Source organism: Cynocephalus volans, chromosome 10 (genome assembly GCF_027409185.1).
Source record: "Cynocephalus volans isolate mCynVol1 chromosome 10, mCynVol1.pri, whole genome shotgun sequence".
Classification (NCBI taxonomy): domain Eukaryota; kingdom Metazoa; phylum Chordata; class Mammalia; order Dermoptera; family Cynocephalidae; genus Cynocephalus; species Cynocephalus volans.
The window spans coordinates 126,169,223-126,227,004 of NC_084469.1; the positions used below are offsets into that span (position 1 = coordinate 126,169,223).

The 57,782-nt window shown below is 41.2% G+C and overlaps 1 protein-coding gene across 1 annotated transcript; it reads left to right on the forward strand.

Moving 5' to 3' along the window:
• The first annotated feature begins 272 nt into the window (after positions 1–272).
• RFWD3 (ring finger and WD repeat domain 3) lies at positions 273–35,447 on the forward strand. The gene is made up of 13 exons (XM_063111304.1): positions 273–369; positions 5,850–6,480; positions 13,903–14,102; positions 15,784–15,854; positions 17,641–17,832; positions 17,917–18,008; positions 22,279–22,393; positions 22,901–23,129; positions 25,739–25,889; positions 27,559–27,735; positions 29,561–29,775; positions 32,461–32,672; positions 32,976–35,447. The coding sequence occupies exons 2-13, from the start codon at positions 5,852–5,854 to the stop codon at positions 33,117–33,119; spliced, it is 2,427 nt and encodes an 808-aa protein (XP_062967374.1). The 5' UTR covers positions 273–369; positions 5,850–5,851; the 3' UTR covers positions 33,120–35,447.
• The last annotated feature ends 22,335 nt before the right edge of the window (positions 35,448–57,782 follow it).

Consider the following 57,782-nt stretch of genomic DNA (forward strand, 5'->3'; position numbering starts at 1 on the left):
GAAAGTTCAAATAAAGAGCGGACAAACATCTCATCCCGCTCTATTCTTCCGGGGCTAGGCGCGAAGTGACGGACGTAGACTTCTACCAATTGTACGAGGCTTTCTTGCACGCGGTCCCGCCTAGTTGTGCGAAAGACCAGCCAATGAGAGTACCGTTCTTCCAGCTAGCGCGACCAAGGGAAGAAGAAGGGAGAGTATTGGCCGCCGGCTGCGGCAGTCGTCCAATAGGAGCAGGCCGGGTCGCGGCACGACGGAGAGCGTGAGCTGCCGGGGAAGCGGCGGTTGGCTTCTGTGCGTTCGAAATTCTAGTTAGGTAACTGCGGCGTCTGAGGTGAGCTCGCGAGCTCCACCGCGTCCTTCGGACTTCAGGTGAGGAAGGCGCTTTTCTCTCCTCTGGCCTTGGGCCTCTGGCTCCGGGCTAACTTCTCAGGGCTTGGTCCCTGGATGCGGGGCCTGGGGGCGCCCCAGGAGGTGGGCTGCGGGAGGGTTTGGAACCCCGCCGGCTGAGGAGGTTCAGGCCTTCCGGGCGGCCCCAGCGGTCGGGCTGAGGCGCCCGCACCCGCGCTCTTTCGGAGTTGCTGGGGGTGGGGGGCGGGGAAGGCGGGAACTCCGGGCGATCACTGAGGAGCAGAGTTGGCCGCCGCCGAACCTGCTCGGGCCGCGGGCGGGAGTCGGGGATCTCTTGGCCCCTCCTCCGAGCGCTGCGCCTCCGGCTCTTTATCGGTGAATAATTGGGCTCCCGTTACTTGGCATCTCTTTCAAGTTAACGGAAGAACTTAATTTTTAATTTTATCACAGCGACGCTATGACGTAAATACTTCTCTTATCCCTGCTTACCAGGTGAACAAGTTGAACAGAGAGGTTATTAGCAAAGCTGCCTAATGTCCACCAGGTAGTAAGTGATAGAGCAGGGATTTGAACCGACTCGGCCTGACTTCCCCTGTGCCTCCTCTCATTCTGCTAATTAACTGGGGGCTGTCGTCCCCGCCTTTGTGGGCATTGACTGAAACCTGGGTGGCAAGTGGGAGGTTAACATTTTAAGCGCGGGCTTCGTAGAACACGTAGAAAGTAGCATTTGTGTGCCTTGCTGAGGTGAAAGACAAGGCTGCTCAAGGCTTGGGGCCTCCAGCCCACGGTCTCTTGCTCTGGGCACCCCTGATTAGCCCACATTCGTTGGGAAGCTTGGCTCCAGAACTGCACTAATCCATAGAACTTTCTGCGACGAGGAAAATGTTCTGTATCTCTGCTGTCCAGGATGGTGGCCACCTGCCATGTATGGCTTTTGAACACTTTAAGTGTGACCAGTGTGACTGAGGAGGTTAAGTTTAAATAGCCGCATGTGAGTGAGTCGTGGCTATCAGAGTGCATAGTGAGACCCTCTAGATTCTGCTTATTTTGGTCTATTCCTGCCGTTTGTTTTCAGGAAGGCTAATTTGCTTAATGTCTCTGGGGTACGTCTGAAAGCAGCTTGTACCTTTTGTTCCGAGATATAATTATTGGGAGACTATTCGTTGTACCCTTGGAACACAGTAAAAGCTTTAGTTTAGCATTGTTTTAGAGGAGTGGTGAAGAATTTAGTAGGTTTTATTCGTGTAACTCCTTTCTTGGATAGTACAATAAAATTGGTAGATTCTTTAGAGCTCTGATCCTACAGAAGTTTTAATGATATATGTAGTATATCACTAATGTACATTGCACCTAGTATCTCCTTAGTTGTTGTTTGGTTTGAGGCTTTTGGTTTTTTGGTGGGTTTGGGTTTTTTGTTTGTTTGTTTTTGGGTGTTTTTTTTTGGTTTTTTTTTTTTTTTGAGATGTGTAGAGAATACATTCAATAGGTATTTAGCATCTGCTGTGAACTTGATGCTATGGGGAATACAGTGATGAATCAGACTTGGATTCTGCTCTTACCTTCCTGTCCTAATCAGAACTGGTTGCTCTCTAGGCATATGGTGGAAGGAAATTTCATTTTTTAGTATTTAAGCATGCTGAAAACTACAAAGAATAATAAAAGAAGACCTGTGCACTCACCCCTCAGATAGACTGTATCTTGACCTTTGATAGAATTGCTTTCAATCTTTTTTTTAAGAAATAAAAAATATTACATATGTAGTTAAAGCCCCTTGTGTACCCCTGCAATCCTCTTCTGAATTTGGTGTTTATCATGCCCAGGTTTGTTTTATACTTACTAGCATATATTAATAAGTCCAGATAGTGGCATGGTTTTGCATAGCTTTTAATGTCCTAAAAATGTAATCATAGTAAATTCATCTGCATATGATTCCATATGATTTTTTTTCTATTCAATATGATTTTTGAAGTTAATTTTCTGTTAGTGTTGTTAATTGGAAGAGAACTTATGGTTCCGTCTTGATCAGGGATTTTGCTTTACTTTCTTCCACTCCGTTTTCTAAGTTTTCTCCTTCAGTATTTCAGTTAATCAGATACACTGGCGTGGGCTTCTAATTTTATTATTCAATTATTTTGCTCTCTTTTAAATTCTGCTTTCTGGAAGAGTTCCTTGGCTTTGTCTTCCATCCTTCTGTTAAATCTTTTATTTTGGCTGTCATATTTTTTTATTTCTAAGAACTTGTGTTTTCTGACTTGTCCTTTTTTCCTGTAGCGTTGTTTGTGTTTTATAGGTGTAGTATTTGTACTCCTAAAATCTGAGGATTTTAACTAGTTTGGTTTGTAAGTTTGGAAATTTTTTTACTATTTCTTTCATTGTCTTCCTTTCTTCCAAGTTTTTTCTGTTTTTCTGCTTTGGTCCTTTTCTGTCATGTTGGGGGCTTTCCTCAAATATGAGGATACTTCAGAAAGTTCATGGAAAAATAGAATTAAAAGATAATACAAATCTTTCCATGAACTTTTTGAAGTACCCTCATATCCTTTTGTTCCTTGGCCATTTGTTCATTTTTAAGGAGTGAACCCTGGAAAGCTTATTGGAAGCTCTCTGTGTGGGCTTTTACTGCTAGGTATATGTACAGAGACCCATCCATTTCTTGGGGGATTCACAGCTGTCTGTCCATAAAGATCTTTTTTTCTTGGGCTGGTCTTCTCTAGAGAGCAGTTCTCAAGTCTCCTGCATTAGGGCATAGGGCATGTATATAAACCAGAATGTTGTGTCCTGGATTTGTGCAGGCGAAAAGCTGGGAAGAAGGGTTGTGAGTATCTCACATTGTTCAGTTTGTAGACTTTCACTTAAACTCTTATTTTCACTACTGTGCCACCCTCCATCCTGTGTCCTAAGCTTGTTTGGTTCTAGCCTTCAGTTTTCTACAGCATAGGGGGAAGAGGGTTTTGTTTGTTTTTTGTTTTGCCTGGAGTAGGAGACAGGCTAACTACTCTAGGCTTTTAAGCAGCCCTTTTCTTCTCAGCTTCATCTTTCAATGCTGCCTTGTGTGGTTTATAATCTCCTTATTGGGAATCAGCTTGCTTCTCAATAGCATACTTTCCCCACCTTTTGGCAGGCACTTGAGTTTCATCTTTTCAGCTCTACTAATTAGTTACCAGTCGTCAGTTCCTTTTTTGGCCTCAAAAAATTGGTTTGGGTATCTCATATCCTATTTGCATTTGCTTTGTCCTTGTGTGTTTACCCTTTTTTCTGGGAGGCTGGCCTGTATGGGGATGCAAATCTGCTCTCCCAAGTGAGCTAACTGACTGGCCACATAAATATGGAGAAAGTTTTGTTTTGTTTTTATTTTTGTTTGTTTGTTTGGCCTGTAGGGGGATTGAAATCCATGACCTTGGTATTACAAGGCTGTGCTCTCTCACCAACCGAGCTAACTCACCAGCCCTTTGTCCTTTTCTTAAATGTCCTTTTTTTTTTTTTTTTTTTTTGGTCGTGTTCATGAGTTTTCAGGCATGATTGGAGAGAGAAAGATACATGTGCTTCATCCATCATATTTATTGGACTTACCTCCCTTTACTCACCTTACTGTCTGGCCCCTGAACCACCACTTCAAGGAAACTACTCTTTTTTAGGTCATCTGTCATCCCCACATTGCTTAATCTAGTGGCCATTCTTCCCCTCAGTAGCACTTGATGCTCTTGACTATTCCTTCCTTGAAACATTTTTCTTTAAAGACACCATGCTCTCCCATGTTTCCTCCTACCTGTAGTCCTTGTTACTGGCTCTTCCTGTAATTGTTTTCTTTTTAATGTTAATGTCTCTCTGGTTTTAGTCTTTGGCCCACTTCTGTCATTCTTTTTTCTTTTCCTCCTCAGGTGGTTTAATCTCCTCCCGTTGTTTTAAAAAGCATGACTTCTGAGGATTCTTAAAGCTATCTACTCCTTTCCATCTCCACTGCTAGCTCTCTTATCCAAGCCTCTGTGACCACTAGTCTGGACTCCCACAGTAGCCTGTAAACTGGTCACTTAGCTTACATTCTTATTCCCCTACAGTCCATTCCTAACATAGAAGAAATTCCTTACCAAGGGCCATGAGGCCTTTAATGATAGTGTCCTGCCCATCAACCTCATTCCATACTGTCTGCTCTTCCTTGCTGTGCTCCTTACACTGGTCTGCTAGTTTCTCAGATACACCAAACCCATGCTTACCAGGGACCTAGGCACTGATTTCCTCCTGAAAGTCTTTCTTGGCTCTTCATATGGTCAGCTTCTTTTAATCTTTCACACTTCAGCTCAATTTTCACTGTTTAAGAGAGGTTTTCCCTCACAATTGTGTCTTAAATGGTGCTCCTCCCCCCAAAAAAACCAAATATCACAATCTGTAATTCTCTCATTTATTTGTTTATTGTGACTTACCCCACTCACTGTGATGTAAATTCTGTTACACAGGGTCTTACCTGTCTTCACCTCTGAAGTGTCTGACTGCATAACAGATGCTTTATAAATATTGGTTGAGGGCTGGCCCATGGCTCATTTGGGAAGAGTGTTGTGCTTATAGCACCAAGGCTGCCGGTTCAGATCCCTATATAGGGGTGTCCAGTTAGTTCACTTGGGAGAGCGTGGTGCTGACAACACCAAGTCAAGGGTTAAGATCCCCTTACCAGTCATCTTTTTAAAAAATGAATAAATTAATTAAATACATAAATAAATAAATAAATATTGGTTGAATGTACTAACATAATGGATTTAGAGATGGGAAACAAAAATAGTGAAAGGTATGGGGTAAATAAAGTTTGCTCAACCTTTTGGAGAAATTAAGTAAATTTATGTTTTGACTAAGTAACTGAGTTATTTTGCAAGTGTAAAAATGTCCTTTCTCTGTTTATCCTTTGTTAAGTTTTGATGCTGTGAAAGATGAATTTTGCCTACCAAAATTAGAAACAGCATTATATCTATTTGTTTTGGGTAAATGTCCATATCCAGGTCAAGACAAAGAACTGCAAGGTGTCTGGGAGATTACTTTCAGATCTAGTAGTTCAATCTCCTTATTATATAGATCTTTCTATTTTGGAAGATATTACCTGATCACAAGACTTCATTTTTTCAAAGGACAAACTGGAAAACTGATTATAAAAACGATTACCAAACACTTTTTTATTTTATTTTATTTTATTTTGTCAATAAACGATGTGGTTGATTATTGTGGCCAATTACCAAAACCTCCCTCCCTCCTCCCTCTCCCCCCTCCCTCCCAACAATGTCCTTTCTGTTTGCTTGTCCTATCAATTTCAAGGAATTGTAATTGTTGTGTCTTCTTCCCCTCCCCCCCCGTTGTTTACCAAACATTTCTGACTTAAAACAAGTAACTAAAATCTCTTTAAGCTTCTCAGTTTTGCTAAGAATGATCTTAAACAAAAATTCAGAAAGACTAGATAGGATTATATCAACTACATAACATTTTATCTACTTTACCAATACTTTTTACAAATATTGTTTCCTCAGTGATGGCTCATGAAGCAATGGAATTTGATCTTCAGGTACAGCTAGATCATCATACTGCTGAACAGCCTACTCCTGTTGAAGTGGTCAGCAGCCAAGGGGTAGCACCTCTGTTTCAGCCTGTTCCTGCTGAAGTGGTTAACAGCCAAGGGGGACCACCCCTGCTCCAGCCTGTTTCTGCTGAAGTAGTCAACAGCCAAGGGGGACTGCCCCTGCTCCTGCCTCCTCCTGCTGAAGTAGTCAACAGCCAGGGGGTACCACCGCTACTCCAGCCTCCTCCTGCTGAAATAGTCAACAGCCAGGGGGTACCACCCCTACTCCAGCCTGCTCCACAGGTGTCCATTGACCTGACAGAGGAAGGGGAGCTCACGGGAGTAGAGAGTGTGGAAAACATCAATTCAGGAGTTTCAGAGGAACATAGGCAGGGAACTGGTGCTAACCGCACTGTCCAAGCATCTTCATTGGATTCGATGAGCAGCTTCGTCAGCGGGCTGCAGAGACTTCACGGCATGCTGGAATTCCTGAGACCTCCACCTTCAGACCGCAATGTGGGGCCAGTGAGAGTGAGGAGAAGGAGGAGATCCTCTTCACGCAGGACAAGAGATGGAGGGTCTCAGAGGACAGACAGTGCCAGGTAAATATATGTATGTCAGGTAATTAGTGCCATATTAGAAATTATGAAACTCAGGCTCTGCTCATACACCCAGTGCAACAAAGGACTAGCAGTGTGACTTTTGGCAAGTCAAATTACTTTTCTGAAACCCTTTTCTTCCCTTGGTTTATTGGAGGGTTTTTTTTTCCTGTTGTTGTTTTTTGGCAGTTGGCTGAACCTTGCTATTATCAGCACCACACTCTAACCTACTGAACTTACCAGCCAGCCCCTGAATCCTATTTCCTCACAGGTTAGATGGAAATAAAAGTGCTTGCCTTACTTCACAAAGTAACTAAAGGGATAAGTTACATTGATGTGCTTTGAAAACTAGGTGGTAGTTTGTTGGCAATGGTTTCTATAGAGGTTGGCTCTCCATTAGATCATTTGTGTCTTGTTCACCAAAAAGTATTTCCTAATTTGCAAGTCCAGTCCACTGACCCAAGATTCATTGTTCACTTACTCCATTTAGAGGTGCGATTGGTTGGACAGACGGGATTTATAGAGGCCTTGTGAAGTGGAATGTAAATTAATTTACAGCTTATCTAACTGAGAAACATTCCAGCCCTCCTCACCTGAGAATGAGTTGCAGAGTTGAAAATAATTTTCTTTCATAGCCTTTGGTTTTTAACTTGTTTAGTTGTCAAGTCTTGACAGGGTTGTTATAACAATTAAAACAATTGTCTATGCCCTGTCTGTTTTTTAACTTCCTCCTGCTTTATTTAAAATACTTATTTCACGTTTGGCCTTCTAAATGTTTTCATGTTTAGAGATTGAATTCACCCTCTTCATTTTATATGTGAAGGAAACATGGACCCTGTGAGAATACTTTGAGGTCTCATAGCTACAGCATGGAGTACTTAGAGCTGGTCTTGGACTTGTTTTCTACAAAGGCAGATAGAGGAATCTTCGCCAGATCCAGTTGTTTTCTAACACTATGAGAACACTGAGATGATACAAAAAAGCAATAGCTAGGTCTTCTATTACTTATATTTTACTAAAGAGGAAGCCAGTGGGATAATTTGTGATTTGACTGGGGTAACTCTGGAATTGGAATCGTGCCTTCTGGTTCTGGATTTAGCATCCTTTTCTATGGATCCTGCTGATTATTGTGTCAGGGCCTGCTATTACTGTGGCTCCAGTCTTTATGGGGCCTGGTCATTTCTGGATGTGAACCATCAAGGGTGACAGGTGCCTAGTTCTGTGTTGACAAAAGTTGCATATGTACCTTACTGTGTTATTTTAAGGTGCCATTCCTCAGATTATAAAGGCAAAGTAAGACTTTTATACATCTGTGTCATAGGTGAAGGAACCTTGCAGTACAATTTCAGGACACTGTCGAAGTGATTAGTGGGCTACCTTTCCATGGCTGAGAGTTGCAAGTGGTGTCCCCAGGAACTGGCTGACTGCCAAGAGGCCTCTTGCAGTGGTCCTTAGCCTTGCTTGTTCTTACACTCATTCTTATTGGGGAGACTCCAGAGTTGATTGCTCTTGGTCAGGCACACTGATGTGTGTTAACCAACTCACAGGAGGGTGACATTTATAAACCAGATGCCCATTTACAGAGAAAAATAGAACTACTACAGAGAACAAATTCTCTTGTTGGCATGGTTAGCGTAATATACACAGAAGCCAAACTCTAATCTGGAAATCTCTTGATGTATGTAGAATCTGCTCAGAGAGTGCATTATAGAATTTAGATGTTGAAAGATATCAGTCAAGCTATTTGACTGATAGCATATGTCTATCTCCGCAAAGGGAATAAACCTAAAAGACCAGGGATTGTTCACTCCAGTGGAAAGAACTTGGATTCTGAAGCCAGATAAATGTGATATTAAAACTTTTTTTCCCTAATATTGTGTTGAAAGCAAATTTCACAGTAAATTCACACAAAACTGTGAGCTTTCCCAGGACTGATTGCTTATAACTTCTGAATTTCTTGAGATGAATTTCTCAGTATGGTATTTGGCATTTACTCACCTGACAAACTATCCCCAGGCCAGGTGTTGAGATCCTGAACCAAGGTGGGCAGCTTTTGCCTTGGACTCGGCCAAGAAGCCAAAGCTGGAGAAGGCTAAGTAGTGAGCTTTTTGCCCCAATAGGCTTCTCAGTTAAAGTCAAAAACTCCTTTCCTGTTTCTTTGTTTGAGACTGCTTGATTCTGGCTGCCAGGGTCATCACTCATTCATCAAGTATTTATAGTACTTCATTATATGAGAAACTGAACTTTGCCCTAGAGATAGATTGTTGAACGGGACAGATCAGGGTACCTGTTTTTGTGGAGCTTATGGAGTCTAGGACTACAGAGGGGAAGGAAGGGGCAAGTGTATTATTTAAATCAGAGATGATAAGTGCAGGGAAGGAGGAGAATTTCTTGGGTTCTAAAGCTACACTCCCAAAGAGAAACCCTAGAACTGCCTCCTGTGTTTCCAGCTGACCTTGGAAATACTTACTTTGCTGTGTAAAAGCAATATTAAAGAGTGATTTTTAAAAAATAATCAAGCACTTATTTACTGATTTCTATGCAGAATGCTATTGATACACATGTCGACAGCCTAACTTTAGCCTATTAGCCTAACTTTAGTGTGTATTTCATATGATTAACATGTTCTTATGTACTTATTCTCATGGTGGCTGTAGCTGGTATTCACTCACAGTCCCCCAAAATAAGTTGGTGACTTGCCTAGCATCTTTTTAAAAAGAACACCTAATAGCCTGGCCAGTTAGCTCAGTTGGTTGGAATGCAGCCTTATAACACCAAGGTCATGGGTTCAGATCCTTGTATAGGCCAGCTGCCCAAAAAAAAGAAAGGAAAAAAAAAAACAAAAAAACGCCTGGGTTAATGTCAGTGGTGAAAATGGCAGAGTAAGAACCACAGAAAATTCTCTCCATAAAAGTAGTGAAAGGACTAGAAAAATTTGTCAGAATCAACTTTTTCAGAACTCTGGAAATTAACCAAATGCTTATAGCAATCCAGGGAGTGATTATTAAAGAAAAACAGCTGAATCTCAGTGAGCTTTGCCCCATTCCCTATTCCCATTCCCTTCTCCAGCTCCATGATAGCTTTGAAAACTAGATGCCACAATCACAATGAAAACCAGCAGCCTGGCAGCCACCAGACAGAACATAATGGGATTAAATCTCCTTCAAAGTCTCGTTCCCAGAGAATTCTCTTGTGACCTGTTTATTGGTTTTCTGGAAGACCCCCACTTACAAGGCTATCCCTGACTCAGAGCTTGCCTGGTGTGAAAAGCCTAAATTCTTTTCCCCAGGGCCTGCCAGAGAGCAGTGGATAATCAATGGGGCAAACCATAGACTAACCAAAAATTGTTAAAAGGAAAAGCTGGGGAATGAGGGATTTATACTGGTTTTGAAAAGCCTCTGACATGTTTCTGGGAATTTAGAAGGCCACACACATGCCCAGGGCTGTAACCAGCTGTGCCCATGGTCAGCAAAAACCTAAGAAGACACTAAGCTTTTAGCTCTGGGTGATCTTCAGGCTCTGCATAAGTAGGAAGTGAAGGCTAAAGCAGATTTGTGACTTCTCTGGCTGATTATTGAAGGCGGATCCATATACACAGTCACTCAGCACAGACTAGGCAACTTATTGGTTCCAGTTGTTCGAGGAAATCTCTGTCTAGTCATAAACTGACCACTAAGCTAACTGAACAAAGACTTCAGTGACCATGCACAACGAAGAATACAAACTTTACAGAGTTACTTCATAAAATCACTAAACAGTAACAACGATGAGAAATAGCAACAACAAATCCTGGGGAGGGGTAGAATCTGATTTCCAGAGTTACCATATTTTATTATTTGAAATGTCCAGTTTCAAGAAAACATTTCAAGACATGCAAAGAAACAAGAAAGTATGATACATATACAGGATAAAAAAGAAACTGTCCCAGAAGATGCCAAAACATCGAAATTACTAGATACACTTTAAATCTGCTATTTAAATATATTCAAAGAACTAAAGCAAAGTATGAAAATGTGATCAAATACACAATTTCAATAAAGAGGTATAAATTATTAAAAAGTATAAAAATGGAATTGCTGGAGTTGACAGATATAACAACTGAAATGAAAAAAATTGATAGAGGGCTAAACAGCAGGTTTGAGCAGGCAAAAGAGAATTGACTTAAAGAATTAAGAAGCAAACTTGAAGATCAGTTCAAGGTCAGTTGAAGATGATTGGACCTAGGTACAGAAAGAAGAAAGAATGAAGAATAATGAACAGAATCACAGGGACTCATGGAACATCACTAAGCATACTGTATTAGTCTGTTTCTGTTGCTTATAACAAAATATCTGGAACTGGGTAGTTTATAAGAAAATGAAATTTATTGCTTACAGTTCAAAGGCTGGGAAGTTCCAAGTCTTACGGTGAGGGCCTTCTTTGGTGGTGACTTCAGTGACACAGGGTATTACATTGCAAGAAAGGTAGAAGCAAGAGAGAGCTGACTCCTCACTCCTTCTTTTAAAGTGCTCAGAACCCACCTATGACCACTGTTCAGTAGATTAATCCATTTACTTGGGCATGGTCCTCACAATCTAATCACCTCTTCAAGGCCCCACCTCTCAATTACCATAATAGGATTTCCTACCCTCTTAATACTGTCACAGTGGGGACCAAGCTTCAGTGAGTTTGGGGAGACATCCAATCTACAGCACATACCAACATATGCATAAACATAAGTCCCAAAAGGAGAGGAAAAAGAGGAAGGGGCAGAAAAAAATGAAGAAATAATGACCGAAAACTTCCCAAATTTGATGAAAAACATTAATCTCCATATGCAAGAAGTTCAATGAACTCTAGGTTAAACTCAAAGAGATCTACACCTAGACACATCATAATCAAACTGTCAAAGCCACAGAAAACAAGAGGATCTTGAAACTGGCAAGAGAAATGACTCATCATATGCAATGGATCCTCAATAAAATTAACACTCGATTTTTTCATTAGTCACCATGGAAGTCAGAAGGAGTTGGATGACAGCTGTATTAAAAGTAAAACTGACCCTTAAACAACATGGGTTTGAACTATAAATATATTTTCTCTTTGGGTTTTGTTTTTTGGTTTTTGTTTTTGTTTTTTTGGTGGCTGGCCAGTATGGCTATCCGAACCCCTGACCTTGATGTTACACCATGCCCTAAGCAACTGAGCTAATTGGCCAGCCGTATTTTCTCTTTCTTACGATTTTCTTAACATTTTCTTTTCTCTACTTTACTTTGTTATAAGTATACAGCATATAATACATATAACATACAAATTAGTGCTAATCAACTGTTTGTTATCGGTAAGGCTTCTGGTTTACAGGGTATTAGTAGTTAAGCTTTGAAGAGTCAAAACATATGTGGATTTTCAACTGCATGAAGAGCCATACTCCAACCCCTACATTATTCAAGGATCAACTGTACTGAAAGAAAATTGTCAACCAAGAATCTGTATTAAGCAAAACTATCCTTAAAAAATGAGGGAGAAATTAAGGTATTCCAGGATTTTAAAAAGGAAAAAACAGGATTTCTTCAGAGGAGACCTGCCTTATGTAAGATAATAGAGTCCATCATGCTGAAATTAAAGAACACCAGACATAAATTAGATCCACATGAAGAAATAAAGATAACTACTTAGGTACACATAAAATACAATATAAATTTATTTTTCATTTGTAACTTTTTCTTTGATTTAGGAGGCAATGGCATAAAAAACCTATAAATATGTGTTGATTAGCACATAATTGTCAGGTGTAATTTGTATGGCAACAGAGAGAGTGGGGAGGGAATGACACTATTTAGGAGCAAAGTTTTGGTATAATATTGAAATAAATCGGTATTAATCTGAAGTAGTTTGTAAATTAAGGTGTTCATTGTAATCCCAAGGGCAACCACTAATAACTTAAAAATATGTAGTAAAAAGAAAATGACAAGAAAATTAAAATAGTACAGTAGAAGGCAGTAATGGAAGAATAGAGGAACAAAAAAAAAGAAGACAGGACATGTAGGAAACAAATATGGCAGACATAAGATCTACTTCATCAGGACTTCATAAAAAAAACTCGATTGCTATTTCTCAGTTTATTCACATTTCTTTTTGGGGGGAGGGCAAATCTATTGAATTACATACCAAGTAATGTTTATTTGTTCCATTTTTTAAAAATAAAAAGCACTACTTTGTCATAAATTGCAGCCAAGCTATTAGAAGTCAAAATTTTTCTGCGTGAGCGGTCTACAACAGTGTTTCTGGGTAATAATCAATATATCTTAATGTCAGAAAGACAGTTAAAATTTTTGTGAGTTGTTTGTTTGTTTGGGGTTTTTTTTGGCAGCTCATCAGTACAGGAGTTGAACCCTGGACCCCGATGTTAGCACCACACTCTAACCAACTGAGCTAACTGGCCAGCCCAAGTTATTAAAACTTAAAGTAGGACACCTTTCAACAATACTTAGTAATTATTAGCTAGGTAGTGTGTTATAAAGTTCAGAATATCCTTTTGGTTTTCAATATAGAATTTCATTAATTCTGTGACATAAGTGGGGCATGTTTGTTATCCCAGAAGTGAGGGAAACTGAGGTGTATTACTGGTTATGGTTAAAACTCAGCCAGCCATGATGGATTTGGAGTGTTAAGCCTGGTCCCAGCTCTTCTCATCCTAAGGTGTTTTGGTTTCTTTTTATATATATATATATATATATATATATATATATATTATACTGTGTATTTTATCTTAAATCAACATTATTTAAATTTTAAAAGAAGAATACTGTCCTAAAACAAGAGGTGAAACAGTGATGACTGGAGCCAGACTTCATACTGGACTACAAAAGGCCTTGGTCTGGGTAGCTGCAGTAGCAGAATCCCATGAGGCCATATTTGGGCAACAACGCCCATTTTCTTCTTGCCCACCCTCCCTTTTCAACTCCCTAATACCAGCAGACAAATTGCCAAGTATTATCTTTTAAAGATGTCAACACATGGCCAAAGGCCAGTAAAGTAGAATTAGCTTTTAGCAGAAGAGTCAAGCTCCAGTGTGGGCTAATGTAGCAATGATTTATTTATTTATTTATTTATTGAATCATAATTGATTATTCATATTTTGGGGTTTCAATGTTGACGTATGTTGAGAAAATCATTATTATTAGCATATATACCATTACAAATCATTTATTCTTTATGCTCCTTATCCAATCTCTCCCCTAATGTAGCAGTGATTGAGTGAAAAAGACAATATCCAGGCTGACCAGCCTCTGCTTAAATCTGCTATACCTGCTTCAACTTTCAGAGGCAGCATTTAATGGTCTGGAGATGGGTTAAAATGACTAGGATTTACATTCATATCACTTGGATTATTCTTGTGGTGATGGTCCATTGTACTGTAATTCTGTTGTCCTTCTGCTTACATAGGTTGAGAACACCACTGGATGCTTACTTTCAGGTGAGCAGGACCCAGCCTCACTTGCCAGCCACCAATGATTCAGAGACTGGGAATCCTATCTCTGAAGACTTGCAGGTGTCAAGTAGTTCTGATTCTGACAGTGACAGCTCTGCAGAGTATGAAGAGGTTGTTGCCCAAGCAGAGGGACCTGGAGCTGTTATTTTAGGGGGTGAGTATTTTTGTCCGGTTTGAATTCACAAGACTAACATTAACATCTGCAAAGCTTAGACTTCAGAAAGCTAGAAACTAGATTTGTGCTTTGATACTTTCCCTTTTCCCCCGAAATATCATGGATTCCTGTTTTATTGTACAGAACTTTCTCTTGCCAACTGGAATATAATAAAATTGGACTTATTCTTCATACCGTAAACTAGGATGTATTACAAGTAGATCAGAGATCTAGTGTAAAAAATATATATATATATTTTTTTTTTTTTAAAGATGACCGATAAGGGGATCTTAACCCTTGTCTTGGTGTTGTCAGCACCACGCTCAGCCAGTGAGCGAACCGGCCATCCCTATATGGGATCCGAACCCGTGGCCTTGGTGTTACCAGCACCGCACTCTCCCGAGTGAGCCACGGGCCGGCCCCCTAGTGTAAAAAATAAAACCATTCTACTATTAGAAGAATACATGAGTGATTAAAACTCAGAAGTTAGGGATTCTTAGAAATCTAGAAGCAATAAAAGAACATTACATAAAAAATTTTTTTTAATGTTTTGTATAATAGTAAACCAGCATAAATAGATTTTTTTTGTTTTTGTTTTTGTTTTCAAAGATGACCAGTAAGGGGATCTTAACCCTTGACTTGGTGTTGTCAGCACCACGCTCTCTGAAGTGAGCTAACCGGCCATCCCTGTATAGGGATCCAAATCCGTGGCCTTGGTGTTGTCAGCACCACACTCTCCCTAGTGAGCTACTAGCTGGCCTTCAACATAAATCGTTTTTGATTCCACTTATGTAAAATGTCCAGAAAAAATGAGTCTGTGGAAACAAGACTAGTGGTTGCATAGGGCTGCAGGTGACTCTGGTCATGAGAGATCTTTTTGGGGTGACAAAAATGTTTTAAATTGGATTGTGCTGATGGTTACAAAGCTGTAGATTACTGTATATAAAAGTTAAATAATCTCATGAGGAAGCAATTAGCCAAATACAGGGTGGTAGGACATTTCATAAGGCAAAGAACCAGATTTCTCCAACAAATCAGTGACAAGGCAGGGTGGGGGAAACAGGGGTAAAGGAAAATTGTAATAGAATGAAAAAGATTTAGGAGATGTAATAATCAAGCTCATTGGGGAGGCCTTTTTAGCATTCTGGTTGGAATAAATGCACTGTATAGAGCAGCTTTAAAACTATAAGGAAATTTTTAATATGAACTGGATGTCTAGGTGTTAGATGGTATTAAAGGATTATTGTTAATTTTGTTAGGCATAATAATGATGCCATGTTTATATAAAAAAGAATTCTTATCAGTTAGTGTTGCAAAAATTTTTACAAGTGTAAGGACATTTTAGGGTTTGTCAAGTATTCCAATCAAAACAGTGGAATGGGGGCTTAGATGGAACAAGATTGGCAAAATGTTGATTATTTTCTAAATTGGGTGATGGGTCCTTGTGGGTTAACTGTACTGTTCTGCCTAGTTTTATGTGTGTTTGAGAATATCCAAAATAAATTAAAGAAAAAAATTCACTGTGTCTTGGGCATATTGTCATCCCTTTTGCAGGAACACTACCAATTAGAAATGGAAAGCTGTAATGAGTCAGACTTTCTTTTGCTAGCTTCTCATACCTGACTTATGTCTTCTTTTGTGTGTTACCTGTCCTGTATCATTCCTGGAAATGACTTGGCAGAGCAACAAGAAAGTATCTCAGCAGAGCAAGAAGTTACATGTATTGGTGGAGGTGAAACCCTCCCCAAAGAGGTAATAATGAACATCCTTTTAAATAAAAGGTTTGGGTTTTCATTTGAAAAGGGGACTTGCAGGCTTTGTAGGCAAGAGGTCCAGGTATAGAGCCTATCCCAGTTACATATTATTTCTGTCACTGCTTCCTCTTAGGTTGGAGGGTCAGGTTTGAGGATAATCTGCCCTGCCTCCCTAACAAGGTCAAGTATCAATTGAAAAAGTAAATATGAATGTGTTTTATAAGCTATCAAGCAGAATATGATTACTGTGTGATAAGCAATTTTTATTATTATTTTTTTTTATTTTTTATTTTTTTATTTTTTGTCTTTTTCGTGACCGACACTCAGCCAGTGAGTGCACCGGCCATTCCTATATAGGATCCGAACCCGCGGTGGGAGTGTCGCTGCAACAGCGCTGCACTCTCCCGAGTGCACCACGGGCTCGGCCCCAATTTTTATTTTTAAAATAACACCTATACATCATTGTCCTTGATATGAGACATTTATATCTGCTGTGAATTCTGCCAGTCTGAAAACATCATTTATCTACTTTTTGCATGTTTCTATAGGTCTCCATGTTTTTATTTCTTTCGTCTGGAAGAATTTTATGTACATGTAAATCTATTTATATGTATAAATGTTCTTTTTAAAATTTACATAAAAGGGGTTATACTCTACCTTGTTCTGATTCTGGCTCTTTTTTTACGCAGCCAATTACATCTTGGAGAGCTTTCCATTATGAGTACATAAAGTTTCTTATTAGCTGCATAGTGTTCCATCAGACGAATAAATTTTTAGTCAACTCTTCCCTTGTTATGTACACCATGGTTGTTTCCTCTTTTTTTTAACCCTGATGTAAATCATGCTGCACTGAACATCCTTGTATAATTGTCTTTGTAAATATTTGTGACTATATCCATGGAGTATATTTCTAGCAGAGAAATTGCTATCTCAAAGGAAAATATATGTGTTTTAATTTTGACAGGTATTACCAAATTGCCCTCCAGAAATTTGTGCCACTTTATACCTACAGCAATAGTCTGTAAGCAAGTCTATTTCTCCCTCAACAGTGCTTGGTGTCATCAACAACAATTTATACCAATCTAATTAGATGAAAAAAATGGTCTCTTTAATTTGCATTTCTTTACTTATAAGCGAACACTTATTGACCAGTGTTTTTTTGGTTTTTTGTTTGTTTGTTTGTTTTTGGGTTTTGTTTTGTTTTGTGTTTTGGCAGCTGGCTGGTACAGGGAACTGAATGAACCTTGACCTGGGTTTTATAAGTTCGTGCTCTAACCAGCCAAGCTAACTGGCCAGCCCCCATTGAGTTTTTTTTGCAAGCTAACTGGTTATATCCTTTCTTTGTTTTCCTGTTTGTTTTTTTCTCTGATTCATGTGAGCTAAATATTTTTTAACTCCTTGAGTTGATAATGAACCTAATTTTGAATGTGTAACAAACCTACTATTCCCTGTTGGTTGTCTTGGTATTTGCTAGGATTTTTTTGTTTTTTGTTTTGTATCTTTGTACAGATAGCTGCTTTTCTTTATTTGAATAAAGAAAAATATATCCACGAATTTCATAAGATCAAAGCGTAGTATTATTTTCATGGCTTGTATTACAATTTGCCACACTGCATTCTAGAAAAAATGACAAGTGATTCGTAGGTGTTGCAGTTTTTCTTGCAGCCTTTTAATTAGGTTTGTATCATTTTTGTGCAGTTTTGTTCATTTGTTACCACTGCACATCCTCTTAACTGATTTTGTGTGTTCCCTAATTTGATTGTATTTTGGTTTCCACCTTGCAGTCTCCCCAGAAGTCCAACCCTCTTCTAACTTCTGCTTCTGTGGATGAAGAAGAAGGGGACACTTGCAGTATATGTTTAGAGCAGTGGACCAATGCTGGGGACCACCGACTCTCAGCATTACGCTGTGGGCACCTCTTTGGGTATAGGTGCATTTCTAAGTGGCTCAAAGGACAAGCACGAAAATGTCCTCAGGTAAGGACCATAAGTACGGACCCAACATGTTAAGTCAGGAGAATTCCTCGAACCACATTAATTGTGTCCCCTTGGGCTTTTTAGTGCAACAAGAAAGCCAAGCGTAGTGACATTGTTGTCCTTTATGCCCGAGCCCTGAGAGCTTTGGACACTAGTGAACAAGAGCGCATGAAAAGGTAGGTGGTGAGAGTGTGCCTAGCTGGAATGTTCCTCTTGGTTGCTTGTTGGCACATCTGAAAAAGGAGGTATGAGTCACTCTTATGGTTCTAAGGCTTTATTTGACCTGTGACTTAGGATATCTGGGAATCAGTGGCAATCTGTCTCATACTGTGATTTATAATACATATCTAATCATCTTCTGAAGGAAGTCTGCATGGTTTGCTCTCCATATAGCACTAAAAATGAAGATCTGGCATATTACTTAACATTTTATTTCTCGTATCCCTAAGCTCCCCTTCAGTAGCTCTCTATACAGAAGACTCATAAGTGAAGCTTTGCACATGCAGTCCAGTGCAAAAAAATTATCAGGATTTTGAAAGCCCATGAATGATTGCTAATAACACTATTTAAAATATGACTTAAGAACATTAAAGAATACAAATACCCGCCTTTGAGAGACTTGCAGAAACATGAGTTCTCTCATGCTTTACGGGTTGGCAATATATTTCAAAAGCCTTTGATGTAATAATTCTACTTCCGGCATTTATTCTAAAGAAACGATTAAGAATGTGTGCAAAGATTTACTTAAACTTCATTTAGCATTGTTAATAATCCAAGCCAAGAGGATTAATTGGTTGAGTGAACTGTGGCATATCCATGTGATGGTATACTCTGCATTCATTAAAACTGATGTTGAAGTGCACATAATATATTGCCATGGGAAAGCACATTATTAGTATGATTGCATTTTTGGCTACAGGTAGTCACTGTGCAGATGATTTTAATTTTTCTCTTTATTTGTTTTTACACATTTGCTCCAACAAATAATTATTTGTAGCATTTCTAAATGACAGATTTGTGGAAAGGGGAATTTTGCTGAAAAAGCAAAATCTAAAGGTATGGCTATTAATGGGTGATTAACAGCAATTCACTGATTACAATATTGTAATCAATCAGTATGTTCTTTACCCTCCTTAGAAAAAGTGAAAGTTTTCAAAATACCAGTAAATAAAGGCTAATAAAATGAACACCTTTGTACCTAACTTTATCAAATTATAACATTTTCCATATTTATTTTAGGCCTTTTTATAAAGAAATAAATCATTATAGGTACAGCAGAAGCTTCATTGTGAACTAAGTTCTTAGTTCTCTCTCTTTCTCCAGGGTTAAGCACTTTCATAAATTAAGTATTCATTATTACCAAGAATGATTATATATTTGGCTACAAATGTATCCATAAGTCACATGTTATATATAGGAAGTTTTTATCCTTTATGCAAATGTTATATTGGATTATAATTTTCCTTCTTGTAGCTTGCTTTTTTTGTTTTATACTATGTTTTGCGAACATCCTCGTTGATACATATAGCTCCAGTTTATTCATTTTCTGTATAATATTCTAGCTCTCTAATCAGAATTTATCTGTATGTTTTTTGTGTTGGTGGATAGTTAGATGGTTTCCAGTTTTTGTTTTGTAAAGTAACAGATGAGAGTTTCTTTAGGTCTAGCAACAGTGTTGCTTTATTGTAGGGTACGTGTAATTGCAACTTCACTAGATTTATATCAGATTGCTGTTTCACTTTATACTTCTGCCAGCAGCAGTATAAGAGGTTTCTCATTTTTTTCATACCCTTACCCACTTTATATTGTCAGACTTAATTTTTGCCAGTCTCATGGAGTAAAGTAGTATTTCATTTTAGTTTGCATTACCTTAATTACTATTGAGGTTGAACATACTCTTCTATGAATTGTATTCATATCTTTTGCTCACTTATATTGGGTTGTTTGTTTCTGACTGATTTATAGGAATTCTGTTATTTATATTAATTTTTTGTTGGTTGTATACTTTGCAGATTTCATCTCCCAGTCTGTAGCTTGTCTCTTTTACTTGTTTAAGCTATCTTTTGTTAAGCACGAGCTTTTTTTGTTTGTTTGTTTTAATGCAGTCGAATTTATCAATCTCTTGTTTTGTACTTTTTTGTCTCTACTACTTCGAGGTCATAAAGGCATAATGTCTTCTAAAGGTCTGTAAAAGTTTTGCTTTTCACACATGTTCTTAATCCCTGAAATCTGGTTTTATAGTAACCAATTGTTATAGCATAATTTATTAAATGACATGTTCTTTCTGTACAAATTTTCATTGCTATCTCTATCCTAAATTAAGTTTTCATATATGAGCGAATTACTCTTGTTCCATGGTCTGTTAATTCTCAGTCTAGTATTCCAACTTATAATTTATTTATTGTAGCTTTAAAATATGTCCTTTCACTTGTTCTTCAAAATTGTCTTTTGCTTTTCTTGGCAATTGCTCTTCCATATTAATATGTTTCATGAAAAATCCTTTGGGATCTTGATTGAAATTGCATTAAATTTATAGAGTAAGTTGAAAAGTGTCATCTTCATGATAGTGAGTCTTTCCAGCCATGAACATTATATAATAAATATCCTTCTATCTATTCACTATTTTCTTGTGTCTTTCACCAATGTACTTTGCTTCGTGAAGGTCTCTCATATTCTTTAACTTTATTCCTAGGTGGCTATTGTTAAAATTACTGTTGTGAATGAATTTTTTTCTATTATATTTACTAATCAGTTTTCTGGTATATAGGGAATGCTAGTGATCTAATTCACTTGATCTTGATTCTGTCAGCTTTCCTATACTGTGGGTTTTCTTGAATTTTTCATAAAAATAAAAATAAGCTGGCTTTATCTCTTTTCAATTTTCATACCTTTTTCTTCCCTGTCTCATTGGAGTGGAATTCTGCCTTTGCATTTCATATTTTGAAACTGTTTTTAGGTGCATACTAATTTATTTTATTTTATTTTATTTATTTATTTATTTTTTTTAAAGATGACCGGTAAGGGGATCTTAACCCTTGACTTGGTGTGTGAGCACCACGCTCAGACAGTGAGCGAACCGGCCATCCCTATATGGGATCCGAACCCGGGGCCTTGGTGTTATCAGCACCGCACTCTACCGAGTGAGCCACGGGCCGGCCCAAGTGCATACTAATTTATGATTGTTATTCTTGGTGAGCGTGTGCTTTTTTTATACATTGTTCTTTATGCCTACTTATGCTTTTTACCTTAATTCTAGTTGGTTTTTCTTTTGTTAGCATTTGCTTGGTATATACTTTTTGCCTTTTTAACTTCAGCCTCTTTTTTTTGTGGTATTACTTGAATATCTGATGAACAATTGACAGTTTATTATTTTAATCCAGTAGATAACATTCATCTTTTAATATGTCAGTTTAATCTTTTATAATTTACCTTAGCTCAAGCAGTGAGTTGGGGGCTGGCTGGGTAGCTCAGTTGGTTAGACCATGGTGCTGATAAAACCAAGGTCCAGGGTTCAATTTCTGTTCCAGCCACCTGCCACAAAAAAAGAAAGCAGCGAGTTGGCTCTGTTCGCTCCTTTTGCCTATGGCATTTTTAGTCCCCATTTCCTAGTAGGAGTCAGACTGCCTGCTTTAAAACCAAAGCCCAGTAGGTTCATGAGTTCAACCCTGTGTGCTACTCTTCTGTAATGCTTCTGGATTTGAGAGCATTTTCTCTTTGTATAGTTTATTCACTGTCATGACATATTTATAGCACAGTGTGTGTATAATGGTGTGAACTTACAATTGTTGTGAGGCTGTCGCACGGAAAAGGAACCAGAACACCCAATTGAGAATTTAAGAAGGGGATATTAATTAGCCGGCCGGTGACTGTCTCTCCAGATATTCTGGTAAGAGAGCAGCCCCGAGTCTAAATTTGAGGGGCCTTTTGAAGGCAAAAAGTCACATAGTCACATAGGCAAAAAAAATCATATAGTCACATAGTCAAAGTTATCATTTAGTCACACACTTAAAATTATCATATAGTCACACACATTTCTTCCTGGTGTGAGGAGGGAGGGGGTTTAACGAGCCTAGCACAACCTGGTTACAGAAGCCAAGATAAGCCAGTTAATCACTCAGGGACCGCAAGAACTTCCCCAGGGCAGTTTCCTCCCTAGGTTGTCTGGATACATCTGCATATAGCTCTTGGTTTTATCAGCCAGGAACAGCATAGGCAGGAAACAGCAAAGGCAGGCGGAATTTAAAATTTTTCTAAGTACAGGATAATTTTTAACTTCTAATTTCTACTAGGGGTGCTGGTTACGGGGGGCGGTTCAAACAAAAATCACTTTTTAGACAGTAAAAATGGCATAAGCTAAATCAATCTGTCTTGTCACACAATGCCATCTTGATGGGAAGTCTTCTGTAGCCTTCCTAATCCCCACCTATCGCTGGCTTTCCCCTCTAGTTCCTTACTGAAGGAGCAGATGCTAAGGAAACAAGCGGAGTTGGAATCGGCACAGTGCCGGCTCCGACTTCAGGTCCTCACTCATGAATGCACTAAACTCCGTAATCGTGTCCTGGTAAGTTTGCCCTTTCTAACATGAAGAGCTTTTGGAATAGGAATTGAAGAGAAATCTTAATGTTACTTAGGTTCATCTCAGATACAAGTAGGATTTGCCAAGTTGTTTAAGAAGTAAACGTGATTATTTTATTTCTGATTAGGGCATATGTCCGAAATTTACACAGCATGGTGATTTCTACTGCAATCTGAATTTTAGAAAAAATTAAGCAGCTAGCTGAGAATTCTAAACTTGCTTAAGTCATTTTACCTCCCTGAATCTACCAATAAAATGAAGACTTTAGAATAAATGACCATTAAGGACTTTCAACCCTAATATTTTATGATTCTGTGCTCTTTTTTCAGTTGCTTTGTTGATATACTGTAATAATTCAGCAGTTCTCTAGGATTTATGTTAACATTTTCACATAATGGATAAGAAATCTTCTTGTATCAGATCAATGAATTGTGCTTGAGGGGGGATATCGAATGAAAAAGCTTTGCATTTACAAAATCTTTTTCATTTTAGGACTTGAAAAAACTTATTCTGCAGCATCAGGATCAGATTTTACAGCAACCCGTGGGCTCTCAAGCACGTTTCCTGAGCTGTCTGCTACCCAGCCAGAGCCAGCACAAATACCAGTTTCAGAAGACCATCACAGTATCTCAGACAGGAAACTGCCGAATCATGGCATACTGTGATGCTCTCACCTGCCTGGTGGTATCACAGCCTTCTCCTCAGGCCTCCTTCCTTCCAGGTAAATAATCCAGAGTCTCAGCTTTCGTGTTCATTATTGGACTCTGTTGTTATTTATTATTACTGGACTCCTCCCCCTTTTTGAAGAATTGAGGACTCAGTAGTGGGTGAACACTGATCACAGCCCACCAAGTCACCTTTTCCTGTCATTTCCGTATTATGCAGGAAATTTGGGGTGCTGCAAAATGTCTTTAGTGTCTGTTGACTTCATTCTGTAAATTTGTCCTATCTAAAGGGTAGAAATGCTTAAACCAAGTTAAAGTGGGAGAACATGAGGTACTTGGAAGTATAGGTTACTGGTGTAATCCAATGATATCACTCCCTGTTTGTCCCATTCAATTTACAGATTCATTTTAAATTGGAAATGTTTGCCAAAACGTTACCCCAAGGGCTAATTTAAGTTGAAGCAAAATTTAATACTTGTTTTCAATAGTGTTCAAATTGACAAATTCCAAATAAGTGAATTTGGGACCACATTGATTATTTTGTTAATACTGTACTAATTTTCTCTCAACTATTTTGTGCTTTTTAAGCTTAATTTTAGTTTATCTTAGTGTTGAAAACCAAATCTCTTCACAAGCCCAATTATATCATTCCTAAATGGTGCAGATGTTTGTTTCTACTGTTTTCAGCATATGATTTCTACCAGCTGTGAGGTGCCTTTGCTTCAGCCTGATTTTCTGTTTCTCCACTTAGAAGTTCCATTCAAATGCTTCAAACCTATGTCCCCAAACTTAGGTATCTATAAGGTTGGGAGTGGAATCCCTAGGTTATCATGTTTCTGTTAACTGATATTAGCTATGAGTTGACAGGCTAGGAGCCTTCAATTGAAGGGAGTAAAAGCATTGTTTATAATGTTCCTTTATCCCATCTAAGTTTTTTTTTTTTAATCTGTGTTTTTGTTATTGTTGTTGGGGTTTTTTTGGCTGGTACAGGGATCAAACACTGGACACCACACATTAACCAACTGAACTAACTGGCCAGCCCTCATCTAAGTTTTTGTGTGTTTTTTTGTTTTTTGTTTTGTTTGTTTGTTTTTTGGGTGGCTGCCAGTAAAGGGATCTAAATCCTTGACCTGGGTGATATAACATTCTAACCAACTGAGCTAACCAGCCAGCTCCTTCTAAGTTTTTAATAAAAGGTTTATCATCAAATAAATCCTTCCCCACAAATTGGAAAAAGACTCTATTTCTTCTGATATTGCCCAAATTGGATATGTGTTCTGTTCCTTTTTAATTAATGTATCTATTTCAGTTTGTACAGCCTGTTGGTGCTAACTTGTCTTTATTCTCCTTAAGGATTAACTAGGCATGTATTCACATTCCCTTGTTGATTTAAAGCCTATAGTCTCCCTGTTTGTCTCTCTGGCTTTCCTAATTTTGTTTCAGGAGAAAACACAATAAACTTACTTCCATTTGGTTCCCCGGAGAAGCTGAAGTATGATTTAAGGCTACCCTCTTGAATCTAAGACTTAACAAATTCTGTTTTTTGTATAACTCAGATAATAATAGATACTTAGTAAAAATAAATCTTTTATCATAGCCTAGTAAGAGGACAGAGATGCAATTAAATTAAAAAGGACAAGTTTTTGGTTTTTTTCCTCTCCGGGAATGTTAGGCATTGATTGGATACTTGAGATGTCATCTCTTTATTCTTTTTTAGACAGCTGTAGCATATCTTGACCACTGACATAGAAATTACTTTCCTTTATTGCTCTCTGTCCCTTCTGTATCTTGAGTTTCTGTGGTTTATGTAGAAGGTTCTGAATATCTCTCATCTCTATCTCTATCTCTCTCTCTCTCTCTCTCTCTCTCTCAACAGCTTTATTGAAGTATAATTGACATACAATAAACTATACATATTTAAAGTTACAATTTGGTGAGTTTTGACATCCTCTGAAACCATCACTACAATCAAGATAATGAACATATTTATCATCCCATAAGTTTTCTTATGGCCTTTTATAATCTTTTCCACCTGTCCTTTCCTCCTCTTCCTATCCCCAGGCAACCACTCATCTTTGTCACTGTAGATTAATTTGCAATTTCTGGAATTTTATATAAATGGAATTATACAGTATTACTCTTTTTTGTGTGACTTCTTTCTCTCATCGTAATTTCTTTGAGATTCATCTATACTATTGTATATATCAATAGTTCATTCCTCTTTATTGCCGGGTAACATTCCATTGTATGTATATACAGTGTGTTTGTTTATCTATTCATCTGTTGATGGACATTTGGAATGGATTGTACTTTTTTTAAATAAATTATAACACTCGGGAATTTTTCTTTGTTTGACCAGCTGTTTCCCAAGGACTTACATGCCAAGAAAGGTGAAGAAAGGAGCTATTTGAAAAGATAGTTTGGGCCGGCCCATGGCTCATTCGGGAGAGTGCAGTGTTGAGAATACCAAGGCCCCGGGTTCGGATCCCATATAGGGATGGCCGGTTAGCTTGCTGGCTGAGCGTGGTGCTGACAACACCAAGTCAAGGGTTAAGATCCCATTACCGGTCATCTTTTAAAAAAATAAAAAGAAAGAAAGAAAAGATTGTTTGCTTTGCCCTAAATTGACTTTCAGTGATCTGTTTCATACTCTCACCTTTGGCAGGCTTTGGTGTTAAGATGTTGAGTACTGCCGACATGAAAAGCAGTCAGTACATTCCAGTGCATGGCAAACAGATCCGTGGACTGGCTTTCAGCAATCGGTCCAAAAGCTTGCTGCTCTCTGCTTCCCTGGACAACACTGTTAAACTGACCAGGTTAGTACTTTGGAGGGCAATATGGGCCTGGGCTGCTTGGTATTGAACAACATTGAATAACAGTGTTATGATTATCTTCTCTCTCTTTTTTGGTCTGAGGCATTATCTTCTGAGGTCCATGTAAAATTTTTTATGGGGGGGTGGGAGCTGGCCAGTACAGGGATCGAACCCTGGACCTTGGACCGGGGTGGTATTAGCACCACATTCTAACAAACTGAGCTAACTGGCCCGCCCTTAAAATCCATTTCTTTAGGGGCCAGCCCGTGGCTTACTTGGAAGAGTGTGGTGTTGATAACACCAGAGCCATGGGTTCAGATCCCTATATAGGGATGGCCAGTTAGCTCATTTGGGAGAGCATGGTGCTGAGAACACCAAGTCAAGGGTTAAGATCCCCTTATTGGTCATCTTTAAAAAAAAAAAAACGTTTTCTTTAGGGCTGGCCTGTTAGCTCTGTTGGTTAGAGTGCTGTGTTGATAACACAAAGGTCAAGGGTTCGGATCCCCATATCAGCCAGTAGCCCCCCAAAAAACACAACGATGTATTGCTTTTAAAAGTGGATACAGCTGGTTATAAAACTGTATGTGTAATATCCCATTTCTTTAAAATTATGTATGTTACAAAGTATATTTTAAACCATGCAGAGGAGAGTAATACTCTAGAAATGGTGAAATGACAATATGGAGGGAGCTCTGGTACCTGACACCATGGAGTTGCCACACCAGCTTGGTACTACTTATTCCTTGATCTGTTACCTGGATAATTCTGCCCAGCAAAAATGCTTACCAGGCACTAGCTGTCCTTGGTTGGATACCATGATGACTTCTTGCATACCTTCAGTTAGTTACAGCATTTTATCCTTCACATGCTCTGTAAATTCTCTGAATTCAATCTGAGTATGCTGTATGCCTGTATCTTTTAAAAAGTAGTTCTGATCAGATGTCTAATAATTGGCTTCCTGTTTAATTTCTGCAGCCAACTAGGGCATCCTGGTAGGACTGTTAGGTCTGATAACCCCGTTGACTTTTCAAGAATGCTTCAGGTTAATTTTGGCCGAAAACTCAGTGTAACATTATATTTTATACGTGTGTATATACTGTGTTTTGGATTTTTTTTTTTTTTTAAGTATTGCTCCGCTGGCTGGTTAGCTCAGTTGGTTGGAGCACAGTGTAATAACACCAAGGTCAAGGGTTTGGATCCCCATACTGGCCAGCAGCCAAAAAAAACAAAGTATTACTTAAAAATAGGGGGGGAAATGTTAAATACCAAAGTGTTAGTAATGACTACCTCTGGATGTTTGGATTTTAATTTATATTTTCTTATATGTATTTTCTCATTTTCCGACATTGCATATTGATTACCTGTATAATAGATAACTGTGGAGAAAGGTAATAAGGAGTAGAGTGGGGAATATACTGTTTATATGTCCCTTTAACTTATCCTTTTACTTCCTTATAGCTCAAGAGGAAAACCTGTCACCCCCATTACACAAATGTTTTGGAATTTAAAGGGGTTTTCTGGGCAGCCCCTAGAGGAAATTGAATTCAGATAGTTTGGGAGTGTGGGTGTGTTCTCAGTAAGAATTATTGATCATGTAAATGATAATCTTTACATGTTTGTCATGTATTTGATCTTCTTAATGCACAGTTGTAAAAGTCTTGTGACTTCACAGCCTGGAGACCAATACGGTGGTTCAGACTTACAATGCTGGACGTCCTGTCTGGAGTTGTTGCTGGTGTCTTGATGAAAACAATTACATCTATGCTGGACTGGCCAATGGTTCAATTCTGGTGTATGACCTGAGAAACACAAGCTGTCATATCCAGGAGTTAGTACCTCAGAAAGCCAGGTAGGGAGCCACTTACTTTTTTTCCTGTAGGTAGCAGCATTCTTTTGGATTATTATATTAATCCTCTCTTCAGAAAGTATTTCAGTATTGGTCAGAACTTCTCATAGAGGGCAGTTCTCAAGATCCGCTGGTCTATTCTTACTTGAGAATCAGTAAAATCCTTAGAGTTTGTGTCATATTTCACATGGCAGAAATTTCTATACCAAGTATAGCCAAGTTCTGTTTTTCCACCATGGCAAAATAAAGGTAGATCTGTGTTCAGAATTCATTTCCTCTGGGCCGGCCCGTGGCTCACTCGGTAGAGTGTGGTGCTGATAACACCAAGGCCACGGGTTCGGATCCTATATAGGGATGGCCAGTTTGCTCACTGGCTGAGCATGGTGCTGGCAACACCAAGCCAAGGGTTGAGATCCCCTCACCGGTCATCTTTTTAAAAAAAAAAAAAAAAAAAAAATTCATTTCCTCTGCTTACAAGCTGTGTGACCTTGACTGTGTTTCTTGACTTGTGAGCTTCATCTATAAAATATGGTTAACATGGGCTTGCTTTACTAGCCACATGTTTAGCACACAGGAAGATATCAGTAAAGGGTAGCCTAATAAAAAGTGATTTAAAACTCCTAACCAGAGCTATACCAACTTGGTTTGACAGCATTGTATTGCCATTATTTATCATTACAATCCAGTTAGGGATTGGGAAGTTTGTAAAGTCAGCTTAAGTTCTGAGGTGGGTGACCACCAGCACCACTGTGCTCTTCAGAATGTGTTGAGCACCATTTGGACTGCCCTGGCAGTATAAAGTTCTGAAAAGGAGGGTGAGTCTGTGACCTGAACAAAATGTAAAGTATCTTAAAGGAGAATTTCCATTTTCAGTTTAAATATATGTTAAAAGGAATAGGGAAATCAAATTACAGTAGTAATTATTTATGAAAACCTAGTCTCAACACTTCAGGGTTTTTTTTTGTTTGGGTGGGGTGGAATCATGCTTCAACGATATATATGGTCCATGGGCGTGAAAATAATTGATGTGAACTCCAGGCAAACAAGGTAACTGCTGATGTAGGGGGATCCACTCAGAGTAAACAATAAAATGCAAGTTTTAAAAAAGCAAGGAAAGAATGTTTGTAGGTATTGTTCCTTTTTATCTTAGTTTACTTTTGTTAGCTTCATTGTGACAGGGAAAATGAAATAAAATGGGCAAAGTAGTTATTTGGCAACTTCAGCAAAAACAAGTTCATAAGAACATAGTCTACAACTACACACTGGTATTTCTGAGAGGATTCTTGGCATACAACACTGATCATATGTTTTCAGAAAGAAATTTAGAAAATCTAAAGAAACAATTCTATTGCTGAATTAAAATGTAGTTGCTTTAGGGTATGTTTTAATTGCAGGGTCTGTTAACAACAGCTTGGAATCTTTATTAGATATATGAGCTACGTTTTCTTCCTGACTTTTCTTGTGTGTGTGGCTAATCCCATTTCCAGAAGCTTCACACCAGTCAGGCTTCCTGATAATTGTGATCTTGTATTCATTAAATTTCCTAGGGGGACCCCTCTTTTTTTTTTTTTTTTTTTTTTTTTTTTTTTTTGCATTTCTTTTAGAGCATCTGGTGTCCCCCCTGTAATTAAGTGCAGAATATTACATTTTTGCTCTTTTGTCTCTACAGAAAGGGTTGATAGTTTTTGTCAGATGTCAGAGGATAGTGACCCACAAGTCTTTAACCTCTTTTGTAGAGGTAGGAGTGTACTCGAGAGCTCCTGGTGGTAGAATCTAAAGAAGTCCAAGTATTGGAGTGTGAGGCAGAGTTTTCTTTCTTTCCCTTCAGGTGCCCACTGGTATCCCTATCGTACATACCCAAAGCTGCCTCAGCTGCATTTCCATATGGTGGGGTGCTAGCTGGAACCTTGGAGAATGCTTCCTTCTGGGAGCTGAAAGTGGGCTTTTCTCATTGGCCCCATGTGCTGCCTTTGGAGCCAGGGGGCTGCATAGACTTTCAGACGGAGAGCAGCACTCGGCACTGTCTTGTGACCTACAGGCCTGGTGAGCATCGGGATGTCCTCATGGGGCCACCTATGGTTTGTATGGGAGCAGATTAGTAGAAGGGAGAGGAGAATTTGGCCCTTCCCTGGGAGCGGCCATGGTAAACCCCTCACAAGCTAACAAGTTATGTTGCCACTCTTCCTGCTACAGTGAGGATGGTGGCTCCATTTCTTCCATAGAGCCTGCCTGCTCCTTACATGTGAGAACTTGAACACATTCTGCCAGGTCCTCCCTGGAAGTGAATTAGCCCCTTTTGGAGTGCCTACAACTTAAACAGTAATGGAATGAGGAGGCTTGCTCTTGAGGCCATTGAGCCACCTTCAGATCAGTTTCATGTCTTCTGCCTGCCCCTCGCTCTGCCTAAGAGAAAGGCCCAAATGAAGGCAGCCATGTAATGTTCAGACTAGGGTATTAGTTATTCCTTCTTACTTGGGGCCAACAAAGGTAAATAGAAATGGACAACCATGGTTGTAAGGGTCTAGCCTGCTGAAATTCACTGCCTGGTAGATCCCTGGGTAGAACCCCTGACAGCTGACTATGCTTAAATTCACAGGTTCTTTCTGGCCTGAAAGGCATGAATCTAAATTCCTGATGAACCATATTGATGGTCAGTGTTGTAGATTTTTTTCTTCTTATTTGGTCTTGAGGTCTCTCAGGAGAGTGGCTATAAACTGTAGCCATGTCCTGATTGTGCTCCAGGGATTCAGTCATGGATGATTATAGTGTGTCTTTCATAGAATACTTCTTTATCCTGGTAGATGGCTTAATTCCTAAGTGTCTAACCTGTGACCAGGTGTCCCTCTCACAGGAAACCTGTTTATACTGTCAGGCACTAGTGGCTCTAGTCTGACCTGTGTCCAATTTATTCCTACCAAGATAACCACTCTCTAGGAGACCTGACCAGGAGGAAGGTATGTTAGTCAGGTGAGACACGGAGGAGGCAACTCAGCAAATCACATGAAATAATAGAAACAGTTTTTATTATTTACAGATCCGAGAGAGAAGAGAGCAGCACGCCCTGCGGGGCCAATAGAAAGAAGGGGTGCTGTCTGGGACGTGCATGTTCAATCTGCAGGTGGGAAGCCAGAGAGACAGGGGATCTGTGGGCCTGTGCCTTTGTTAAGGTCCATGGGCTTTATCCCTTAGGCTTTACCTTGGGAGTATGGATTGGCTAGTTCAGAGAAAACATGCCCAAAGCAGGGAACTTATTTACATGACTTTGGTGTTGGCCGTTGGATTTTAGCATTGTCAGCAATATTAGGGTATGTTGGGTTTTGGTTCAGTGGGGTTAGGAACAAAAGAGCTATATTCTAAACAATCACATGGGGAGGGTAAGTTTTAACTAGGCTAAAAGTGTCAGGATACATCTGGGTTTCAAAAAACTTGTGTCAGGGGCCGGCCCGTGGCTCACTCGGGAGAGTGTGGTGCTGAGAACACCAAGGCCGTGGGTTCAGATCCCATATAGGGATGGCCGGTTTGCTCATTGGGTGAGCGTGGTGCTGACACCACCAAGTCAAGGGTTAAGATCCCCTTACCGGTCATCTTTAAAAAAAAAAAAAAAAAAAAAACATGTCAGGCCTAAATTTGGCTGCTGAGGCAGCAGCTATATTAAACAAGTTTATGATAGTCCAATAGATGTTTGGTCAGAAATAGTCGTTAAAAATGCCCACACTTGTGGTCGTTGTAGGTAGATCTGTAAGTTTTGTTTGTGTTTGGAAATTCTTAGCTGGCTCTTCTGAACCTTTTGGCACTTAGTCCAAGACCCACAGGTCTGCTGTTTCCAAGACTGTGATTTGCTGGGACTTGTGTAGAAAGCTTAGGGGTCCCATTTTGTTCTGTAGCTTTTGTTTACCTTCCACCAGAACCTCAGGTACATGTTTTCCCTTCTGTAATAGCATGCTTTCACTTTGTAAAAATGTACAAACCCAGGGGCTAAGGGGTCCTCACTGGGGGAAGGAAAAAAAAAGTCAGAACTCCTGAGAAAAAAATCCCCAAGCAGAGGTCTGGCAAAATATAGTGTTTTTTGCTAAAGTGGATAGCTCATTCTTAGAATTGTTTCTCTGGTAGATGAAAATTTATGGAAAAAAACTTGCTTTATTCTAGCCTAGGGTTCTGAATTTCATTTGTACTTGTTTTATTTTTGCTATCGTATTTGCTTTGTAGCTATTCTTGATGGTTTAATACTCTTGGCTTTTTTACCTGTCTCAGTCTGTTTTGTGTTGCTATAACAGAATGCCTGACACCAGGTAATTTATAAAGAACAGTGGTTTATTTGGCTTACAATTCTGGGACAGCTGTGTCTGGTGCAGGCCTCAGGCTGCTTCTACTCATGGCGGAAAGTGGCAGGCAACCAGCAGGTACAAGCAGATCACATGGTGAGAGGAAGCAAGAGAGATAGAGGAGAGGTGCCAGGGTTTTTTAAACAACCAGTTCTTGTAGGAAATAGAGCAAGGTCTCACTCAGGCCCCCTTCTCTCATCCATTCATGAGGGATCCGCCCCTATGGCTCAAACAGTTCCCAGCACAGCCACATTGGGGATCAGATTTCCATATGAGTTTTGGCGGGGACAACACATCCAAACTCTTATCACCACCCAACTACGTTGTAAATGTATGAGGTTCAGGTACTTGGTTAATTTCTTTTGTACCATCCCCATGCAGCAGCACTGATTTCTCTGTCCCGTAGATAAAAACCATAACACCACGCGAAGCATGCTGATGGAGATGTCCTACAAGCTGGATGATGCTGGAGAGCCAGTCTGCTCTTGCCATCCTATACAAACATTCCTTGGGGGACCCACTTGCAAACTACTGACCAAAAGTGCCATTTTCCAAAGTCCAGAGAATGATGGCAGCGTCCTGGTGTGCACTGGGGATGAAGCATCAAATTCTGCTCTGGTGAGCATATTCTTTTTGTTTTGTATAAAGGTAGTTTTGTGTAAAATGTTGGTAGGTAAGGTCCAGCCCGTGGCTCACTTGGGAGAGTGTGGTGCTGATAACACCAAGGCCATGGGTTCGGATCCCTATATAGGGATGGCCAGTTAGCTCACTTGGGAGAGCGTTGTGCTTACAACACCAAGTCCAAGGTTATGATCCCCATACCGGTCATCTTTAAAAAAAAAAAAAATTATCTGATGATAAAGCAGATCCACCAGCTGAACTGACTGACTCCTGACCTTTATCTCTGCTTGTCTTCTTTAGCTGTGGGATGCTGGCAGTGGCTTATTGCTGCAGGACCTGCAGGCCGATCAGCCTGTCTTGGACATCTGCCCATTTGAGGTGAACCATAACAACTACTTGGCTACCTTAACAGAGAAGATGGTCCACATCTATAAATGGGAGTGACACAGTCTTAACCTTTCAGGCATACTGCTGGTTAACATTAAATGTTTGCTAGCACCTTGCAGTGCTGAGCAAGATTCCTACTTATTGCCTGTGGACTAGAATTTTGGGGATCATGGTTCATTTGGATTAGTATGATTCTAGGACTCCAGGTCACTAAGCCACTACAGATTATGTATCTGCTGTGTACATCAAAAGAATAAGTCCATCTACATTATCCATTTCTTGGGTTAAAAGCTTTCATAAGTCTTTGTTGGGAATCTTTATTTTCTATCTAACTTCCTGCTGGACTTAAATGGTGTCCTCTCAGCAATCATTTAGTATATGAGTGTGCAGCAAGCATTTTCTGGGGATATGACACCTCATCTGAGTGCTCTTATCACTTGGGCTAATTGCCTTGGGAGTGCTACATTCTTGAAGGGACTAACCATCTTCTTGATGCTGCTTGGATGCAGAATTTTTTCTTCAGTTGAACACAAGAGGGCACTGTAGAACCTCATTTGTGGTTTGATCTGTTTCTGACCTTGAAGGTTAACACCTTTTTAGTAACTTGGTCTCATCCCTACAGAAATGTGTGGTAGAGCACATCTGGTGTGCTTTGTGGCAACAACAGTTAGGTTCCAGATATACAGTGCTGGAATATTAAGAAGCCTAGCGATGGGGCCGGCCCGTGGCTCACTCGGGAGAGTGCGGTGCTAATAACACCAAGGCTCTGGGTTCGGATCCCATATACGGATGGCCGGTTCGCTCACTGGGTGAGCGTGGTGCTCACAACACCAAGTCAAGGGTTAAGAGCCCCTTACCGGTCATCTTTTTAAAAAAAAAGAAGAAGAAGAAGAAGCCTAGCGATGGAAACAGCTGATGAGCTATAGACCCTTTGCTAGTGCTGAGTGCATTAGGTTCATCACATTGTGAGAGCTAAGGAAAGAGACCAGTTATCTGAGTGGTAGAGAAGACTCATTTTTTCTAACTAGCTTAACATCTCAGGATTGGTGTTATCTAAACCAGTGCTTTATCTGTTTTTTGTTTTTTTGTTTTTTTCAGTCCATCTAAGCCAGGGCTCTAAAGACCATTCCTTTTCTGTTTTGTTAGGAAAAGATGAATGATCAGTCAAAGCTTTCCACTTGAATCTTCCCTAATATCAGAGATCAGGAGCAAGAGACTAACAGAGCTTACAAAAGAGAAGCTGCTCAGACTGCTATTGAGGACAGGAGAAGGGCTTGTCTCTTCCATTTTGAGAGAGTTCCTATCTGAATAAAGCCAGTCCCTCAGAATGACGGGCTGTTCTTGAGTGTTTATAATTCCCAGGTAAAGGCTAATGAAACTGATGTTTGATTCCAAGTTCCTCTGATTTGTGTCCCTAACCTTTTCTAAAAGTGTTTTTAGTGAAATGTTTATTCTCAGGAAGGTAATAGTGGTTGGAGACCTAAATGGGTGTCAGGGAGGTGCCCACCAACTTTCATTCCAATCCTGGATTGTCCAACATTGGGAGCTGAAATTTCCCCAATAGAGGGCTTGGCTTATATTTATTTGCTTTGCCTTAGGCTGCTCTGTCCACAGCAGGACATGACTCAAGGTTTGGGCAGTGTGGTTTTCTTAAATAATTGTTAGAGAGATGTTACCATTTTTATTACAGAACACTTATGACCTGTCACCTTATGAGCTCTTTCCAGGATCTTTCTCTCCATTAAGAGGTTGTTACAGTAGATTTCCCCAGAGTTCCAAGTTCTAGTTGTGCCTTTTAATGACCTCCTTCTATTTGAGGACATTTTTCAAAAAGCCCCTATTTCTCGGAGGAAATACTGCTTTTGATATGTCTGTGGGTAAGAGTGGCTGCTCGTGCCTGGAGCTTCAGTGGGAGAATGGGATTTAAATTAAATGGCAGAATTCATCTGGCTTCAGCAGATTGCCACAGAGAGGATGCAGGTGGTCAGGCCTCGGGCTGCCTTTGTCTTTGGGGCGTAGCAGGGTTAGGATTTGACTTGCTTTGAAGTACACTCAGTTGATGCTGATTGATTACCCTAAAAGTAGGAACCTGGGGACTTATTAACCAGGCAAATTGGGTGAATCTCAAGTCCTGCCAATCCTTGCATTCCCACAGTAAATTTGGATGATTTTGGAAGCAAATACACATGACTATGATTTCTCCAAAAAAAAGAGCCCCTGTTCCCCTTGCAGAAGACTGCATCTATAGACCCAGGCTCTCTGCCCCACCACATTTCCTCACCCCTACCTCTAAGGTTTTTTTCCATTTGAGGGTTTGGAGTTCAGTGAATTCAAAATATCTTGTCATTTTATGTATCCTTACGTCTGCTTTGAAAATAGGCAATGGAATCTGTTTGTGTTCTATGTTTATGCTTTATGTTTTAATGTTAATATGAAAATAAAGAATCTGCCATGTGTAACAGCTCCTGGTGTCTTTTGTCTCTTTGACTACTAGAGGCAGGAACATGTGTGCTGCTTCAGAGAGTGGTATAATCCCAGCCTGGTAGATTTCCCCATTTCATGCAATTCTGGTTCTGAGTTACACAAGATGATCCCCCGATCTCAAGTAAACATCTTATTTAAACTAATGAGGTGGTTGGGGCTTTAGCTAACAATTCCATTTTATTGTTGCTAATGGAAGCTATGTGTTTGCCTCTTAAGAACCCCCCTTACTGGTTATGTGTCTATTTACTCTCCAATCCAGGGATCTAGATCTGCAAACTTCATTTCCCAGACTCCCTTTCCTGCTGGCTTCTTTTAGTTTCTTTGAATCCAAGAGACTGTGAATGGGGGAGGAAAAGTGAGGAGGAGAGGACTTTTTTCCCTTTTATTTCTTTCAGTTGTTGGCAGCCCTTCTTCTGACAGTGACAACAACAGTGGGCAAGTGTGGGCTCCTGAGTTGCTGCTCAGCACAGTGCTGACCACTTGCCTCAGTTTATTTTATTTGTTGCCTCAGTTTATTTTATTTGAGTTCAGAAATCTCAGTTGCCATAAATCATGATGTTCTGGGATTAGGCTGGAAGGGCTGAAAATGTTTTCCAGCTGAACAGCAAATGGAGTATACTGGATTCCAGGAAGACTGGATCCATAAATATAAGCTTACTGTCATGGAGCCTCATGCATAGAGGGAACATGACAGAGGTCCTGGGGGTAGAAATAAACCCGAAATTACTAAGAAATCGAACACCATTGTTTTTCACAGTACTCTTCTTTTTGTTTCTCCCTCAGTGATTGGCTGTAAGTAAATTCTGAAAATAGATGCGTGTGTGTCCTTGTCCTATAGTCAGTTAACTTCTGTTTGTTGGTAACAATTACTGCTGTTTATTTATCCCTTTATAGTTTACAAAGCCTCTTCCTAGTATATTAAATAATTCTTAATGTTGTAGAATATGTATTGTTATTCTATTTTACAGGGAAGGAAACAGATTAAAAATCCTAATAGAGGGAAATGAGATTTAGGTGGTATTCAGTTTTACATGTCCTGGTCTTTCCATTCTATGCTTCCTGTTACTGACAGTTAAGCATGAGTTGGAGAACCTGGGTGAAAGCTGACTTTAACTCCTTTAATGTCTCTGTCTCCAGAACAGCCTAGGCTGATTCCCCACTGATTATTTCTCCTGTATTTAAAATTAAAACAGTCTTGCTGGGAATGTGAATTAGTATAGCTACTTTGGAAAACAGTATGGAGATTTCTCAACAACTACCAATAGAGCTATCATAATCTAGCAATCCCACTATTGGGGTATATATCCAAAGGAATGGAAATCATCAAGTTGATGGGACATCTGAATGCCCATGTTTATCACAGCTCTATTCATTAGCCAAGAGTTGGAGCCAACCTGAATGTCCTTTCATAGATGATTGGATAAAGAAAATGTGGTATATATACACAATGGAATACTACTCAGGCATAAAAAGAATGAAATTCTGCCATTTGCTGCAGCATGGATGAGCTTTGAGAAAATTATGTTAACTGAAATAAACCAGGCACAGAGAGAAACACCATATGTTCTTACTCATATTTGGAAGATAAAAAAGTTGATCTCATAGAAGTAGAATAGTGGTTACTAGAGACTGGTGGGAGGGATTGGGAGAGGGTGATGAGTGTTACACAAAATATTAGAAAGACAGGAAGAATGGGATCTAGGGTTCTATAGTAATACAGGGAGACTACAGTTAACAACAAAAGTACTGTGTATATGAATAACTAGTCAAGATGATGTTGAAAGTTCCTAACACTAAGAAGTGACAAATGTTTGAGGTGATGGAAATACTGAGCACCCTGACATGATCATTACACACAGTGAATGTACCCAGTTATCATATTGTACTCCATAAATATATATAATTGTAAGAACCCAAATGCCCCAAGGGATCACACCCTGATCAAATAAGCCCTTCTCAGCCGCACCCCATCATGGCTAGACCTTCTCTTCTGCATTCTCCTTCTTGCCCGTGCGAATCGCATGCCAATCAGCTCCCCCCCAAGCCCCATGCGGTATGCTAAATAGGGATTGTATTTTAAACCAATCAGCTTTCCCTTAAAGCCCTATATATATGTGTGTGTGCTGCCTAATAAACGAGCTCTCTCCAGTGGAATCGTCAACTGGTGTCGACTCATCCTTTCATTTGGTTCCGAAACCCGGGACGGAGTTTCCCTCAAGCGGCAACACTTTTCGAATCGCAGCGGCAACACTTTTCGAGTCGCCCCTCGGGAACTCCGTCCCGCCAGGACCGGCCTCCCTTCCACTACTCACCACTGACGGTCCACCCTCATCCATTCTTTTCAGCGCTGGCTCCTTCCGCTCACCACTGGCTCATCATTAGTTAAGCCCCCTTTCCTAAAGGGCACCAGCCCTGTTTCAGGCTACCACAGGGAGTCTAGCCGTGATCGTCCGGTTAGCCCCTAATGCCCATACCCCACCCCACCACGGTCTTCACGACCACCATAAATTCCCAAACTATAAGAGGTTCCAAAGCCCCGGTAAACTTTTACTTTCATTTTTGGAGGTTAAAAGCCCCATTCTGTTCTCTCCTTCTCTCTTTCACCCTCCTGTCCACCACTATCTTCTCTCCACCTCCCGGGTCCAGGACCCGACCAGAAATTCCTAGCGCTAGGTTCCTTCAGGCATCAGGCTTTTGCCCTAGAGAAGTGGAGGTCTGAGTGACGACCCACACCTCCCTTCTCTCCTCCTGGTTCGTACCTGAACCTGCCGGGACTGATGTGACCTACTGGGGATGCCCTCTAGGATCCTGCCTTTCCCAACCGGCCGAAGGATCTGTCTTATCACTAATCTCTGTCCGATTTCTGTCTAAATTCCCATTAAGAGACCAGAATGGGCGCTTCCTCCTCCTCCCTAGGGGACTCTCCACTTCAATGCCTTCTGAAAAACCTCACCAACCGTTCCTTCAGGCCGGATATTAAGCCCAAACTCCTCACCAAATTCTGTACACAAGATTGGCTTTATTATCCTTTAGATAATCAAAACACATGCCCCCCTGAGGGCACACTAGATCCTAACATTCTACAAGACCTCTTTAACTACTGCCAGCGCCTAAAAAAATGGAAGGAGATCCCCTACATCGAGGCTTTTCGCCTCTTGGCTCAGAACCCCACCCTCTACTCCTCCTGTGCTCCCTCTCAAGTCCTTTTAGCCTGTAAACCCTCTTCACAGTCACCCCTCGATTCTTCCACCTTCGACCCTGCTGATGAACCCCCACCCTACCAACCGCCTCCTCCCCCAGTGCCTCCAGCGCCCGCTCCTCCTCCTCCATCATCCGTGTCACCTTCTGCACCTCCTGCACCATCCACTCCTCCATCTTTACCCTCCCCTACTCCTGACCCACTAAGCCCCCTTTTCACCCGTCCCGAGAACCTCCCCCCGCCCCTTTAACAATCGCCCCACTACGTGAGGTAGCTGGGGCTGAAGGAGTAGTTAGGGTCCATGTTCCCTTTTCCCTAGCTGACCTTACAGAATTAGAAAAAAGACTAGGCTCTTTCTCTACCGACCCTACCACCTACATTAAAGAATTCCAATGGATCCTGCAGGCCTACAGCCTCACACATCATGACATCTTCATGCTCCTAGCCAATACCCTCCTCCCTGAGGAACGCCGCAGGGTCTGGGATACAGCCGAAACCCATGCCACTGACACCCATCGTACCAATCCGAATCACCCGCCAGGCCCCCAAGCAGTCCCAGAACAGGAACCTAATTGGGATTATAACACAGCCCAGGGAATCCAGGCTCGAGACCGTTTTGCCTCTTGCTTAATAATTGGCCTCGGGCCGAGCCCGTGGCGCACTTGGTAGAGTGCTGCGCTGGCAGCGCGGCGACCCTCCCGCCGCGGGTTCGGATCCTATATAGGACTGACCGGTGCACTCACTGGCTGAGTGCCGGTCACGAAAAAACGACAAAAAAAAATAATAATAATAATAATAATAATTGGCCTCAAAAAATCGGCTCGCAAGGTCATCAATTTCCAAAAAATTCAAGAAATTGTCCAAAAAAAGGAGGAAACTCCCTCTGAGTTCCTCAATAGATTAACTCAGGCCTTTCAACAATACACTAACTTAGACCCCAACTCAGAAGACGGCCGGCATGTCCTTATGACCTATTTCCTGGCCCAATCCTACCCCGACATTAAAACTAAACTTAAAAAATTAGAGCAGGGTCCTGCAACCCCTCAGACCGAAATCCTGTCAGTGGCCTTCAAGGTTTTTCATAATCGGGAGGAGGAAAAAGAACGTTGAAAACAAAAGGCCGACCACGCCAACTTCCAGATGTTGGCCCAGCTTATCAAACCCCCTGGGCGCCCTCCCACAGCCTCCACCTCTAAGCCTCCACCTGGAGCCTGCTTTAAATGTGGAAAGGAAGGGCATTGGGCAAAGGCTTGCCCCAGCCCCAGGCCACCCACCACTCCTTGTCCAAAATGCAAAAAGAAGGGACATTGGGGATCTGATTGCCCCCTCGCCTGAAGGGGTGAGGGACCAACTGCCCCACAGTCTCCCGAACCGTGGACACCACCTATGGTGGGCCTCGCTGAGGAGGACTGAAGGAGCCTTGGGCCCTTCCCGACCATCTCTATAACAAAGCAGGAGCCCAGGGTATCCATGGTTGTGGACGGCCACCCAATATCTTTCCTCCTGGACACTGGAGCCACCTTTTCGGTCTTAAGGGAATATAAAGGCCCCACCACCTCCAGCAGCTCTCCTATAGTCGGTGTAGGAGGTAAACAAATCTTTCCCCAAAAAACCCCCTCTTTTAACCTGCTGCCTTCAAGGCACTCAATCCATTTTCTCCCATTCCTTTCTAGTCATGCCACAATGCCCTGTCCCCTTGTTGGGTCGGGACATTCTATCACGGCTTCAAGTCTCCATTACTTTGCCCCGTCCTCTTCCTCTTCCCCCGTTTCCTTCCTCCTAGCGCTAGTTCAAGCCCAAGGATCCCCAATTTCTCTTTGCTAGCCCAACCTCTCTATAATATGAGTAAGGGTCCTCCTGAAGAACCTTTACTCTCCTCACCTCAGCGCCCTTTTCTCAAGCTTCGGCAGGCCCTTCTAACAGCCCCTGCACTTCATCTCCCTGATCTAACTAAACCCTTTTTCCTCTATGTTCATGAAAATACGGGACAAGCTCTAGGCGTCCTAGGACAGAATTATGGCCCCTCCTTTGCCCCCATAGCATACCTATCAAAACAGTTGGACCCCAGTGTACGAGGCTGGGCACCCTGTCTAAGAGCCCTAGCAGCGGGGCAGTTACTGCATAAGGAGGCATCCAAATTAACATTTGGGGCACCTCTCACCATTCTCTCACCACATCACCTCAAAGACCTCCTTACCTATAAGGCTCTCCAATCCCTCCCACCTTCCAGAATCCTAATCCTCCTATCCTCGTTTCTGGAAAATCCTGCCCTATCCTTCACTACCTGCCCACCCCTAAATCCGGCTACCCTACTGCCTATACCAGATTCCCCCAACACGCCTTTGCACAGCTGCGTAGAAAGCCTTCAGAATTTTATACCTTACCGCTCTTCCATCACTGAGGGACCCCTATCTCACGCTGATCTCACATGGTTCACGGATGGGTCCTCATTCAAGGAAGGAAACACTCATTACGCAGGGTATGCCATAGTCTCCCTTGATTCGGTTATAGAGGCCCAACCTTTACCCAAGGGTACTACCAACCAGCAGGCCGAACTTATCGCTGCCATGTGAGCCTGCGTTCTAGCTGAAGGAAGAACTCTTAACTTATACACTGACCCCAAATATGTCTTTCATATACTTCTCTCTCATGCCGCGATATGGAAAGAACGCGGTCTGCTTAACACCAAGGGTAACACAATCACCAACTCAGCTTTAATCACCACATTAATTGAGGCATCCCATTTACCTTGTGAATTAGGAGTCATTCATTGCAGAGCCCACCAGAGGGACGATTCCCCAATCACTCGCGGGAATTGTAAGGCTGACCTCGCCGCACGCACTGTGGCAATGCACCCACAGAGACAAAACCAACTTCCCATTCTTCCATACGGCTCCCAAGGTTCACAGACACCCTCTCAGCCTAACCGCCTAATGATGATAAGTCCTCTCTCTTTCGCTTGCTCCATGACCTGTTTCACTGTAGCCCCCAAGCTTTATCCCAGTTTTTACAAGCCTTCTTCTCAATCATCCCATCTGACAAAGCCCTCTTGCAAAAAATTTCCTCCTCATGCACAATCTGCCAGTGTACCAATCCTAACACCCCTCTCAAACCTGGGCCATACCCCTCCCACCAGGCCAGAGGTCTCACACCCGCGGCCGACTGGCAAGTCGATTTTACGCACATGCCTTCTGTCCGGCGCCTCAAATACCTCTTGGTGTTTGTTGATACCTTTTCAGGATGGGTAGAGGCATTCTCAACATACAATAAAAAGGCCTCCACCGTAGCCCAGACTCTCCTTTCCCAAATCATTCCACGATTTGGGATGCCCACTTCCATTCAATCTGACAATGGACCTGAATTTACCGCCCAGATAATACAAAAACTCACCCAGTCACTCTCTCTCCCCTGGCACCTACATTGCCCTTACCGACCACAGGCATCTGGAAAGGTAGAGAGAACCAACAGAACCTTAAAGGACATACTAACTAAATTGTCTCTGGAATTACACCTTGATTGGGTCCGTCTTCTACCTCTCGCTCTACTCAAGGCCAGAGCTCTCCCAAAGAGGCCCTCCAATCTTTCCCCTTTTGAAGTCATGTATGGTAGGCCCCTCTTACCCCTGGGGATCACAGCGACTGAAGGACCCATACCACCCACCATGGCCTTACCCTTGCTCTCCCACCTTCGCACCGAATTATGGAAGTACCAGGACTGGCTACTTCCAGATCCGTCACTTTCCAAAAATAACCTTTCACTCAGCCCAGGCCAATTACTATTCTACACTTCCCCGGAACCCAAAACCCCCCTAACCCCTAATTGGGAAGGCCCATGTCCTGTCATTCTTTGCACTCCAACTTCTGCTAAACTTGCCCTGCCAGGTAATCATGTTACTCCATGGATTCATATTTCCAGGCTGAAGCCTTACACTCAGGATCCGCCCTCGGCCACCGAGAACTCCAATAACAAGCTGCAAAAGAACTTAACACACCATTCTTTTAAGTGTATCCCTCATCCTACCGACCCTTTCAAACTCCGCCTATCCCGGACCTCAGCCTTACCCCCAATTCCGGAGACAAGAACCTTCTCCTTGGCCTTCTCCTGTTCTTTCCATTTCACTTAGGGAGCTTTCAGGCCCCTCTGCTAGCTCCCCAGGGTCACCCATTTACACCTGGCAACAGGTCATTTCTGAAACACTCATCTTTCTCTCTCTCTCCCGGAAATTGTTTTCTCTCATGCGACAGCTCCTGGCGGCCGTCCCCTTAAACGCTTCCCTTCCTCAACCATTTATAACCACACCTTCGCCCCACCAGGCTCTTTCTTCTGGTGCAATGGAACCCTCTCTACCTCCATCCAGTCTAATCTTACTGTCCCATGCCTTCTTGTCACCATCGTCCCTCAACTCACTCTGTACTCCAATTCAGAACTGTTCTATCTTCATCCACCCTCAAAACAAAAAGGGGCCGCCTTCCTCCCAATCATGGTCGGTATTTCCCTAACAACATCAGCTGTCGGAGCCGGCCTGTCGGGAGGAGCCTTAGGACACAGTTTATGGACGGTCAAAGACATCAATACTAAACTTGAAGGGGCTCTAACTTCCACTGCCGAATCTCTTTCCTCTCTACAGAGACAAATCACCTCTTTAGCTCAGGTCACCCTCCAAAACCGTAGAGCACTAGACCTCCTCACTGCAGAAAAAGGAGGGACTTGCATCTTCCTTGGAGAAGAATGCTTTTATTCCTCATAACCTGCCTTTTCTTGCCCTGCATCATTCTTCAAGCCCAAGTGGGAAAAATTTCTAATCAGGCCTTTAACCAGCTCTTACTTAGAAACTACCAGCTCCTAGATACCGATGAACCCCTCGCCTCATCTCGTGAGCGCCTCAGCCGATGCTGAAGAGGTACCACCTTACAGAGGAAACGCATTCCTACACGCCCTCGCCACCGACGCCTGGCTGCTCCCTCCAGTCTCCGACTACAAACAATGGAACCAGCGCATGTGCGACTTGTGGCTTCAAGGAACGTTTATGGACTTCTCCCCTTTTGAAATTACTTGTTTCTCCACCCTCCTTTGGGGTTTCATAATGGGTATTTATGTACCTTCCTCCCTTTGCCCCCCCCACAACGCCCCAGTTCAGCAGGAAGTAGCTCGATGACTTCAACGCCCCCTTTCCTACAACAAGAAAAAGGGAGAAATGTAAGAACCCAAATGCCCCAAGGGATCACACCCTGATCACATGAGCCCTTCTCTGCTGCACCCCATCATGGCGCTGGTTGCCCTTCTCTACCGCATTCTCCTTCCTGCCGGCACGAATCGCACGCCAATTAGCTCCCCTGCAAGCCCCATGCAGTATGCTAAATAGGGATTGTATTTTAAACCAATCAGCTTTCCCTTAAAGCCCTGTATATATGTGTGTGTGTGCTGCCTAATAAACGAGCTCTCTCTGGTGGATCGTCAACTGGTGTCGACTCGTCCTTTCAATAATTATCCTGGGTTAATTAAGAAAAATAAAAAGAGAAATAGAATAATGATTATCAGAGGCAGGGAAAGGAAGGGAAGCAGGGGCCAGAGAAGGGTTGGTAGACTGGTACAAAGTTACAGTTAGGACTTCCAGTCAAGATGGCAGAATAGACGGTCCTGAGCCTCACTGTCTCCCACAAATCAACCAATTTACAATTATAAAAAAGCAACCACAGCCAAGCTGGGGCCGCTAAAGCTTGGGAAGAGGAAGAGAGACCTACAGAGTGCATGAAGGTGGTGAAGCCATGATGAGAGAAAGAAAAAACTGTTCTGACCATTTCAAGCCCCAGCTGCTTCCAGGCTGGAGCTGCTGAGAGCATGGAGCACAGAGCAGGAGCCGGCAAAAGCCCCAGCTGTGCCTTTCAGGTGAAGTAGCTTGGAGGCGATGGGACAAAAGGTCCAGGGTGGCACCCAGGCCAGCAAGACCACTAATAGGGTTACCGTGGACCCACATAGGAGAAAGAAGCCACAACAACTGAATAAAAGGCCGGTGAGTCATTGCAAGGGACAAAAGCACGGCCCATCCCAAGGGAAGTGTTTGCAGCATGGGCAGTGGGGGAGATGGGCCCACTGGGGGAACACTGGGGCACAGCAAAAACAGCTGATCTGCCTCCCAATCAGCTCAGGACCACTCAGGAGACTGGTCAAGAATATAGAATTGCATGGGGTGCAGGTGGATGAAGAGACTCAGGTCCAGACCAGAATTTCCACACAACCCGGGTATACCAGGTTGCATAAGAGCCAGAAGTACCTATAAAGCCAACCATTAAACCCTGAGCCGCACAAAAGCCTTCCCTAGGCTTTAGAGAAACAGCAGCAAAGCAGCAATTAAGCTCAACCACACAGCTCAATTACTGGTCCCCACAGGAAGTTCCCCCATTTTAGAAGTCAACAGAGGACAACAAATTAGTTCCAGCACAGAGTGTAAGTGGTAGGAACAGCAAACAATCCAACACAGAAATGAAAGATAAAACAAAGTACCTGCAACCAGAGACAAAGTTTGATATTAACTAGTAAAGGTCTCATTTCACCAAAGAACACCTATAACACCTAGAAGGACTGGAAGTCCCCTGGGCTACAAAGTCAGAAAGGGGTGAGGTCTGGGGGCCTCAGCAATGCCCCCGACACCCACTCACACATGCAGCCAGCCCAGTGGCAACGACTGAGCTGCCACAGGAAGCACCCCAGGCTCTCCTGAGCCAGGGTGATGGGGGGCCAAGGGCCTGGGCCACGCCCCCTGACATCTGCACCCAGCCCTGCAATGACCAAGCCACCACTGGAAGCCCCCCTGTGCCACAGGCCTCAATCCCACCCCATCCTCCCTCCTCCTTCCATCACAATTCCTTCTCATTTCCCCTCTCCTCCTCCCTCCCAACTGCCCAACTGCTCCGCAACAACATTCTAGAGTGTAAAAAAAAATTAATAAAATTATATTTTCGGGGCCAGCCCATAGCTCACTCGGGAGAGTGTGGCGCTGATAACAGCAAGGCCCCGGGTTCGGATCCTATATAAGGATGGCCGGTTAGCACACTGGGTGAGTGTGGTGCTGACAACACCAAGTCAAGGGTTAAGATCCCCTTACCAGTCATCTTTAAAAGATAAAATAAAATAAAATTACATTTTCCTTAAAAAACTTAAAAAAAAAAAGTTACAGTTATATAGGAAGAATAAGTTCTGGTGCCCTAGGGGGACTGCAGCTGATAATACTGTATTGTGTATTTCAAGATAACCAGAAAAGAGAATCTAATACCAACATCAAGGTTTCAGATCCCCGAACCAGCCAGCTGCCAAAAAAAGAAAAGACGATCTTGAATGATATAACCAATAAAGAAATGATAAATGTTTAGGGGGTAGATATGCTAACTATTCTGATTAGGTCATTATACAATACATGCATGAATTGAAACAACAAATTGTATCCCATAAACATGTATGATAGGAAAAATTTTTTAAACTTTTTTTTTCTCAGTAACCATTTTTTTTTTTTTAAAGATGACCAGTAAGCGGGGAGACATCCGGCTAGGGAGGTGGAGATTCGACAAAAACCACACACCCTGTGGGACCGCCACTGCGTGATCCAACAGCCAAGGCCAGAGTGCCCGGAACAGGGAGAAGTCCTGTACGGGAAGTGGAAGCTCAGCAGAGACTACACACCCTACGGTACCGCCCTGTGATACAGCAGCACAGCAGAGTCCAAGCTGACCAGAGAGGTGGCTCCCTGGAGAGGCCCAAGACCCGAGACAACCACACACACAAGGCACTAGAGGCCACCTGAGCAGTCGCGGAGGTAGCCATACCAAATTGGCAACCACAGCAACATCTTATTTAGTCAATAGTCTCAAACCAGTGGACTGTGAAACCCCCCACCACAATGAATAAACATCAAAAAAAGATACCAGAAATACAAAAAATCAAGAAAGTACACCACCAAAAGTTAATAAATCTCAAACTCTAGATCCTATAGAACAAGAAGCCCTTAAAATGACTGACAAGGAATTTCAAGTGATAATTCTAAGGAAACTGAATGAGATACAAGAAAACTCAGCTAGACATCATGATGAAACAAGGAAAAGTATACAGGACCTGAAAGAGGAAATGTACAAGGAAATCAATGTCCTGAAAAAAAATGTAGCAGAACTTGCCAAACTGAAGAAGTTATTCAGTGAAATGAAACACACAATGGAGAGTTTAACCAGCAGGCTTGTCGAAGTTGAAGAGAGAACCTCTGAACTTGAAGATGGGCTGTTTGAATTAACACAAGCAGACAAAAAAAAAGAAAAAAGAATCAAAGACATTGAAGAAAATCTGAGAGAGATATCAGACAACCTTAAGCGCTCAAATATCCGAGTCATGGGTATTCCAGAAGGGGAGGAAAATGGAGATTGCATCGAAAACATATTCAACAAAATAGTGGCAGAAAACTTCCCAGGTATAGGAAAAATCACAGATCTTCAGATCCAGGAAGCTCAACGATCTCCAAACGTATTCAACCCAAAAAGGTCTTCTCCAAGACATGTTATAGTCAAACTGGCAAAACTCAAAGACAAAGAGAGAATCTTAAAAGCTGCAAGAGAGAAGCGTCAAATCACCTATAAGGGAGCCCCAATCAGGTTAACATCAGACTTTTCATCACAAACCCTAAGCTAGAAAGGAATGGGACGATATATTCAAAATACTAAAAGACAAAGATTGCCAGCCAAGAATACTCTACCCTGCAAGGCTATCCTTCAAACTGAAGGGCAAATAGTATATTTCTCAGACAAACAAAAACTGCGGGAGTTCACTACCACACGACCACCCTTACAAGAAATCCTCAAGGGAGTACTGGGTTTGGTTCCTGAAAAATAACTACCACTGCCATAAAAACCCAAGAAAAAACAAAACCCACTAGTATAATAAAAATGGCATTCATGAAGAGAAAACAAACAAACGAAAATGCTATCTACAACCTAAGGAACCAACAAACACAGAAAACAAACAGTAAATAAGAAAGCAAGGAACAAAAGACACCTAAGACAACCAAACAACCAATAAAATGCTAGGAATAAATCAACACCTTTCAATAACAACCCTTAATGTAAAAGGCTTAAATTCCCCAATCAAAAGACACAGACTGGCTGACTGGATTAAAAAGGAGGACCCAACTATATGCTGCCTACAAGAGACCCACCTCACCCATAAAGATTCACATAGACTAAGAGTGAAAGGATGGAAAAAGATTTACCATGCAAACAGAAAAGAAAAATGAGCTGGAGTAGCTATTCTTATATCTGACAAAATAGACTTTAAACTAAAAACCATAAAAAGAGACAATGAGGGACACTACTTAATGATAAAAGGACTGATCCATCAAGAAGACATAACAATCATAAATATGTACGCACCCAATGTTGGAGCAGCCAGATTTATAAAACAAACTCTATTAGACCTGAAGAAGGAAATAGACACTAATACCATAATAGCAGGGGACCTGAACACCCCACTGTCAATATTAGACAGATCATCTAGGCAAAGAATCAGTAGAGAAACACAAGATCTAAACAATACTCTAGACCAATTGGAATTGGCAGATATCTACAGAACATTCCATCCAACAACTTCAGAATATTCATTCTTCTCATCAGCACATGGAACATTCTCTAGGATAGATCACATATTAGGTCACAAATCAAGTCTCAATAAATTCAAAAAAATTGGCATTATCCCATGTATCTTCTCAGACCACAATGGATTCAAACTAGAAATTAATAACAAACAAAACTCTGGAAACTATACAAACACATGGAAATTAAACAGCATTCTACTTAATGACATATGGATCTAAGAAGAAATCAAGCAGGAAATCAAAAAATTTATTGAAACTAATGAAAGCAATGATACATCATACCAAAACCTGTGGGATACTGCAAAAGCAGTATTAAGGGGGAAATTTATTGCATTAAATGCTCACCTCAGAAGAATGGAAAGATTGCAAGTGAACAACCTAACATTTCACCTTAGAACTAGAAAAACAAGAACAATCCAAACCTAAAGTTAGATGACGGAAAGAAATCATTAACATCAGAGCAGAACTGAATGAAATTGAAACCCAAAAAACAATACAAAAGATCAATGAATCAAAAAGTTGGTTTTTTGAAAAGATAAATAAAATTGACAAACCATTAGCATGGCTAACAAAAAAGAGAGAAGATTCAAATAATAAAAATTAGAAATGAAAAAGGCGATATTACAACTGATTCATCTGAAATACAAGGAATCATTCGAGACTACTATAAACAACTATATGCCAACAAATTTGAAAATCTGGAGGAAATGGATAAATTTCTGGACACACACAAGCTCCCAAAACTGAACCATGAAGGCGTAGAAAATTTGAACAGACCAATAACAATAAAGGAGATTGAAGCTGTTATCAGAAGGCTCCCAACAAAGAAAAGCCAAGGACCAGACAGATTCACAGCAGAATTTTACCAAACATTCAAAGAGGAATTGACACTGATTCTTTACAAACTATTTCAAAAGATTGAAACGGACGCAAATCTCCCAAACTCATTCTATGAAGCAAACATCATCCTGATACCAAAACCAGGTAAAGATATAACCAAAAAAGAAAACTACAGGCCGATATCCTTGATGAATATAGATGCAAAAATCCTCACTAAAATACTAGCAAACAGAATACAGCAACACATACCTAAAATTATTCACCACGATCAAGTGGGATTCATCCCAGGGATGCAAGGTTGGTTCAACATACGCAAATCAATAAATGTGATACACCCTATTAATAAAGTCAAACACAAGGACCATATGATCATCTCTATAGATGCTGAAAAAGCATTTGATAAAGTTCAGCACTCATTCATGACAAAGACCCTCTATAAGTTAGGTATAGAGGGAAAGTATCTCAACATAATTCAAGCCATATATGACAAACCCACAGCCAATATCATCCTGAATGGGGAAAAGCTGAAAGCTTTTCCTTTAAGAACAGGAACTAGACAAGGATGCCCACTCTCATCACTCCTATTCAACATAGTGTTGGAAGTACTAGCCAGAGCAATCAGAGAAGAGAAGGAAATAAAGGGCATCCAGATTGGAAAAGATGAAGTCAAACTGTCCCTGTTTGCAGATGACATGATCCTATATATCGAACAGCCTAAAACCTCTACAAAAAAACTCTTGGAATTGATAAATGATTTCAGCACAGTAGCAGGATACAAAATCAACACACAAAAATCAGTAGCATTTCTTTTCTCCAATAGTGAACATGTAGAACGAGAAATCAAGAAAGCCTGCCCATTTACAATAGCCACCAAAAAAATAAAATACTTAGGAATTGAGTTAACCAAGTATGTGAAAAATCTCTATAATGAGAACTACAAACCACTGCTGAGAGAAATTAGAGAGGATACAAGAAGGTGGAAAGATATCCCATGCTCTTGGATTGGAAGAATTAACATACTGAAAATGTCCATACTACCCAAAGTGATATACAAATTCAATGCAATCCCCATCAAAATTCCAATGACATTTTTCTCAGAAATGGAAAGAACGATCCAGACATTTATATGGAATAATAAAAGACCACGCATAGCCAAAGCAAAGCTGAGCAAAAAAATAAAGCTGGAGGCATACACTACCCGACTTTAGGCTATACTATAAAGCTATAATAACCAAAACAGTATGGTACTGGCATAAAAACTGACACACTGATCAATGGAATAGAATAGAGAATCCAGAAATCAACCCACACACTTACTGCCATCTGATCTTTGACAAAGGCACCAAGCCTATTCACTGGGGAAGGGACTGCCTCTTCAGCAAATGGTGCTGGGATAACTGGATATCCATATGCAGGAGAATGAAACTAGACCCATACCTCTCACCATATACTAAAATCAACTCAAAATGGATTAAGGATTTAAATATACACCCTGAAACAATAAAACTTCTTAAAGAAAACATAGGAGAAACACTTCAGGAAATAGGACTGGACACAGACTTCATGAATACGACCCCAAAAGCACGGGCAACCAAAGGAAAAATAAACAAATGGGGTTATATCAAACTAAAAAGCTTCTGCACAGCAAAAGAAACAATTAACAGAGTTAAAAGACAACCAACAGAGTGGAAGAAAATATTTGCAAAATATACATCTGACAAAGGATTAATATCCAGAATATACAAGGAACTCAAACAACTTTACAAGAAAAAACAAGCAACCCAATTAAAAAATGGGCAAAAGAGCTAAGTAGGCATCTCTCTAGGGAAGATATACAAACGGCCCACAGACATATGAAAAAATGCTCAACATCACTCAGCATCCGGGAAATGCAAATTAAAAACACACTGAGGGCCAAGCCCATTGCGCACTCGGGAGAGTGTGGCGTTGGGAGTGCGGCGACGCTCCTGCCGCGGGTTCGGATCCTATATAGGAATGGCCGGTGCACTCACTGGCTGAGTGCCGGTCACGAAAAAGGAAAAAAAAAAAAAAAAAAAACCACACTGAGATACCATCTAACTCCAGTTAGGATGGCTTAAATCCAAAAGACTCTGAATGGTAAATGCTGGCGAGATTGCGGAGAAAAAGGAACTCTCATACGTTGTTGTTGAGACTGCAAAGTGGTGCAGCCTCTATGGAAAATGGTATGGAGGTTCCTGAAACAATTGCAGATAGATCTACCATATGACCCAGCTATCCCACTGCTGGGAATATACCCAGAGGAAGGGAAATCATCAAGTCCAAGGTATACCTTTTCCCCAATGTTCACTGCAGCACTCTTTCCAATAGCCAAGAGTTGGAACCAGCCCAAATGTCCATCATCGGATGAGTGGATACGGAAAATGTGGTACATCTACACAATGGAATACTACTCAGCTATAAAAACGAATGAAATACTGCCATTTGCAACAACTTGGTTGGACCTTGAGAGAATTATATTAAGTGAAACGAGGCAGGCACAGAAAGAGAAATACCACATTCTCACTTATTGGTGGGAGCTAAAAATTAATATGTAAATTCACACACACACACACACACACAAAAAAAACCGGGGGGCGGGGGGGAAGCAGATATAACAACCACAATTACTTGAAGTTGATAGGACAAGCAAACAGAAAGGACATTGTTGGGGGGGAGGGAGGAGAGGGAGGAGGAAGGGAAGTTTTGGTAAGGGGCAACAATAATCAACCACAATTTATATCGACAAAATAAAATTTTTTAAAAATAATAATAATAAATTCCAACCTCTAAGAAAACCAAAATAAATAAATAAATAAAGATGACCAGTAAGGGGATCTTAACCCTTGACTTGGTGTTGTCAGCACCACGCTCTCCCAAGTGAGCCACAGGCCAGCCCTCAGTAACCTTTTTATTTCCACTCTGGAATGTTATAAAGCAGAAACTACATTTAAAAGATTTTGGAATTTTTTTTTTAACACAACATGCACAAAATTAAAAGAATTCAATTAGAGATATTTTCTGAATTTAGAAACAAGTCATGAGAAAGAATTAAGTTTTATTTTACTTTGAAAGCAATGTCTTTTTCTCTTTTGGTAATTAAAATGTCTCCAAATCAGCATACTGTTTATCGGTCCCCAATTTTACAATATTAAATTACTAAAAGGGCTGATTCTCTGCCATTAATATAGCTAACATTGACTAAGTCTTATCCATGTACCAGACATAACTCTATGAGTAAGTACTATTATTATCCCCATTTCACAGGGCAGAGAAAGGTTACGTGGCCTAAGTTCACAGAGCTTCTAAATGGCAAAGCCAGCACTTGAACCTTGATTGGTCTGATTCCAAAGTCACTATGTATGCTATAGATAGTACTCTGTACTTTTTTTTTTTTTTTGGCACTATAATGCAGCATTCTACTCAAATATTTATTTAGCGGATCAAAAGAGTTATCTTCATCTGTTCACTCTTTGTAAAAATAACACATCTACTAATAGTCATTATTTGGGTGTAACAAAAAGATGAATGACTACAATCTTTTCGATTAACAATTAAGAAGTTATCTTTGAAAAGATACCACTAATGGAATAGTGTACAGGTCTTTCTTGAGACCACTGCTATTAGAAGAGTTAACTCAGTTCTAAATTTAAATATTTAAAAATCACTGTGTTGTAAGGATCCCTTCCATCTAGGGTGGAGAGAACAGTCAACAGGAAGTGATAACACAGGCTGGGTAGGGCTCTTCAACAGGACAAGATCTGGCTAAGAATTTTCATCACTGAGTGCCGTAGCTTCTTTTCAGGGTTTATGATAAATGGTCTCTGGTTTGTTGTAAATCATGGCATTAGTATATACTAGTTTGAAGTTATCCCTTATGGACTGGTAGTTATTGCTCTTGATCTTTTCTTTCATGGTACTGAAATCCATTGGGTGTTTAATGATCATGGAGTAGCCGCGAGCAGTAAAATCAGTCACAGGAAATGAAAATAAAGCACATGGGTCTTTTCTCTGCAACTGTCTCTCTCACCAACTGATCCAAAGCTTCTTGAAGAGGTATCTGTTCTACTTGTTTGGCTAAAGAGCTTCTGAGAGCCTTCTCAGAGGGCAAGTCTAAACCTACCAGGGCATGACACTGGGGGTCTTTTTTTGCCTCCTCCACAGGGTCTTGATCTTGCTTCTTTTCATCTTCCTTTACTCTTCTCTGTTTTCTCCCCTTTTCTTCTCCTGGAGCCTGCTTATCTCCTTTCTTTCGCTTTTTCCTCTTTCTGTCCTTGTGCTTGTCATGATCGTCTTTGTCTTTGAAGAGGCTGGAGTCATGCCCCAAACTGCCCATAGAGAACTCGGTGACTTCCTTCTCTCTCACTTTGAGCCCCAGCTTCAAGGGCTTCTCTACATACTCCTCATAGAGGTGTTTGTCCCACTTGTGATTTCCTGTGCTTCTTGCCCATGTCCAACCGGGCCCCGGTGCCCGCCCACGCCTGGTCAGGCTGTGGGGTGCTGCTTCTGGTCTGGGCCAGGCAAGCCAAGGGCAGAAGCAGGGCACACAAAACTCCGAGCCACGAGGCAGTGGGGTTGCACACACCAGGCAGCGTGAGGACCCTCACAAGAAGACATAAAATAAAAACGTTTTAAATAAATGAATGAACATATTTCCCCCTGAAAAAATAAAACAGTCATGCACGTTATTGTGATACTTTTGCACTTTTCCAAATATCTTCATTTGTCTTAGGTTCCTGGTGCTGAGACTGGAAACACCACTGTCCGATGGAAGAAAAAATCATTGATAGAAGAGTCTATGACACGTGGGCTAGAATCACCCAGATTAGTGCTCATCACGGGGCTAAACTGAAGAGAGGAAGAAGGTGGTGGAGCTGCTCTGGCTTGCTCTAGTAAGCAGGGTGTAGGGCTGGCTGAATAAGGAGCCTGCTGTTGAGATGTGATGTGAGGAGGGGTGCCATGAACCCCCACTTGCCTGTCCCCGAGTTGTTACAATAGGTTAGGGACAGTAAGCAGAAGGACTCCCCTAGAGGCTGAACATGGGTCCTCAACTATCTGGATTTCAACAAAGGAAGTGTTGAACATTGAGGGGAAAATAGGAAGTTCAAGATATTTAACAGATATCTTTCCTAGGCTAGAGATTTTGTTACCTAAGCTAAGCTCTGTGTAAACTGCCAAGTTGGATGAGCTGCTGGTTAATGAAAGTTGTAAGTGGGGACTTGGCAGACCACTTATTCCTGGAATAAAAGAGAGGATATCTGCCCTGAATAAATGCCTTTGAACTCTTTCCAGTGTCCGCAGACACTACCATTTAATTTAAATGCCACCAATGTTAAAGTGCTTCCAGAAAGATTCTGGTAAATTGGTAAATTCCCAGGCTTAAACTATGGTTGTAGTGTTGAGTGATTGTGTGGCTTAGTCCTTTCTCTTAAACATGGAATGGAAAGTTGATTGTTAGATTACCCAGGAACAGATGGGAAAGAATGAGAACCTAACATGAGAAAGTGATGTTGGGTGGGAGGCAGAGGGGAGGAGAAATTGCTGAGAATGTAATGCCAGGGAAGTTCTGACACGTGATTTGTACTCCAGTGGAAGCTCTGGAGTTGGCCATCACCCCAGTTTGTCTCATAAAGACTGTTGAGGTAGAGACTGATGGTACTTCACATAGCTAGGCAAACAGTATGCACCTTCTTTCAACCCAGGGGTCACTTTCTGCCTGAGTCAAGGAAAAAAAAAACATACGTTATCAGATGCTAACATTTGTTTCTTAGATTAAGACATCCCCCCTCCCCTGACAAAGACATGAAATTTCTGCAACTTGGCAACTTCAGTCCTGGCTCTGCTACCCGCAGATTAGGATGCTGGATGAGTTATTCTTCTCTCTGGGTCTTAAATTCTCAGCCTAGATGGTCATTAAGGTTTCTGTGGCAGACAAGTTCAAGTCCCCTAGCTGGATAATTTGGGGATGCCTAGAAATATTCCATTTTTTATCCCTTATGTCTTGTCAATATTAAGTCACTGATGTCTTAGTTCAGTACAGAATTTTGGTTTTTTTCTATGCAGAATTTTGGGTTTTTTCTAAGAATTAAAAAATAATCAGAAGAGCTAATTATAGATTTACGATAATAGCTTACATTTACTGAATATGTGCCTAATGCTGTGCTATGCCTTTTATATGAGAGGGACTGTCACAGGTTCTGGAACTTGCCCAGGTGTGGTGGCCATGAAAATGAGTCTCACAGATCTCTGACTGTGGGGAGCATAACTGACTGCTGTTTCAGCTGCTGAGCACAGAAATCCATTACTGCATTCGTGCCAAGGCCACACTTCCTGAGGGTTGCTGCCAGCCAATGACTGAGGATGGCAGGGACACTAAGTCAGGTCCATTTCTGAGAGACACAGAACTCTTACAGGCAACTTTCATTTGAGTACTCCCATGGCCTTGGCCAAATTTTCTTAGAATTGAATTTCAGTTTAAGGTCAGTGTTAGATGTTTCCACCCAATCTTCCTTCCTTCTCTCTCTCCACTTTACACGGTGTCGGGCGTACATCATAGTCAGATGGCTCTCTCAGCCGCCCATTTTTCCTAAAGGTGCTGCCCACAATAAATGTCTTGCATGACTAGTCCTATATTATTGTGTGCTTTCTGGCAGACCTGGACTAACACAAGTAGTGCCAGGAGTGTTACAAGAAAAAAACAAGTGGTAGGATGGGGATGATTGGGGCCCCAAAGTAATAAAGACCAGATGGCAATGTTTAACTGTCAGAAGCCAGGAGATCACAAATACCATGATTACCAGCAAAAGGCCACCAAGGGATCTTGACCAGCAGGGAGTAGTGGAGATGGTTAATAAAGTATAGCATCCCTAGGGTCAAAGTAGACATGGCCAACAAAGATGATGGGTTTTTTTTTTTTTTTTTTTTTTTTGAAAAAAGAAAAGGCTTTATTTTGCAAGGTCGGCCAGCGTGGAGACTGGAGGCAAGGCTCTCATATCTGTCTCCAAAGATGCTGTTTAATGTCTATAACCCAAAAAGTCCACAAAAATGGAGAAGCAGGAGGCTAAGGGTGGTCATCCCAATAACTCATGCTTCCTTGCTCAGTTTCTAGACCTGATCCAATTTTCAGATCCAGAATCCATTGGTGAAGCAGTGACCAGGAGCCTAGGAGGAAGGACCCTGCAATACCATGGCAAATATATACTACCACAATGATTCCCTCACTCCCTCCCTGTAGTGGATTGAATTATGTCCCCCCAAAACTATTGAAGTTTGAGTTGTCTCCCACGTTTTATGTATTAGAAACTTAGCCCCCACTGTGACTGTTAAGAAGGTGGGAAATCCTATTATGGTAATTGAAAGGTGGAGGCTTAAAGAGGTGGTTAGATTGTAGGACTGTGCAGTAGTGAGTGGATTAAAAATGGTGGTCAGGGGCATGGTTCCGAGAGCTTTAAAAGAAGAAGGGAGTCTGTCTTTCTCTCTCTGCTTCCACCATCTTGCAATATGAGACCCCTGGGTCACTGTCACCACCACCAGATGGACTTTGGACTTCCCAGCCTCAGAAACTGTAAGCAATTAATTTGGTTTTCTTTATAAGTCACCCAGTTCCGTGCATTCTGTTATAAGCCACCCAAATGGACTAATACACTCCCAAAAGGACTCTTGGCCATTTACTAGGGTAACTGTATACCAACAAGAGGGAAATAACCAAACATTTTGAGAACTGTTAGACACAGGATCTGAGCTGACATTGGTAACCAGAGACCCAATGCATCATCATAGCCCCTGATGTATGGGGCCTAGTTAATAAATGGAGTCTTTCTCAGCACAAAGAAATGATAAATGCTTGAGGTGATGGATATGTTGATTGACCTAATCTGATCATTACACATTGTATGCAGTATGGATATATAACATAGGACCCCATAAATATGTACAATTATTATGTCTCACTTAAAAATATTTTAAATTTTTTTTAAATAAATAAATGTAGTCCTGGCTGACGTACGACTCACAGTGAGTCCACTGGATATGTGGACCCACTCAGTGATTTCCATAGTCTCCAAATACATAACTGGAAATGATCTGGAATCCCCACATTGTATTTCAGGTCTGTGGGGTAGGAACTATCATGGCAGGAAAGGCCAAATGTAAACCTTTGAAACTGCTCCCCACCCCTGGCTGAGAGAATAAGTTAAAAATGTCCTATGGGAGAATGAGGTATGATGGAGATTATAGCCACCATTAAAGATCTAAAGGATGCAGGTGTGGGCTTGAAACTTGATGGAGAGAAAAATATTCCCAATGGTAATGCTGCTTTCAATGCCCTTGGTCTTTTCACTTTGTATGGAAGAAGTGGTCTAAGGTAAGAATACATACTGTGTAGTGGATTGAATTATGTCCCGCTAAACCTCACTGAAGCTTGAATTCTGTCCCCCAAGTTTTATGTATCAGAAAGTTGGCCCCCACTGAGACTGTTAAGAGGGCGGGAAATCCTATTAGGTGATTGAAAAGTGGAGCCTTGAAGAGGTGATTGTAGGACCATGCCAGAGTGAAT

Excerpts from the sequence above, each read along its gene's own strand:
- RFWD3 (XM_063111304.1), top strand. The coding sequence starts at position 5,852 with ATGGCTCATGAAGCAATGGAATTTGATCTTCAGGTACAGCTAGATCAT. Across the intron at positions 15,855-17,640 it reads GTGAAACCCTCCCCAAAGAG|TCTCCCCAGAAGTCCAACCC; the intron begins GTAATAATGAAC and ends TCCACCTTGCAG. Across the intron at positions 22,394-22,900 it reads AACTCCGTAATCGTGTCCTG|GACTTGAAAAAACTTATTCT; the intron begins GTAAGTTTGCCC and ends TTTTCATTTTAG.